This window comes from Lycium ferocissimum, chromosome 5 (assembly GCF_029784015.1).
Source record: "Lycium ferocissimum isolate CSIRO_LF1 chromosome 5, AGI_CSIRO_Lferr_CH_V1, whole genome shotgun sequence".
In the NCBI taxonomy this organism is placed as follows: Eukaryota; Viridiplantae; Streptophyta; class Magnoliopsida; order Solanales; family Solanaceae; genus Lycium; species Lycium ferocissimum.
This window is the reverse complement of record NC_081346.1, coordinates 32,805,224-32,877,312: the sequence shown is the minus strand read 5'-3', so window position 1 is coordinate 32,877,312 and position 72,089 is coordinate 32,805,224. Positions and strand designations below refer to the sequence as shown.

Here is a 72,089-nt window from a genome sequence, read left to right as displayed (position 1 = left end):
AAGGCTTCTCCGTATTTTCAGGACTATAAGGATCACCATAAAGAAAATCAGGAACCACCACATAGTATCCTTCAGCTGCAACTTTGTCAGCAAGCTTCCTACATAAAAGCAGTTGAATATTATGATAAGCCCAAGCTAGAATAGGAACTTCTCGCAGTTTGATTACTGCAAACACAAATAATGGTGACCCCAACTTCTTCCGTTGAGTTAACCAAAAGATACTAAGATAGGCATTTCCGTTGGCCAAAATGTTTTAGAAAACATATTATCTAAGAAAACAACAACAACAACAACCCAGTGAAATCCCACAACGTGAGGTCTGGGGAGGGTAGAGTGTACGCAGACCTGACTCCTACAAAGGTAGGACGGCTGTTTCCGAAAGACCCTCGGCTCAATATAAATCATAAAAGCATAGAAGCATAAAAAGAGGTTAGATAAAGCCAAGAGATTCAAAGCGATATGGAAATGAAAATAACGAAAGCGACTAAGCCATGATGAAGCAGTTTGTAAAGAAGCAGTAGCTATCACAGATAAAATAAGATAATCAAAATACAGAATAACAAATAGTAGCAGAAATCAAAGCATAAGAACTTATATCGCGATAAAGTGACTACTAATACGAAAGGATAAACGTTATTATCTACTAGCCTTCTACCCTAATCCGAGTCCTCCATACCCTCCTATCTAAGGTCATGTCCTCGAAGTCAGAATCGCGCTATATCCCGTCTAATCACCTCTCCCCAATACTTCTTCGGCCTACCCCTACCTCTTCTGAAACCATCCATGGCCAACCTCTCACCCCTCCGCACTGGGGCATCTGTGTCCCTCCTCTTCACATGTCCAAACTATCTGTCTCGTTTTCCGCATCTTGTCTTCCACCGAGGCTACTCCCACCTTGTCCCGGATAGCCTCATTCCTAATCTCGTCACTCCCGGCGTGCCCACACATCCATCTCAACATTCTCATCTCGAAAGAACTTTCATCTTTTGAACGCGAGAGATCTTTAATCGGCCAACACTCCGCCCCATACAACATAGTCGGCCTAACCACCACTTTGTAGAATTTGCCCTTAAGTCATGGTGGCACCTTCTTATCACATAGCACTCGGAAGCGAGCCTCCATTTCATCCACCCCCGCCCTAATACGGTGTGTGACATCATCGTCAATCTCCCCACCGCTTGTATAATAGGCCCAAGATACCGAAACTACTTGTCTTCTTCCGGATGACACGGGTACCAAGCCTCACTTCCACGCCGGCCTCTCGAGGTGCTTCACTAAACTCGCACCCAAGCACTCTTCGGTCCTACTCAACTAAATCCTTTACACTGCAGTTTCGACGCCAACCCTCCGCCTAAAGCGCTGCCGCTACGAGTCTCGTCGATCAAGACTATATCATCCGCGAAAAGCATACACCATGGCACCTCACCTTGAATACGCGCGTCAATTCATCCATTGCTAAGGCAACAAAAACGACTAAGAGTTATCGATCCTCGACGCAACCCCATCACAACGGGAAGTGCTTCCGAGTCACCTCCTATTGTCCTTACTCTCGGTCTCGTTCCCCATACATGTCCTCGATCACCCTAATGTATGCCACGGTGCACACCTTTAGCCTCCAAGCATCTCCATGATCTCCTCGGAACTTTGTCGTAAGCCTTTTCCGTGTCGACGAATACCACGTGTAAGTCCCTCTTCCTCTCCCTATACTCGCTCCACCGCCTCCTTACAAGACGGATGAAGCTTCGTAGTCGATTCCGCATTTAATCCGAACGGTTCTCTCGAAATAGATACGCCTCTCTTCACCCTCATCTCCACCACCCTTTCCCACACTTTCGTAGTATGGCTTAGCAAACTCGATACCCCATAGTTGTTGCAACTCCGGATATCGCCCTCGCTTCGTATGTGGATCATTACACTCGACCTCCATTCTTCGGGCGTCATTGCCTTCCTTCGTACTGAACACACCCTGAATTACCCATATTATCTAAGAAAACAAGTTCCTTAAAAGTGAGGAAAATGACTTCCCTAATGGAAGCAGGGAAATCAAGTTCCATAAGTGACATTCTAAGTTCATTGTCTTCCCCCACCCCTAGACCATCCCACCCTCCTGAACCTCACTCCCCACCACATCGCACCCCTATAGTGCTTTGCTAGATTATACATAAATGTTTTTGGAATAATGTTTCTTGCTTACTTACCGAACACTAGAAATAAGTAAGAAACCAACTTGGTTTCCTAGAAAACATCTTCCTTCGTACCGAACACACCCTGAATTACCCAAATTAGACCCATTTTCTGGAAGAGTTGTGGTTGTAAAGGACATTCTAACGTCTGAGAAGTAAGAATAGAAGTTTGACAAAGAAGCAATGTGTACCTCAGATTTGGGGCTTCATAACCTGCGAAGAATTAAGACCATAAGAGATTGTCTTCCAAAATAAAAATAAAGAAACAAAAAAAGAAGTTAATCCTTCCATATATCCTGATATACGTCTAACCCCCTGTTTGGATGGTGCTTTCCCGTGGTTCATTAATGTATGGTTTTTTATGAAACCATGTTTGTTTCCGCTGTTCTTAAAATTACGTGATATGGTATTGTAAATTCGTGGTAATCCCATGGTTAAACAACCATGAAAAACCTCAATTTTTGTAACCACGGATTTGGTGGTTTTTCCGTGGTTACGTATTTCATTTACCCATTATACCCCCACTTATTACTTAAAGTTCCTATTTTATCCTTTACCCTAGTTTTATTAATATATAAATTACTACCTTCAATTTTGCCTCCAACTCCTTTTTAACGTGAGCAGTGGTCTGTTCCTCCATTGGTGAACCTCCATTGGTGAACTCCTTTTGTGGCGAAAATCACTAATGCTATTCTCATTATTGATACTTCTCATTTTAAGTTCTGTTGTCGAATATGAGGTTTAGGATTGAATGTAGGATATATACAAGGCAATGCTCTAACGTATCATCACATCGATGTGAATGGTAGAGTCAAATATGCTAATCATATGGGACTTATTTCAGATAAAATCTATTAGGTATCTAATATCTTATGCTCTGTACATTCATGAAAGTAACCTACTAGATAATAACGGTCAAGGAATGAAAAATCAACAAAATGAAGGCGTAACTGAAAGTTCCCATCTATTTGTGGATGGAACTTAGTCCAGCAGCCAACTTAAGTAATCAAGATGATATAAAAACATCTTAATGATATAAATATTCTCAAGCAACTTTGTGATTTGTTTCTTTTAAACTGAAAGAGTCAAACTAAAAAAGAAGAGATGAACACAGTTATTATTTTATCTTTTACTTGGGTTATCCTAGTAATTATTGATATTTTACATAGTTATATTAGTTAAGGGTATTTTAGTAAACTTACATGTTATTATACAAAGACCATACCATAGAGTCAAACCAAACAATAAAAGTGTTATTAAACCACAATAAACGATACAGTCTATCCAAACATAGTGTTCATTAATACAAAGGCATTACAATACAACACTATACTGTACCATACCATACCGTACATTAATGAACCACAGGAAACCACCATCCAAACAGAGGCTAACTGTTCCATAACAAATGGAGTATTTGTTAAACAATTTGCTTGAACTTTGAAAAACTCAAAGCAAACTAGGAATAACTTCTAACAACGAAAATACAAGAACAAAAAGAACTTGATTAACATTCCATACATCCTGTTGCTGGGGCTCTTCTAACTGTTGTAATATTGTTGGTACAACTAATAAATTAGCATTCAACTCTAACTACAATACAATACAAAAGAAAAAGGGGGAAGAAACAGAAATCAAAGTGTAAATGGAGCAGACCCCAGTTAGACAGGCTGCTATAAGGGGGTTAATGAGGGGGTACCAAAAACGTCAGAGACAAGGAGGATGGCGTGTTTGGAATTGGAAGGACCACATACGTATGTCTTGAACCCTCCAACTTCTAATACAGACCCTCCTCGCTGTCCCCTACTTGCGCTCAAATTGGGTGGGTTCTCGCAGCATTCAGGCCCTGACATTTATCTCTCAAGATTCAGAATATAATACACAGAGAAATGGTATTCAGTGACCAACATAAATGACTTTACAATCACTGATGGTCTGGAAGTTACGTCCTAATTATGTGAGCCCGGCACTTTCGTAACCCAAAAAAAAAATTTGGGAATCAAACTAACCCATTAAAAAAAAAAATCAAACTAGGCTTCTTCTGTGCGTGAAAGGACCAAACTATAACTTTTTAAGTTTGGTCCTTTCACGCACAGAAAGGGGTATTTTTTTTCTTTTTTTAAGCTATCAAAAATCACATTTTTTTCATACTTTGGGCAAAAATTAATTATATTTTAAAACCCCAAAATATCAATATTTTATATAGAACTTAATATATTTTTTTGCGTACAAGTCGGCTCATTACATCAAGTATACCTAAACGTTTGGATCGTCGTTTTAGGAGTTGTAGAGTATCCCGAAGTAAGTTTTGTTTATTTGGAAACTTTGTTCTTTAGATCTAAATGTCATATTTTATAGGATTTTGATTTAAGTGTTTTGAAATAAAAATATTATATTAAAAAATAATTCATCCAATCAAAGAGGTTCAACCAAGGTATAATATATCTCATTCAATGCTCCACCAAGGTTTGATCCTATGTTGTTGGCATAAAAAAGAAGTGAGTAAAAGAGAGAGGTTAAACCACCAAGCCAAATTGGTGAATGTTACAAAGTAGACACTTTTTATTTTTTATATTGTTCACTGATGCTATCTAACTAGTTTTCATAAATTGAATTTAGAACCTCAAAATTGACATTCAAAACATCATTACCACGGGATTAGCATCTCGAAATAAATTTTTTATCATTAGATTTTTACTAGAGAAGAATAAAATTTTTGCACAAATTTGGGGCAAAATTCAAATTGAATGGGATAACGGGCATTTTTTGAAAAATCGGCTCGGCCAAACCGCCTTACAGTTTGTCCGCGTAGATCTCGAAAAAATACCCTGAATAAAAAAAAATTGCATAAATCGGACATCCGAGCGCAAAGTTATGACCATTTAAAGTTTCAACAATTTACAACTAATTTTTCACCTATGCTTCGATCCTTATTTTTTATTTACGTGAGTGAAGAGGCATATGTATACTTGATGTAATGAGCCGATATTATTGTACGCTAAAAAAAATATTAAGTTTTATATAAAATATTTATATTCCAACATTTTGAAACGTGACTAATCTTCGGTCAAAGTATGAAAAAAAACTTAAAGATAACAAGTTTCCAAACTTACTTCGAGGCACTTTACAACCCCTAAAACGACGAACCAAACATATATGTATATTTGATGTAATGAGCCGACATTATTTTACGCTAAAAAAAAATATGAAGTTCTATATAAAATATTTATATTCCGGTGTTTTGAAACGTGACTAATCTTCGGTCAAAGTACTGAAAAAAGCTTAATTTTGAGTTTGATTTTCAAAGAACAACGCTTCCAAGCAAACAAAACTTACTTTGGGGTACTCTACAACCCCTAAAATGACGATCCAAACGTTTAGGTATACTTGGTGTAATGAGCCGACGTTATTGTACGCAAAAAAATATATTAAGTTTTATATAAAATATTGATATTTCGGGGTTTTGAAACATAACTAATCTTTGCCCAAAGTATGAAAAAAAAACGTGATTTTTGATAGCTTAAAAAAAGAAAAAATACCCCTTTTACTCACATAATCAGCGTGAAAGGACCAAACTTAAAAAGTTACGTTTGGTCCTTTCACGCTACGTATTATGCGCGTGAAGCCTAGTTTAGTTCTTTTTTTTTTTAATGGGTTAGTTTGGTTCTAAAATTTTTTTTTTGGGTTATAAAAGTGCGGGGCTCTAATTACATTGGATTGGTTGGATGCACACATTAATTACAAATTTTTTTGGCCAAATACATACGTAACCCCCTCTCACTTGGCACATTTGTCAACTAGGCATTCAATTTTAGATTTAGATTGAGACAACATAGACACACTGTTTGGTTGATCAAAATATTTGAAATATTTTTTTTTAGAAAATTAAATTTCTTAAAAATGAGGAAAATAATTTCTCCAATATAATTAATTAAAACAACTTCCACTAACATTTTAGGTTCATTATCTTCCTCGCCACTCGCCTAACCCCACCTTGACCACCCCCTCCTTACCCCCGAAATCCCAATATGTATGTCTTGAACATTTATGTCCGTGAGATTATTTAGAGATAATACTCAAAATACCCCCCAACGTTTGACCAAAATCCCAACTACACACCTAACATTTGTGGGGCCCACATTACCCCCCGAACAAATTTTTCGCATCAAATCTGCCTCGATGGCCGATGTGTTCACGCCAACCCCAAATATTAAATTACCCACACGCGTCATCCTAGCCACGTGCCAAATTTTGCCCCAATTAATTTTATCCATTACTCTTCTTCAAAAAAAAAATCTCTCAATTTTTCAATTTTTTTTAAGGATCTGAAAATCCAAAATCTTCATCAACATTATCATCATCATCATTTTTCATTAGGAGTTGAAAACAAAAAAAACTTGCTCAAATCTATAAAAATAAATGTGAAAGGAAGCTTATTTTCCATTAATTTGATTAAACAATCAAGAATTTAGAGAAACCCATTTGGTGTTCTTCATAGCTTTCTCCAAATTCTCAAATTCGAGTTATTTTCTCCCCAAATCAACTCAAAAATTATTTGAACAATTCCAACCAAGCAAATAGCAACTCCAAACAAGCAACTTGAATCGATTTTCTTTAACAAGATTAGATTTTTCATCCTTATTTTTTCCGTATTTTCCTTTTTCTTTCTTGATATTTTTCATTTTTTTTCTTGATTTTCGTTTATGGTGGAAAGTTGTTCTTTAACAACTTGTAATCATAATTTTCTTCAATTGAGATTTTCGCATATTATTTTAAGACAACAAAAAATGGGGATGGATATTAAATAGGGTGAAGATTTTTCATGAAGTAGCCTAAAAAGGGAGTTCAAATTTTGTCTACTTTTCCGTTAATTAAAACAACTTCCACTAACATTTTAGGTTCATTATCTTCTCGCCACTCGCCTAACCCCACCTCTTGACCACCCCCTCCTTACCCCGAAATCCCACTCTTGACAAGATATGTATGTCTTGAACATTTATGTCCGTGAGATTATTTACGTGAAACACATTGATGATTGATGTGTCAAAGGAACAAATCAATATCTAAAAAATTGTTTGACAGTTTAATTTTTTTTAAAAAAAGAAATGCAATAGGCCCTCCCCCTCCGGTCTTCTTTCTCGATAAACACCCCCTTAGTTAAATCTTGGGATATTGACACCTATATACAGTTTAAGTATTTATTGGCCTATTTTTTAAGTCAAGGATTAGGTTTAGCAATTAAAGTTTAAAAAGTTTGCCATTGTAAAGCAAATTCCATCTGTAACCGTCTATTTTTAGGGAGGTAAATGTTCCCTCCATATTTCATGCTCCATAGATGTATCCATTAATAATATTTCTAAGACAAACACAATACATATTATTTTGGATCCCAGCAACAATATGACATAATTTTGTGTTTCCTCCATTAGTGAAAAATCTCAACCAAGCTATCATTCGATTTCATAAGGAATGAATCCAATTTTGTGATTTTCATCAATTTTCAAAGAAAATGATGGCAATATTGCTTATTTTAATTCAGGATAGCTTGACGACGATTATCCTTCATTGTTGATTCACAATGATATGGATTTGCTTGTATACTTCGAGTTGAAAAAGAACAAATTGAATTTTAACGTGTATTCCTTGTGTATATCAATGAAGGAGAATGATATACATGATATCGATTTAACTTTGAACAACGAACATTCATCTGGATGTAAGCAGATTATCGATGCACATGATATACTTGATGATGATACAGTTCTGTTGTATATCTTGTATGTATATTGTCTCTATCAGTGTATAACACACACGCACACACACTTTTTTTTTTTTTTATAGATATACACTGATTTATATGTTTGAAAAATATATAAATATATATAATACACAATAAATACAATGATATACTTAATATACACAGTTATACAAGTGTACAAATATACTATTGGGTACACACACAAATCATTGGGGCTTCTGGTGGATTTTACTTGAAGTTAATTCATTCAAACCGCCTCTAGAATGCTCCAAATCATCCCAATTTTGATATAGAACTGCTAAAAATATTCCCAATTATTTGCCAATAGACGACCTACTCGAAATCAAATCAATTGCGAAAATTCAATATTTTTAATCGAAGCTTCTTTAATGGAGCTTCTCATTTTCTTCTCCAAGTTTAATCTACCTCCAAGTTTTAGAATCATTAACACTGTGGCTAAAAGAAGTTTTGACAAATTTTTTTAAAAGCATGCTTCATTGCCATCGAATTTTCTAAAACATTGATTAAAATTGCTGAAAAATTTAGCATCCGGGTCTCCACGTTCACTGTAAACAAGCTCAAATCTTTCAGCATATGCAACCTATAGATAAAGATATAATGATAGCGAAAATTAGGAGAGATACATTGAGAGATTTTCGGCTATGATTTTAGAGATCTAAAGAGAGGGAAGTTTTGGAAAGAGAGCAAAACTTGTGAAAGGGCTATGCAATGTTAAATATGTACAAACTATGGTTGTTTTATGCCGATTAGGTCTCTTAGATGACACACGTCGCCAATTTCACACAAATATTCTCGGGTAACCCCTTTCCATCTCCTTCTTTTCTTGTTTATTCCGCCTACTACCTTCATAGTTACCACTTTAACTTTGTCATTTCTCCCCAACACCAACTTCACCAACAAAAAGACCTTATTCCAAAAATTCTTTCTCGCAAAAACTTTTCCGTTTTATTACTATTCCAAATCACTACCTGAATCTGCCATTTACCCACAAATCGGCCTCCATTCCATCGTCTATCATAGAATCATCATCTTTTATGTAGTGATAAAAAATGGTACACGTTTGAAGTTTCTTGGGACACACGGTCCTCAGTCTAATCCGAAGGAACGACCCAGCACCTACTCCAGAAGACCCGGACTTGACGGCCTCTCGACCTATGGCCTCACTTGCCTGTCCTCGCATTTTAACCTCGTATGAGTCAGACATCCGCCTTGATGGACACACAACGAGACTTTCTATTAGCGCATAACTCCCATTTCCCTGTTATTGTGCATATTCTGTTTTATTGCTGCTACGTTTCCTTAAATTGTGCAGATATTATTTTATTAGTTAGTTATCTACAACTTATAGGATTAGTATTATCGTCTACTAATTTATAGTAAAGTAGGAATATTACTCCACCTATACTATATGAGTTATTGTTGGGTCCATCTGTTGTATATAAACTGCTTTTGTACATCATGAATAATACAAATGCTTTCATAATTATCTCTGCTGCGTATCTTTATGGTATCGACACTATTCTAAGCTTCAACGAGTATCAATTGTCTGCTCGTCTCTTTCAGACCTATCTTTTTCATTTTTCTATCATGGTAATCCAAGCGACTCTATCATTGTTGTTGACAGCACCAATTACCTGGTTCAGTTTAATCCAAGTTCCCAACTTCCCCTAAAGCATACGACTCCAATCAATTTTGTTAATTGGAAGGCTCAGGTTGAGTCTCTCATGTTAGGTTATGACCTTTATGGTTATCTAGATTGAGCCATGACAGCTCCATCAAATACTATCAGTCAGAACAACTTAGAGGTGCCAACCCTAAATATAAAATTTAGTTTCATCAGGACCAGTTTATTCACAACGTGTTGATGGCATCAGTTTACCCAACAATCACCTCTGCAATCACCAAAACCTCCACCTCCATGCTAGCATGGCATGCGCTGCATAACTTGTATGTAATCAAATCGCATACATGAGTTTTAGTCTACGAAACTCCTTAGCCAATATCACAAAAAGTTCTCGCAGTATGACTGAGTACTTACAAGAGACCAGGAATGTCCAAGACGAACTTGCGACAAAGAGGAGCTACCATTCCAGATGACGAACTTGCAGTCAAAATATTCAGTGTATTGGGACCTGAGTATGATTCAATTTTAGCCTCTATCCAAGCGCGAGATGCACCTATCTCATATGAAAAATTGTTTAATAAGCTTCTTAACAGAGAGCTTCTCCTGAAGCATAAAGAGCCTAACGAAGCAAAGACCTTCCATTACTGCTGCAGTGGCACAAACATCTTCCCAAACCAATTTTGCACCTCACAATAATTGGAAAGGAGAACCATAGCGTCTACACAATTCGAGGTAGCAAAGTACTTCGTCTACAACACCAAATTAGCGTACAACTATTTTTCCTCAACAAATCTGTCACACCCTTAATCCGATAGGGTGTGATGGGCATCCGACCCTTACGTAGGGCCGAGCGAACCCGCTGACGCTCGTAACACTCAAAATCATACTGGGCCCTTAAATCATAACATAAATACATAATGAAAGTTTTTCGGGAATCAAATATGCTTTTCATACTATTTCAAATCAAATGAAGCCTCTAATCATATAAAATCTGTAAAATAATGCGTAACAATACATCGGCTTATGGAGCCGCTTACAAACTGACATACTATACACATGACTCTGTCTGCAAAGTCTCTAACATGGAACATGATACCATAACATAATACTCTGACTCGGCGGCCGAGGAAAGGAGCTCGCCACTCCCGCCGGAACATCTTCTATTAATATCTTCGGCTCGTCCCGGTGTACACGCGTGGCACGAAACGCGACCCCGAAGAAAGGGGTCGGTTTTAATATGTACGAGTATGTAAAGCATGAAATACGATGGCGGGATCATACTGAAATAAAGAGTATAGAAAATCATAAGACTTGCCTTTGAAAAACATAATCATGCATGTCAATGTCATAAAATCATCGTAAAAACATACAGTGTGTCCCGGCCCTCTAGTGAGGGACTCGGTAAGTAAAATCATCATATGCATGAACATATAACGTGCCCCGGCCCTCTAGAGAGGGACGCGATAAATGCAGATGCATGACGTGTCCCGGCCCTCTAATGAGGGACTCGGTAAAAGGAATCATCATATGCCATCCTGGCCGCCTCTCCCATATCATCATATCATATAACGTGCCCCGGCTCTCTAGTGAGGGACGCGGTAATATAACGTGCCCGCCCTCAGCGAGGGACGCGGTGAATAATGCAATGGAATTGCACGAATACACGCTGGCCGGACGCAACAAGGACATATTGAGGCCGGCACGAGCGAGTAGTGAGAAACCATATGCACATAAATCATTTACAAAGACTCAATAAAGTGAGCTAAACCAATCGTCATTTAAAAGTTGGGACAAAAGTTACCTCAAATATCTTTTGGACGCCACTCGGAAACACAACAAACATCATAAGCATATCAAAAGACCGTAGGGATCATAGTCATATGCCAAGCCAATCCGAGTCCGCCTCGGAAAGTTACGGACATTATTCACTTTAGGACTTTCTACAAACATATCGAAGCAATCCGAGCCCTTCGGTGAAAGTTACGGTCGTTCGTAGTTACGGAACCATTTAAGAACAAAACTCTTTTGAAAACAAACTTTTATGCAACTTTTGAAATTTAGTCATACCAAAACATAAGAACCATAATTCGACTACATTAAGAATACGAATATCAAGAAACAAATAAGAATCATAGACATGCTCGGATCATAGGAATAGAGTTACCTCGGGGTTTGTGTCATAACTTACTTTCAACTAAGACATGCCAAAAGAAAGAAAGGTTGAGATTTACATACCTCGTCCGCTTCTTACGCTAGTCAAACTTAAGTGTCGGGCTCCCATCAATCTACAACAACGTCATGAGGCATCAACCATTAGTCATAAACGCTTAAGAATCCAATTCGAAGCCATCACTTATTTACAGAAATTTGGGCAAAGATCTCCCCTATAAATCCAACCACCCCGAGAATTCAACTCGGCCAAATCGACAACAACCATACCAATAACCATACTAACAACATCCATAAGTGATTCAAAACGCATCCTAACATTAATAATTCCTTTCTACACAATTCGACAACATTTCATTTATATTCAAATAAACTACATCCGATCAAGCCAATACCAATGCTCACGTATTCAATTACTAATCCACAACCATTCAAACAAGATTTAAGAACATTCCAAACAATATGCCATGGAACCCGAAACCACCAATTTCCATAGACAACAACAATACATTTCTTTCTTCCAAGTTCATCAATGACACCAATAATCCATACATTTACAACATTATTTCCATAAATTCAAGAAACTATATTAGAATCACCTTAGGTTCTAAATCAGCCCACAACCAATTACAACTTCAATTTAAGTCATCAAACCTTCACTTTCATCACATAATCCATAACAACAACTACAATACCAAGTAAACTTAACTCATCATCCCTACACAACACAACATATATACACGGCCAAGACAACACACACGGCCCAACAACAACCACACTTCAATTTAAATCATTAAACTTTCATTTACATCATAGAATTCATAACACAACAATCCAAACATGTTAAATAAGTTAGTTCATCATGCCTACACCCAAACCACATACACACGGCCACAACCTCCACACTCTAACTTCATGAGTTTCATTCATTTCCACACTCCACAACATGCACAAACACCTATAAAACATGTAAAGAAGACCAAACCTCACCTTCTTCACTTAACTCTTTTCCACTCGGCTAGGGTGTTCATGGCAACAACGAACGATTCACTCGCTCCAACGACTACTCCACGTTGTAGAGGACCCTCCAATTAGTAGGGAAGCTTGAAGAAATAATTTTTCTTGATCAATACTTGGGGGCCATATTCGGCCAGCCCCCCTTGGCCGAATGCCTCTCCTTTTTTTTTCTTCATGTTTCTTGAATTTTCTAGGATGAAGAATGATGAGTTGTGCCTTGTGTTGTCACCACTTATATATATATATACATATGCACATGGCCGGTCATGCTCCCTTTTTTTTTCTCCAATTTTCTAGAATTTTCTTAAGTCACAAAAATGAATTTGTGATCTTTCACTCCATGCATATATATATAGCTCCCACAAATATATGGTATACACATGTGCCATTTCATGGCATGAAAATATTGGCCAACCATGGGGTGGGACCCATTCCAACATGCACGGCCATATGGCCCTTTGGCCATCTCATGAAATTTTTTTTCCAACTTTTAGCCCCTAGTTTTTCCTTATTCCAAATTTTACCCTTAATGCTCCATACCAATAAAAAATGAATATGCAACTTATGCATTCCTAGCAAAATCGAAAAAAAATATAACCTTGTCCTTAACTTGTCACAACCAATCTTAAAATATTCCAACGTACAAAATACGGGATATAACAAAATCGTCCAGTCTCAATCCACCCTCTACAATCACCATACAAGATACTCAACCACCATATGTTCACCGGCCTATAACTTGTTCCCGAAATAACATCACCACACCCAAGAAAGTTTTTGATTATCTTGCCATTACCTCTATCGAATCACTTCGCACCACCTACAATCAAAGCCTAAAAGATTGCATACCGGAGAGAACCCATGAAACTTGAGTTTGAGGCATTAATGAACAATATGACATGGGACCTCGTACCACCTTCCCTTTCTCAAAATGTGGTTGACTGCAAATGGCTTTATTGTATCAAAACCAAACCAAATGTAAGTGTGGATAGGTATAAAGTTTAGTTGGTTGCAAAAGTTTTACCTAACATCCGAGTGTGGATTATCACCCCTGTCATGACCCAACCCCCCATGACTGGCACCCACACTAACTCCTAGTGAGCGAACCAATACGCTAAACCATCTACTTATTCAAAGTCCATTTTTACTTAGCCAATTCATTCAGTTCACAATAAATTAAACGCAAGATTTAATCAAAAGTAGTCATGCCATAAAATAAAAATATAAATGCAGAAGTCCTAACTATTACAACCCCAAAATCCGAAAGTCACCATACAAGGACTCTAATCCAAAACATGTCCAAGGAATTCATATTGTCTGAAGAAAATAAACGTCAATGCTTGGAATGGAAATAGACATTAGATAAAGGAAGATCTCCGGGCAACCTGGCACAGATAAAAGCTCACCCTCAATCTGTCAGCAAGTGGCCTCAGCTAAATGTGAGGTTGAATAGCAGTCTACGATCACAATCTGTACTCAAAAGAATGCAGCAAGGTAGTATCAGTACAAACACTATGTACCAGTAGATGTCATAGGTCGACTAAGATTAGTATCATGCATGAATCATAATATAAATAAAATAGACAGACCAGTCAACAACACATAATCAGATAGCCAACACCAAGTAAATCAATGATATTAACAATCAAGTCAACCAATGATATTAACAATCAAGTCAACGGAAACAAGCAATTGAATAAACCTCCCAAAAACATTCTTACTTACTCAGCCACTGATCACTCATGTACATATATGCTAATTGGTGTCTTTGCCCAATAGCCATGACCTGCAGGGGACCCATGGTGTCCATGTACCACTCGTTCCGGAACGAACCTCGGACCACAAGCTCACAACTAGGCCACATCCTCACCCCCTGTCAAATGTGCCTTTAATCTAGGTTACATCCTCACCCCCTGTCAAATGTACCTTTTCATATATATATATATATATATATATATATATTATCACATCACCTTGAATGATCGATTATCAAGTAGTGTCCCATTTTCATCAAGAAGATCATATTAACTTCTCACCACTATTATCATCAACATATAGATCACAACACATAGAATAATGGCATTAAGCCCACATTAACACTCAATCAATAGCATTAGGAATTCCAACCACACATTATGCCCAAAGACTAGACATGTTTTCTCCTATCAATCTCATAACACATACAATCAACTAATCAAAGTCTAACTCGAAGTAGGCGTAGCTTACCTGTTGCAGTAGAGCTGAACAACGCGAATCACTCTACTATAGCCTTTCCCTTCGGTAATGCCTCGGAACGCTCAAAGTCTAGCAATTAAGATGCTAAATAAGTCACAATCACTCTAGTCAACAATATCAATTCAATGAACACCCTTCCACTTTACCCCTTTCTAATGGGTGAATGCTTACTAGGTGTAAATCATCCTAACATTGGCCTTAGAAACCCTAAACTATCAATTCAGAAGGTTATTCATTCAAGTTATCTCTTACAAGCAATTTCTATGGTCAAGCTACCATCTTTATGAAATCCTAAGTCTCAATTCACTTAGTTCATGTCTCTAACGGTTCAATTCTTGATTAGAAAGTGATAACCCAAGCCTTTAGATGATAATCACACAATGATATTCATAACCCACCGACTATTAAAGGTCTATTAAGTTCTAGGGTTACTAGTCTCAATTCACTATTGTAGACCCATTAGAAAGATGATAATCTTAGAGATGAAAGCGCAATGGAGGAAGGAATGGTTGAGACTTACCTCTCAAGAATATTCTTGCCCTAGCCTTAGAATTTCGCCCTAGGTACTCCTTGGGAACTGTTTTGGGAGTTTTATGAATAAAGAATTCGAACTAAGTGTTTAAAAACACGGTTTACTGTCCCTGTCGACCGCTGTAGCGGTCTCGCTATAGCGGACCTCTACTAATGCTACCTTCCGCTGTGGCGAGGACGGACCCGCCATAGCGCAACCGCTATAGCGGACACCCCACTTCCCATGAGTCCGCGGTGACGAGAGATCCGTCGCTGCGGCGGCCCTGACGCGGCGGTACTTCATCCGCCGCATCTATGCCACTGAACTAGTGAGCTCGCTAATTTCCACAGTTTTTCCACTCTACCACACAACACTTTATCCGAGGCCTCACAAACACAAACAAAACATGCACTTCAATGTAAAAACACCATACGGACTCGCCCGTGGCCTCGAAATCCCCAACGGAGGTCTAATTTCCTACGTCACCCCCTAATGGACTCGATACAATCAAACATTAATCACAAGCAAGCCAAGTTTTCAGTTCTTAGACTTCTACATTTGAGTTTCTATTAGTTCGTTGTACCCTTGGAAATGTTCTATTTGGTAGGGTGATCGTAGATTTTCCATAACGACCGGAAGGATCGTTACAACTTCACTTTCAGTCCAGTGGTAAAACTTGTCACTGTTAGACTCATTTTGTCACTTGCATTTCAGCACAATTGGCACTTGCACCAGCTTGACGTAAATAATGTGTTTCTTCAAGGTCACCTTAATGAAGATGTTTATATGCGTCAACCTCCCCAGTATGCTCATCTTGATTTTCCTCATTATGTGTGCAAATTAAAGAAAGCAATTTACGGCATCAAGCAGGCTCCTCGAGCCTGGTATTCTGAGTTAAAGCAATTCTCCATTCAGATTGGATTTCAAAAATCCAACTCTGATTCTTCCTTTTTTATTCGTCATCACAATGGAGTGTTGGTTTACATTCTTGTATACGTTGATGACATTATTATCAGTGGTTCTAATTCTGATGTTATTAAACAAGCTATTCAAGTTCTTTCAGCTCAATTCTCTCTCAAAGATCTTGGACAACTGCACTACTTCTTGGGTATTGAGGTCCTTCGAGCGACAGATGGAGTAGTTCTTTCTCAAGCCAAGGATGTTTCTGATCTTCTAGCTGCCCATAAAATGTCTGAATGTAAGCTTGTTCACACACCCATGAGTTCCTCTACTTTGCTATCCCTAAAGGATGGTACACCTTCTGTGGATGCCACCTTGTATTGCCAAGTAATTGGTAAGCTTCAGTATTTGGCACTTACCAGACCAAAAATAAGCTTTGTCGTCGACAAAATTGTCTCAATTTATGCATGCTCCTACACAAACACATTGGTCTTTTGTTAAACGATTTTGGCGATATCTTCAGCATACCAAAAATCATTACTTACAGACTACGAGCAAGACATTTCCTTGGTTATTTATGTATTTTGATGCGGATTGGGCCGGCAACATTAATGATAAGACTTCTACTTCTGGATATATTCTTTATCTTGGTCAAAATCCTACTAGTAGTCATCTAAGAAGCAGCGTACTGTTACTCCTTCCACTAAAGCAAAGCATCGTGCTATAGCTTCTGCTCTAACTGAAATCAATTGGGTTAAAAAAATTCACGCAGAACTACATATGCTGCTGCCTGATCCACCAATAATCTATTGTGATAATGTTGGTGCCACTTATCTCTGTCGAAATCCAGTCTTACACAGCTGGATGAACCACATCGAAGTTGATTTTCACTTTGTTAGAGATAAAGTGCGGCGGAACCAGGTGTTTGTTCAGTATTTACATGCTGCAGATCAGCCTGTAGACACGCTTACAAAGCCTTTATCTCGACTGCTATTTCTCAAACATCTTCCCAAGTTAAAGGTTGTTGATCTCCCCTTCAAACTGCGGGGGCGTATTGGAGCATAACTCCCAGTTCCATGTTATTGTGCATATTCTATTTTATTGCTGCTACGTTTCCTTAAATTGTATAGATTTTATTTTATTAGTTAGTCATCTACAACTCATAGGATTAGTATTATCGTATGCTAATTTACAGTAACGTATGAATACTCCTCCTATAATATAGGAGTTATTGTTGGGTCCATCTCTTTTAGAGAAAGTGCTTTTGCACATCATGAATAATATAGAAGCTTTCATAATTATACCTGCTACGTATCTTTACTTTCCAACCCCTTTGACCGAGTCTCAAAGGACAACGTGCATGTCTAACAAACTCCCTCAACAACCTTTATGGAGATCGAGGAGGAAATATCAACCCAACGGTCGATACAGTTCAACAGACGAACCAAGACCTACAAGTCAGTCGTGGACTCCAAGCATTTGGACCATTATATATAGCATACGACGGACAAGCTTCAGGGCATTCAACTTTGACTCATCACTTAGTTTTCCCTATTAGATTACACTTGTATACAAAAGAAAAGCATTGTACTTTTTGTAGCCGTAAAAAATTCAAAAATTCCACATGCCTGAAGCCAGACTTAGGGTCTCTGGACCAAAATCAGAGAACGATCCGAACAAAACGATAAGACAGCCCAAGGATCGAGCAAGATCCTACTATTAGTATTGCTGCTGGACACACTTGATTAGTTCGAGGTCATATTTTGATTCAGTTGAAGTGAGCCAATCACATTTGTACATGGTGGCGTGATTATGCTTTATTTCCTTAGCAGGAACTCGCTTTTACTTGTTGTCTTCATAGGCTTCAGTCTCAGTATTGGTGCTGGTGCTATATCAGTAAGTCACTTCCACCCGATTTGTGCAGCGGTATGTTCTGTTTTATAGCTTGTATTCTTTAGTTTCACTACTAATACTACCTTATCAATGAAATGAAATGAAATGAAATGAAATGGGGCAAAATGGTATACCTGCATAGTCTGTAGTTAGCACATGGATTTGGGCTGAAATAAATCATCCACAGTGATGATAATGCTGTAGTAGAGAAGATTAGGGAAGAAACTTCTTTAAAACGTATTAGAATAGAATAAAGAAGAAAGTTCATATCCTTCATATTTGATGATTGAGGGCATGGTGAGTCTCAAGCTTTTCAACTAGCAGTAATATCCAAAGACTACCAGTTGTACTAAAAATTCATCAAACTCAGATATGAGGTATTAAACAAGTCTTGTTCCATTATTTCAGTATACTGAATTCACAATCACCTTGTAACAATAGATTGCTGAAACATGGTAAACATGATGATGAATTCCAAGAATGGAATAAGATAACAAAAATTAAAAGTCTTACAATCTTTATGACCATTGACCAGGATCAACTGAATCCCTGAACTTCAATCCTCCCACTCCAGTCCATAGCTATGGAATAGCATCCGACAGTTGTAAATTATTTCTATATTCATCAGAGACAGACAAAAAACACGGTCAGCTATAAGTAGGGGCGGAGGCACAGGGGTTCGAGAATTTTTTATGAGCTAAATTTTTTTTTTTTTTTTTTTGCATATGTATAAGTTGTTGAATTCCCTTGGCATAAGAATTTTTTCTATTTCAGTATCTCCTAGATTGAATTCATGGCTTCACCACTAGCTATAAGTTAAGAAGCTAAGTCACAAAACTAGCCATAAGGGGATAAGTTGGATAAATTCAACTTTGGTTCATGAGCTTTAATCAACATAATTTTGACAACTGAATTCGCAAAATAAATGCATAACATGTGTAGAAGTTCGCAGCTTGTAGAAAATGATTTTTAGTTTTTTAAAGCTTAAAAATAAAGCTCCTAAAGCAGTAATGAATTATTTCACTACTATATACACAAGTCTTTCTATAAGCATGACACCCTTCCAAGTCTCATCTATAAATAAAAAAGGTAACAAGAAAGTTCCAAAAGCTTCAAGTGGCAAATATCTCACTTACAGTTACACGAAATACAATATTAAAAACCTATTTATTTTATGTTACTGGACTAATCTAATTTGCATTGTTTTGTTAAATAAACCAGGTCCATCAAAATTATTGTTTGGTAACTGTAAAAAGAAAATATTTCTTTTACCTCTTGTCTTCGTTGTCGTCCTCATCCTCATCCTCCTCTTCTAATGCTGACTTTGCTGCAGAATGGTTGAGAGAAGCTAAATGAAGTCAGAGAAGTAAAGAATCTTGGAGTCTTTTCTTTAATACAAGGCCCAGGTGGAAGAAGCCCAAATACATGTTCAGCTGAATCCAGTAACTTTTGCTCAAAAAATGTACTATTTATGCTAAGAAATTTATTAAATACTACAAATATTAAATTTAGAACTCAGTTATTACCACTTGAAGTTGTCATTCTAAAATTCAGAACCCATAACGTTGAAATCCTCGCTCCACCTGGAGGCTAAAACTATAACTCCAACATTATAAATCCTTATGTATGAAAGGCCCCTAATATTCAAAGGCAAATACTCAGCTGCAACCACACAAAATAACGACATCTAACACCATTTTGATCGGCATTGTGATTCTAATTCAGTTAGCATTTTTTAAATCAAATTAATTTGTTGAAATGATTAGCTGGTCACTATAAAAAGACACATACACTTTACGTTTCAAAAGCAATTACTGAAAATACATTCAGGAATATAATATTGTACTCACATGGATCACCGTAAGAAAGAACATCGCTTAGCTACAACTACTAAAATATGTTTTATTTACACAATCAAAATAAAGCATTTTGTCATCCAAATGTTATGTGTATTAATCAAAACCAGAAAAGCTAAAAAAAGTAAAAGAACTGCAACTGAACGAGTACAACATTGTGGAAACGAGAAACAAGTGTAAACTCTATAAATATATGTTTAAGTTCATTATGGTATGTAGTGTTATACTCACCACCATATCGTAGGATACAAACATCCACGGGTTTGTTCCCGATGTCTTCTTGTTCTCGTTGAATCTATACAGCAGAAGCCTTGAGTTTAGGTGAACAATCTTCTAACTTAATTAGTTGTAGTGTGTTGATATCTACAAAGTCAATGGTTATCTCTTCCAAACTTGGGCAATCTCTAATCACTAGGCGCTCAAGGACGGGAAAATTGTCATTTGTGGCTTTCATATACTTGAAGTCATGATGGGCAATTAGCAAATTCTTCAACCGAGTAAATCCCCCTGCAATTGGATATCATTCTTTGCCAATACAAGCAACTAACAACTTAGCACCCCAAGGTTAGGCAATTCACCTATGATGCTCAGGTCCTCCCACCTTAGACTAGTTCTGCACAACTTTAATTTCTCAAGTGTTGCTGGTAATGCTTTTGCACTTGGAATGTTCATTGGTGAAAACTTGATGTCCATGGTCCATGGAATATAAAGTTGGAAACATAATGCTTCCTAAAGTTGAAAACATAATGTTTCAAGTTGATGTAGATGGGCAAGATTGTCGAAAAATCTAGATTCTCCAAAACATACATAGTCGCCGTGATCTCCAAAAATTCCTATCTTTTTAACATTCCAAATCCCTGACATGACCTCTTTTGTGCAACAACATGGAGACAAGCTAGAAACAGTTTGTAACAACATACCTAGTGAAATCCCACAAAGTGGGGTCTGGAGAAATAATTTGTATGTCTGAAAAAAACAACTTACTCTTCTCATCAACAGATACACTTGGAGGATTTGGAAAATCAAAACCATACACTCCGAGGTGCCTTAATTGCGCTAGTTCCCAAATTTGTTCTGGAAATTCTGCGTATGAATATTGCCCTTCAGTAATGAATGTGTGCAGATTCCATAGATCACGAATTTCTGGAGGTACTTTCAAATCCCCTTTCGTGCTGTACAGTTCTAGGTAACTCAGCCAAATGCGGCATGTATCTCAGAAGGGAAACTTGTTAACTATATGGAACTCAAGTCCAAGATTCTGATTAACAAGAAATAAAAAATGTCTTCATCCAGCATATAAGTAAAAGACCCAGCACGAAGAGACAAAATAGAACGGGTTCGAGTTTGTTTCAAGAAATTGTTGTCTCCGTTATCTGTCTTTGTCCTAATCAAATGTTGATATCGCGGGGTAAGAAGGTCCCTAAAGTCAAACATAAAACTATCATCGGTCCATCGCTTGAAGGGCTGCAAGCTATGCATTCTGAGTTGAACATATTCATCCAAATCCTCATTGAAATCAAAACCATAACGTACAAAGTCATTTATGATAAAAATGTTTCGGCTTTGAGCTTCTCTCGAGCATGGCTCATATATTAGATCATGAACCTTACATGACTTAACTTTGGTTTCATCCCAATTTTTATCGCTGATGAGAACTAGACATCTGCCGATAAGATCTTGTAAACACTTCTCAGCCTCTCCTTTCAAGTCTTTTCCCAACGTCAGGAACCCCTCAGCCATCCATAATCTCATCAATTTCTCCACTGGAATCTCACTGTCTTCTGGGAAAATTGCAAAATCGAGAAGACATGCTTTTAGATCACTGGTCAAGTGATTGTAACTCACCTCAAGTACCTGTAAACACTGTTTATCGGGATCATTTGTGATTGACTTGAAATCTTTAGCAATATTTTCCCAATATTCTATTGTCCTTTTAGATTCGAGAAGCCCAACAATCACGGCAATAGTTAGTGGTAAACCATGACATTTGTCAGCAATTTGTTTCCCAATAGTCTCGAACTCAGATGGTAATGCTTCATTTGCAAACACGATACTTTAAAAAAGGTTCCAACTCTCATCCGGGTGTGTGAATCCCATTTGCAAAGAGAGATTCTCTGCGCCAGCATGACAAGCTACTTTAGTGTAACATGTAGTCAACAATATTCGACTCCCCTTGTTTTCACTTGGAAAGCATTGCCTCACGTCATCCCATGCTTTACTGCTCCACATGTCATCCACGACAATTAAATATCTCTTACCCTTTAAACTCTTTTGCAGCAAGTCAGCTAGATCTGCCTCATCGTCCATGTCAAATGTGTCACCCTTTGTAGAATGCAGAAAGCTCAACAACATTTCCTTTACATTGTGTTGCTGAGATATAGTACCCCAGGCACGAACATCAAAATGAGAAAGAATACGTATCATTGTAAACTTCTTCTGCTAAAGTTGTTTTACCGATTCCCCCTATTCCGACGATCGGGATGACTTTAGGTTCACCAGAGAAGCCTCTTCATGAAGAGCGAGAAATTCTTCTCTGTGGTCACAAATTAGAGATTACATTGGCGTATTGGATGCTAAGAGCAGTTCTATTGTTGTCATAAGAGAAGCAACACTAGCATAGGCCATATCTGGTATTCCCGCTGGTCCTATGCATTTATGACCTGAAAGCTGCAAGTTACAAGGGGTCAAAGGTGTTAGAAATAACATTATTTGCGAAGTTGTGAAAAGGGAGGTCAAAACAAAGAGAAGATCAGGTAATTTTTCAGTCTTTGGCAGTATCTTGTACCTATATTTAATGGTCATCAATATACATGCATAAGGATATTTGTGAAAATCCCTGCAAACTTTCTATCCTATGTATCCTGCTTCACTTGATATAGTTTTCATTCACCCTCAAAATTTTCAATACTTTTGTACTGTTTCAATGCAAATTAATGATGCAATTCTTTATCACTTTGGATATGAAGTTTCTTTTATTCAACATAATTAACAATCAAACAGTGTTGCAATTCCAAACTACTTGAGTTGGCAATATGAATCCTCTATATCCATTCTGCTCTATCTGGAACGTTTTCATTCCAATACGGATAAATAATTTGTATTTAAAGGCAAATTAGAGGCTTCTTATAACTAAAGGTTCCTTAAATCTCATGCGTACTTGAATGTGACATACAAGTATCTAACATGAGTAAAGAGACTACTAAGAAAACCGGACCTAATGTAAGTGCAACAACAGAGCAGGATCCCTCTTGTTCCTGTTTAGTCCCCTTCATTTCGGAAGCTCTTTCTATTAGTTTGTATACCCTATATGCTTAGCGAAACAACATTTTTTCAAAATACTACAGCTCTTTCAATACAATATCTCTCCACTAGTTCTAGGTCTACCTTTTATCCTATATACTAGTGCATGGTCAAACTATCTCTGGTAAAATTCTCTAGTTTTATGTCTAATGTGCTACTAGCACTCTTTTTCCGATGCCCATTCCTAATCTTGTTCAATCTATTAATACTTACCTGTTTCAAAAAACAAAAAAACAAAAAAAAAAGTCCAATCTATTTATGGTTATTATCTTAGTGTCGCATTTTATGCAAAGCAAGCTCATTTCTGGATATATCAGACCTTAGATGTCCAAAATCACACCCATCTGGTTCTCTGTGGACATGATACTCTGAAGGCTTGGCGACTGATAACCCGTGGCGGAGATAGAATTTTCAGTAAGGAGATTCAAAATATAAAGAAGTAAACGCACTAAGAAACAACGGGGATTCAACATCTATTAGATGTACATAAAAATACTTCTGACCTTGTATATACATTGTAAGTTTTTAGCAAAGGGGTTCATTTATTACCCATTAACAAACCCCCTTGTGTCACCTAGCTCTGCCATGTTGATACCTATCATAATTGTATGCTATTTTCACATCTTTTATATGTTTATAGGGCTTAAGTGGATTAATTTATTACCCATTAACATCTTGATTTAACCTTTTGGATCTCAATCTTTATGCATTTTCCAAAAGTTTAGAGTATCCTAAATATAGTGTATGCACTATATATAGAGGCCATCACTCAAATGGTCACTCAACTATCTGAAAGTACCCAGCGAAGTCATGTTTCTTTTGTTTGTAACGGAAAAATCACTTAACTATGTCTATAGACTATAGCACACAGAAAGTCACTCAACTGGCTAAATACCTATTTTACTCTCTAAATTATCAACCTTTGTCATTTTTTACCTTTTCAAATATTATGATACTTTTTTCTCTTTTTAATCCATATTATGTTAACTATAGAACAAATATATCTTATTTATAGGGTAAATATTGAAATATAGTTCTCACGCATATATAATGGTGTAATAATAAAATAATTGACCGCTTTTTTCAAGCATATATAATGTATATCATAGTATATACCTCCATTTTTTTTTGTATTACATGCATTGAATATATGTTTTTAAAGCTTTTATTCTTTTTCATTCTCAATTATGTAATTTTTTAGTTTTTGTTGTTATTATCAAAATCATTGATACCAACAAATTATTCTAAATAATTCTTTTTACGATGCTCAATTATTTTATTATTTCAACATTATATATGCTTGAAAATTATTTTTCACTTTTTTACTTTATAAGTAAAATTTGTTTGTTCTATAGGTAAGAGAAAAAATATCATAATATCGAAAGAGTGTAAAAAATGATAAAAGTTGATAATTTAGAGGGTATAACAGGTAGGTTTAGCCGGTTGAGTGACCTTCTGAGTGATTCATACATAGTTAAATGACTTTTCTGTTACAAACAAAAGAAACATGAATTTACTAGATATTCGAATAATTGAGTAACAATATGAGTAATGGACTCATGTTTATAGTGCAAGGAGCTCAATTAAACTTTGATCAGCCACTACAAGTGTTCTGTTGCTCTAAGTTTAATCACATCAATGACGAGTAGTTCAGGGATACTAACCTTTCAATCGCAGATCAGCAATACAAGAGGATTTGGTAGTAGCAAAAAGCTACAAAATCACTGCAACAAGTACTATATGTGAGAAAAACACAAATATGAGTATCAGCAAACAAATGGATAAATCACACAAAAGATACAGTAAGTAAACAAGATATATAGAGAAAAAAAAAAGGCAGGGTACTGTTCTTCAACAAAAAAGAAAAAGAAAATGGACAAAAGGCATACCGCTTGAGTGGCTGAAATGGTTAAGGGTATCCTTATCCGTGATAGAGCCTGTTTGGATTAGCCGGAAAAAAATGACTTTTAAGCATAAGTGTTTAAAGTGCTTTTTAAATGCTGAAAGTTATTTTATAAATAAATAGTTATGTGTTTGGATAAAAGTGCTTAAAGGGTTTTTAGAAGTAAGGGTATTATTGGAATTAACAGAAAATATAAGGGATAAAAGGATAAAGTTATTGGTCAAATCAAAATAGCTTTTTAGGCCAAAAAAAAAAAAGTTGGGTTGAGCAACTTCATGGTTTTGATTTATTTTAAGTACTTTTTAACTTAACTTAAGTTATTTTTTATTTTTACTAAATACTCAAATAAGTTAAAAATGGCTTATAAGCTGGTTTGACCAACTTATAAGCCAATCCAAACGGGCTCATACTAAATTCCACTATTCCGCTAGTAGTATATAAGGAAAGAAATAAAGTGGTACTTCCTCTGTCCCAATTTTTGTGACATACTTTCCCTTTCAGTTTGTCCTAAAAAAAATTGTTACTTTTCTTGTCCCAAAAAAATTATCACTTTTAATATTTAGAAACAATTTAATTTTATTAAAAGTGTTTCTTTTTAAAATTTTGTGCCTAGTCAAATGACGTCGGAAGCATCTTCCGTTAAAAGATGAATATTGGGAAGTGCCTTATTGTTTTACACGAGGAATACATCACATGAGCGGACACTAATTAATTACTCCCTCCGTCCCAAACAGATTGTCTTAATTTGATTTAGCACGGAGTTTAAGAATAAAGGAATACTTTTGAAATGTGTGGTAAAAAATAAGCCTTAAATATTTGTGTGAAGTGTAAATCATCTCATAAAGTTAAATTGTTTCTAAATACCGAAATGTGCCAATCTTTTTGGGACGGAGGGAGTATAAAATTTACTACTCCTCCGATTCAAAATAAGTGTTCACTGAACTTTTAGTATATCTCTTAAGAAAATACTAATTTCTAGACAAAAATAGATATTTTGACGAAACTATACTTAATTAATATGTGTGAGGATCTGATCACTTAGCATCAAGGACAAATCTAGAAAAATAAAATTAATTCTTTCTTACTTTGTAGGTGGACACTTATTTTGAACCAAAATAAAAAGACGAAGCAGACACTTATTATGAACCGGAGGGAGTACAACGTACAACATAACTCTGTTAGTTAAATAAATAACTGTACCCATGACAAATTCTACATGCACATTAGCAGGGGCAGATTTAGAGGGTGCCGAGGGTGTTCACCTCGGCAAAAAATTACAGTGTATAAATAAGATAGATTTTCTGTGTTTATGTACATATATTAACTTTTGAATACCCTGAACAAATGCAAAAGGTCAACTCAAGCGATCCTTGATGTTCAAAATTGTCTTTAACGACCTAGGTTCAATTCCCATTAACAACATTATTTTTATTATTTAGCTTTTATTATTTTTTTCAAACCCCATGAATCAAAATCCTGGATCCGCCACTGCACATAAGCTATCTGCCACTAAGTAGGCATTTAGACATAAATTGGTTGATATTTGAAAGTTGAAGTTCATGTTTGGACATATAAATAGAGTTGAAATTTGTGAGTAAAAACTTGAAAAGTCCTAAAATATAATTTTCAAACTTAAACTCGAAGTTGAAAAAATGAGCTAGTTTAATAAGTAAACATTTATATTTCCATAGGTGGACAGATTTTTGAAACGAAATCTATGAACAAGCTCCAAATGAATGTATTTTTGTGAGCTTGTTTCCAAGGATTAAGAACTTGACAAAAGAGGACAGATTGTACTTTCCCCCCATCTTTCAAGTCTTAAAGACTCATTTATTTTGAAGTGTCCTTGGTCCATAAATTTGAGAGGGATTAAAGAAGGCTTAAGTCATCGACAGACACTCAAATTTGTTCGTGAAATTCATTTAGATCCTTCAACTGAGACTCCTACCAGTTGAACCCTCCAAAATCACTTTTAGTGTGCCACTTGAACACAAAATTAATATGCAGCCAAACATAAAAAGTGCTTGTAATTCACAAGCCAAAACAACCAATAAAACGGAGACACGTGGATTTTAATTAAACAAAAAAAAAAAATTGGTCTCTTTCTTCCGCAAACAGCCACCCCCCCCCCCCTCCTTCTTCTTCTCTTTTATATTTCAGTTTCCCCGTCGAGCAGATTCACCAGAGCAACCATTAAACAATCAAGATGCCCACCCCTCTCCTTCATTTCTCCGTTAACACTGAACTCTCAAAATTTTCGAAGAGACACCCTGTCGTGTTGATGCTTCTCCAGCGTTGTTCTGGTGAAAGCATTAAATAAAAAGAAAATCACATGTTTGGAGTTGTCCATTTCAGATCTTCTAACAAGTCCATTTCGTTGATTTCTCAGTTCTAATCCATTGTTGTTCTTGTTATATTCTGTTTTTAAGGCAAAAGAGAGACTAGATCTGGTCATGGGCGTGCTCTTCTCGTTGCGGAGATGGTGATGAACTAGGGAGATGGTGGTGGCAATAGCGGTCTCACTATATTTTCTCGCCGGAATCTTGCTCGTTTACATTTAATGAAAATTATTGTATCATATGTTTAATAAAGATAACCCAAAAATAAAAAACTAAAGGAATAGAAACTGGGGGGAGGGGCGACGATGGCGGCAATGGCAAGGATGGTGCATTGGTGGTGGGTGGGCCAACAAAGAAGATGACCTTACCTTTTTAGTTGATTTTTATTTTCTTGTTTGATTATTTATTTATAGTTTCATGTTTCCAAGCTAAAAAAATAAATAAATTATAATTTGAAATTGTTTCACGCACTCAGAGCAAGTGTATTTCACGCACTGTGCCACGTCAACAAATTGTGTCTAAGTGGCACAAGAAAGTGGTCTTGAAGGGTTCAAGTGGTAGGAGTCTCCGTCGGAGGGTCTAAATGGATTTTACAGACAAGTTCGAGGGTTTGTCGATGACTTAAGACATTAAAGAAAGAAGGCTGAATGCATATGCGGCCCCCTAAACTTGCCTCTTTTTCCCATTTTGGCACCTCAACTAAGTGTTGTTCCTATTGAACCCCATGAACTCGTCCTCAAGTGTGTCTATCAAACACAATTCGACTTACATAGTATTCCATCTTCAATGTAGCAACATGCTAATATATATTCTAATTTAATTATGTCATCTTTTAGCTAAGATTAGCAGCAATTGAGAGGAAAAAAAAGAGTAACTCTTAATTAAGCTGGCAGTGGAAGAGCAGAATAAGCAGAAACCGACAACTATGACCTAAAGAATAGCTTACCACATGTCTATAATATTACTCTACTTTCATTTCCCCAATTTAATTTCTGCTTCTAATAAAAATCAGATTTAGGGGGTTTGATAGACACACTTGAGGATGAGTTCAGGGGTTCAGTAGAAACAACACTTAGTTAAGGTGCTAAAATAGAAAAAAAAGATCAAGTTTAGGGGGCCGCATATGCATTAAGCCAAGAAAGAAAGTAGCATGGGATTTGATGAGATGTATAACCATGGAAGAAATAGACAAAAGCATGGGACCAAGAGAAACTTTTCACATGTTTCTTTACTATTCTCTCTATTCACTGTTCTCTGTCCAGTTTAGGAAATGATTAGTTTTAGGTGTAGAAAATGATTTGAGAATAAGTAATTAATGCTAAGGGTGAAACATGAAAAACAATTCTCTTGATATGCTAAAAGTGACACGTAAAAGTGAAAATGTATTTTTAGTATAGTTGACAAGTAAAAGTGAATGAATCATGTATGCAATTGCAATCCAAGTGGCTGCATATTTTGTTATAGTATTGTTTCTGTTGAGTACCTATTGACTCAATGATCATGAGCTTACATTGAAGTTTTGATGATTTGACAAACAATGTACCCAATGACAATCAAGGGAGATGTAAGGAGGGGATCATTTGAAAAACCAGACATTGAAATAGATCTCCAAAGGTTTCAGTGAAGCAGAGCTTATATCAACAAAGGAACTACCCAAAGGAACTGATCCTTACCACGCAACTAGAGACTGCAAGTTGTTTCATACCGACATTAGAGAAGATGGAATATTAACTGATTCTTATTTGATGAAGAGTTGGATTTCAAGTTATGATAATACTATATAAATACCTAAGTTGATCAACATGGAAATTAACATTGTAGTAGGACAAGGAAGCCGACGTGCAAACAAATACAAGGAAAGAAAGAAAGATCCAAGTCGAACAAGGTTTGATTTTCAGGTACAATTAATGAAACCAAAACATGCTTGGAGTCAATTATTCAAGGCGACAACTACTACTATATATACACAACACCAAAAAACTTTGGAGCTCAACCACAATCACAAATCACAAATCACAACATTCCAACGAGAGACTTAAGTGAGCGCAGTCAACACTTGGTCTTAGAAGAGCCACCTGCACGACGATGAAGAACCCAAGCTTATCAAGATTTATCATAATGTTCTTTGGTTTGTCTAGGTTAGGTTCTGTTGTGGTTCCACCCATTTACCTAAATATTGTGTAATAGGTGTTCATTGATTAAACTTTTGTAAGGATTGTGATTTAGGTGGACTGTTCGAGGAACAGGTCCTTAGGTTATTGTCACCTTTTAAGGGCTCCTAATTTAGTGAAGACCTTGGGAAATCCTGTAGGAAAGATAGGTCATGGTTTTTGACTCCCTTGAGCAAGGAGTTTTCCAAGTGAAACTCTTGTGTTGATTTTTCTATTCCGCTGCATTACCTTCTTACGCAAACTGTTCTAAGAATCTGATTCTTAGAGTGCGTAGAAGTAGCTCGATCCTAACAGTTTCCACTTGTCTTTTGCCTATGCGCCTCGAACAATTTTTTCCCTTGTGTGTGCAAGATCAACCAATATAGACCCCGTAGACAGCAGTGGTGCACAATTCAAAAGCTATAACAATATGAAAAACATTTAAACATGTGAGTGTCCATCCTGTTCTGAATCGACTGGCTCTAAGTCCTGGGTTATCTCTGTTGAAGCATCTTGAACGATTCATAAGGGGATATGTGAATGTGAGATGTAATCGAATTTGGTTCTTTCTGTTTGAACTTTTTTTAAAAACTTTTGAACAGTGGATTCGCAAAATAAGTACACGACATAATGTTGATACCAATGATATTATGTCGAAGTTTGCATAAGTATACTCACTCAAAGACAATAATTGAATTCCTTTATTTATGCTTCAAAATTCTTCATTGCTCAGAATTGTTTTGTTTGTCAGATTTCTTGAGAAGTACTTCAACAGAACTAATTAACTCTTTGATGAAGAGTAAGTTATTTTTTTGTGGTTACAAATTAAAATGTGAAAGCAATTCTATTGCTCCCATAAGAGAAAATATAGAGTTATGTTACTTTATACACATGATTTTACACTTCTACAAGTTATGTTTAAGTCAAATAAATGATGTCATAAAGCAAATCTGTCCCATATGCAATACTATTACTAGATCTTTTTATTCTCAATCTTGAATCTTTGTATCAAATGCAAGACTCAGAGAGTTACTTTCTTAAAAAATGAATCTGGGGAATCCAAGTATGTTACTCCCTTCGGTCCAAAATAATTGAGGTTTTAGTCTCTAAAAGTTGGTCTAAAATAATTGATGTTTTACAAAATCAAGTAAGTATTTAGTTCTCTTTTTCAAATTTACCCCTTGATACATTTTCATATCCCATAATAATTATGTCAACCTAAAAAGATAAGAGAATCATAATTAAGGGTGTATAAGTCAAAACCCCTATTAAATTTTAGGAATGAGAGAATTCCTTAATCCATATGTCCAAGCTTAAAACCTCAATTATTCTGGATCGGAGGGAGTATTTATTTTATACTATGAGGAGTACATCACATGCACGCCAAATTAATTTCAAAATTTACTACCACGTACAGCATAGCTCTATTAAATCAGTAATTAAGAAAAGACCGTACACATTAGATATCTAATAATGACAAATTCTGCATTCACATTAGCTGCCTGCCACTAATTAAGTTTTGATGAAGTTTAATAAGTCAAGCAAATACAATATGATAAAGGTGGGATAATTATCCCAATAGAAGTTTGGGTTAATAAATATTTTCTCCCTTAACGTTTAAAAAAATCTATTATTACACGTCTTCTCCATAAATTTCTCTTGCAATCAAGGTGATTATTCGATTTCGTTCTTTTTCCCTCAATTTAAAAGAGTCTTTAAGACGTACTCAGTGTCAAAAGTCCACTTTTTGGCCCATAAATTAGAGAGGGGGTTAAGAAAGAGAGTAGTTACCGAATGGCTTCCATTTCTCTTTTGGCTCTGTGCCTCAGGATTTAGAATGTGTTCAACCAAAAAACGCTTTTGAAGTGCGCGCACATTCACACATTTATCTAAACCAACTGACTCTAAATCCTGCATCATCTCTATCGGAGCATCTAGAATGAATCATATAAGAGGGTATGCGAGATGTCACTGCTTGGCGGGTCCGATCATTTGAAAAGCTATAAAGTCAACTCAGTTGGATTCAACCAACCCTAGGTTATGCACCCTCTCATGGAAACTAATCAAGAACTCATAAGCATCATCTTCTGGGTGTCCATCATACCATGGTAGCTTCATCTTCTCCAACTGATCAAACCTCTTCAACTCCTTCACAGTCATAGTAGGCTAAGCAATTGGGTGTGGAGCAACCAGAACTGGCATGCCCATAAATTGAGGAGCTACAATAGCAGCTGGCTGTGCCCTTAGGTTCGAAATCTTGGAACAAGCACTGGATCGGGAGTCTGAGCTCCGACTCTCATCTGAGAACCATCTGGAGTGACTAGTAGTATGCACGCCTGGGCCATACCCTCAAGAAAGCCCAACATGCGCACCATAGTATCCTTAAGAATTGGAGTAGCAACGAACCCAAGTGGTACCTGTGCAAGTCCAACCTCATCTGCCTGAATCGGCTCCTTCTCCGGAACAACCTCTAAGTTTAGAGACACATCCCTAGCATGGCCTGGAGCAGCCGCTGGTGCTCAGTCTCTGGCTGGTATAGTAACACAGGCTCTACCACTGCCTCGCCCCTACCACGTTCCCTGCCTTCTCCATATGCAACAACTTTAGCAGCGGGTGTGGGTACATGTGTTGGCTCCTGGTCTCCAGCTGGAGTCGATCGTGTCCTCACCATTTATGCGAGAGTGATTCGAAAACTTTTAGAGTCCAATAGAATCAAGTACGCATTATAAAGAATGAAAGAGTAGAATTTTCCTAAATGTCCTATATCCTCTCTAAGTACAGAGCTCCTCGTACCGATCCGCAAGACTTAACTAGACATTGCTGTTGCACTCATGAGACCGGTGAACTAAAACTCTGATACCAAATTATACGACCCAAATTCCAAGCCGTGAAGGCACTTACACCCACCTGGTAAGAGAAACATCCACAACCGATAAAGCCAAATCTTAACAAGTTAATTATGTAGAAAGAATAAAGTAAGCCATTTCAATATCATAAAATAAATCTCATAATCATGAATATACAAAGGTACTACACCCTAAAACCTGGTGTCATAAGTACAAAAGCTACTAGAGTAAAAGATGCAAGTCTGATAAGTCATCTCAAATACCCGGTTTGAGAATGTAAAAGACATAAATAAAATAAAGAAAGGAGTCTGGTGCCGCGGATCAACCAACAACTCACTCCGAATACTCCAAAGAGTCGCCTCAATGGTTGGTGACTCCACACGCTCTACTGGTGCTCGGAATAGACTCTGGACTCAAAAAGGTACAACAAGTGTAGAGTGAGTACCAGAAAACAATGTGTACTCAGCTGCATCATTGACCGATCCTAAACTAAAATAGCGGTGAGGGTTGGTCTTTCGAATGCTTACTCCTACACTTAACAACTATTAGCTCAAAAGGGCATTATCTTAATCCAAAAATTAAAGGATAAGTAATTTGCAAAGTTCAACAGATATCTAAGAAATCAATCAAGTCAGATAATAACATTTTAACCAATCTTCCAATTAAGCAAAAAATAGAGAGTCGATGAAATGATATGATATGCAAATGCAATGCAAAGGCCATCTAACAATCGGTATACACACGCTTCTTTAATAAGGATGCGTGACCCATGGGGGACTCATGAGGTTCATACACCACCCAGAACCATTTTCTATTGGTTTTCATCCAATCCGGTTGTCAATCTCAACATTTAGCCAATTCAGCTCTCAACCTCAATATTTAGCTCAAATTTGGCTATCAATCACAACACTCTACTCGAAATCATTTCTCATAAGACATCACCATATGTATCCTCAGGTGTAATATGCATGAGATACCATATGAAAGCATGGATATGACATGCACACATAATAAGCAACAATTCTTTAAAGGTAAAGGCTCAATTTATCTCTTTTTCATCCTTCAACGAGAATTACAGAGTGATGAGAACACATAATCAACAAGCAAGAGATTCATATCTCACAGAAGCAATCACAATTTTGTAGACACCCATATTGCTCTATTACTACTTTGAACCCAAAAAATTGACTCCGAGCTCTGGAGGGCAAAAATATAATTTCGACACAAAAGGAAATCCCAAAAATGACTCAAATGCTACTTCAATTCGGCTTCAAGGATTGATGTTATATCCCGTGTTTTGTGCGTTCGGATATTTCACGGTGGTCGTGGTAAGTTAAGGGAATGACCATCTTCCAAATGTATTTTAATATACAAGTTGGTTATAAATATTATTTATGAACATTGGTAGTATGGAAATATTGAGAAAGGTTAAGGGTAAAAAGAGGAATTCGCAAAATGGTTCATGGAAATAATGTGGAAGCGCTAAGGGCAAAATGGTAATATTGAGGAAAATTCGAGGTAAAATGGAAATTTCGCATAAGGTTCATGAAAGTTCCAAGAAGGGGCCATATTGGCCATGTGACAAAAAAAAAAAAAAAAGAAGAAGAAAAGATGATGACAAATAATTAGTCATCTTTGATAAATTCAACAAAAAAAAAAGAGAAATTTCTAGAGAAATTTAGAAAGGGCATGTGCCCCTCACATGAGTGTAGGAATTATATGTATATATATGTGAGGGTGGTCATCATTTTATTCAAGAGAGAAAGAAAGAACAAAAAAAATGAAGAAGGAGAAAATAAGGCCATATTCGGCCATAACCATGGAAATTTGGCTCCATGAAATCTTGTCCAAAAAAATTGTTTCTTCATGTATTCCTACCAATTCAAGGATGCTCTTTAACATGATATAGTTGTTGAAGCAAGAATTTTTCTTTTGTTGCAAGTTGACAACTTTAGCCAAGTTGAGAAATCGAGAAGAAGAGGTAAGAATTCAATCTTCTTTATGTATTATGGATGTTGTGAATGTTGTAGTGTGGAGAAATGAATGAAAACTATGAAAATAATGTGTGTTGTGAATGTGGCCGTGTAGTAGTAATATGGCCGTGTATATGTGTAGTGGTGAGAACAATGGTTTAATGATTTTATTTAGTGTTTTGTTTGTGGATGTTATGAATTATATGTTGGCAATGGAAGTTGATAGTGTTGGTTGAAGTGGCAAGTGTTGAGAGTGGTTATGGAAGCCAATGTAATCATAATATTATTTCTTACATATATGGAAAACAATATTGCTAGTGTATGGGTTGTTAGTATAGTTCATGAATTTGGAAGGAGAAAATATGTTGTTGTTGTTGTTACTCCATTTGGAAGAAATTGGGTGGCATAGCATATGAATTGGATTATATGAATATTGTATAGATGGTTTGAAGAATTCTTGAATATAGTTTGGGTGGTTGCGGATCCGAACTTAAACATGTAAGCAATTATGAATTGAATGTAATTGAAAGTCGTTAAAGTTTGTAGAAAGAAGTTACAAATGTTAGTACGCGTTTTGAATTGAATGTTGAAGTGTTGCTAGAATAATTGTTGGTATTGTTGATGGTTTGGCCGGGTTGAATTCCCGGATTGTTGTTGATTAAAATTAGCCAAGTTGAATTTTTTGGGGATGGTGTATGTACAGGGGAAGTGCTGCCGAAATTTCGGTAGACAAGTGTTACTTTAAGATTCAACTTCTACAATGCTCAAATTAATGTTTGGCAAATGTGACCAAATTGTAGATTTTGGCGAATTTGGAACTCGAGTTTGGAGTGGCGTAAGAGGCGAAAAAGGTACGTAAGGCTTCACCCTCTCTTCTTTGGCATGTCTTAGACGTAATAGGCTTGGATACGTGCCTCGGGGACCACTCCAATTCTAGAAATCCGAGTTTGAAATTAGCCCTTTTTCATTCAATAGAATTGAATTAAGTTCTTCACATTTTATTGAATAACTGCACCCAACATCTATAACTTGTCAAACGAAACCGGACTACAATAAAACCCTCATAAATGGCCCCAAGAAGCTTATTGTATGTAGTTTGGTGTACGCCACCTCTATTGACCCGAGGTGGGCCCGCTACTCCCGAATTCTCTCCTTTTGTTCTATTTGACTTGTTTCCGCACTAAAATTAAAGGAAAACTTTTGGTTATCATTCCGATTATTAAACAATAGTGCTTTAACCAATCTAGTGATTCCAAGGCATGATTCTTCTTCTCTGATAGCTCGTAAATGTTTTCCAAAGTGCCCGTATTTTTTCCCAAAACAAAGATTTATGACAAAGTAAGCTCTATGACGAGGACGATGAATATGTTCTACAATGACATGGATGATGTCAAGGAAGAAAATGTTTATATGATGGTTCCATGATTGAAAGTTCCAAGTTTATGATTTCAGTAATGATATGAGAACGTTGAGCTATTTTCTGAATTCTCAACTCTATTCATGAATGATGACTATTTTTTTAAAGGTTCCAAAGTATACGAAACGACGCCTTATGATCTTGCTTTATGTTTTCTCATGATATTACTTCATTAATAGTCTCACCCTATATTTATTGCTCCTTCAAGGCGAGACAAGCGCCCATAGTTATTCCATAATATAATCGGAGGTTACCGACCTTACGTCACTCCGATCGAGTTATAGCTTTCCTTTGGGCTCCCCTGCATGCTATGGTATGATATATAGGTATTTATATGTATATGGGGAAGATGGGGAAAAGGGCAGAGCGCTATAGACGCTGGGATATACACACGGTACATGTATCCGTACTTGACTTGATATCATCCCGACGCGGGATGCCCGACGCGGGATATATATATATATATTTATGGTTAAATGGATCGGTCGCCGACGCCGGCAATATAATATGTTCTATTTTCTCGTATATACGAAAGAAATATTTTTTTTAGAGAAAGATAAGCATGTACGGCATCCGCCCCTGTGGGCACTTATATGCACAAAGTTACTCCTCGCTATCCTATGATATGTTCTATGTTTCCTATAGCTTATGGTTCATATGTACGGTTATTCCTTTACCTCACGATATGATATTCTGTTATTATTCATGCTTATATCTCTTACTATGTTGCTATTCTCGCCTTACATACTCGCACATAGCTCGTACCGACCCCTCTTTCTTCGGGGGGCGTTTCATGCCGCACGGGTATACCCGGATGAGCCGAGTCTAGCATAGAGGATGTTCCAAAGAGAGTTGGTAGGCTCCACTTGTCCCGAGTGCTTCCGAGTCGAGTATAGATGCTATGATGCTTTGATCGGTTAGAGACTTTGCGTACGCAGTCGCGGGTGTTCAGTTGTCGTCCGAAAGCGGCTCCGTTGTACCGATATGTTATTATGTTTCGTGTCACGAATCTTGTATGATGTCAGATTTTACTTATGAAATTTTTTTTTTTATGTATTCATTTCTAACTGATTCATAAGTTTATATGTGTAATAAGAGTTAGCGTGTTCGCTCGGCTCCGAATATGGGGTCGGGTGCCCATCACACCCTAGTAAGATCGGGGTGTGACAGTATAATTTCAACTTTAGGATTTGAAATCCCAATTCCAACCCAAATAATGATTTAGAATGCTAAAATCCGTGATTACATGATTAATTAGTAAACGGGAGGTTAGATTCTTACGCCCGTGGTGAAACTGGAAAATCCCTTCAAGAATCTCCCAAAATCGATGTCTCTAGCTCAAGATATGAAATGAAATGTCAAATAACATTTTTGGGAATAAAACAATGCTGCTCAGGGGTCCTTCTTCGCGATCGCGAAGGACCTCTCGCGAATGCGACCCGACTTAAACCCGACCCATCGCAATCGTCGTCCCCAATTGCGACTAACATGCTTTGGCATCCGACTGATGGTTATATATTCCTCGAGTTTTATGAGCATATATTATGTGTTTTTCATGTGAAGATAGTGATATTATGCGTGTGATGGTGTTGAATTGCATCGTTTGTTATGTGGGTCGAATTAAATCGAACTTGACAAACAAGACAGAATTGAAGGAGAAACAAGCTGAAAATTGAAGGAAAAGGCCGCCCGATCGTGTAGCCTGAAGCATCACCACACAAGACTTCGCGTAGAGGAAGTAGTGACGAGAAATATCTGTAGAGGAAGTAGTGACAAGAAATTGTGTGCTAAGAAGTTGTGCAAAGGGCTGTCCTGCTATGCGATCGCAGCGTGCGAGCGAGGGGTTTTAATTCGAGGCTAATTTTGGCATTTTACGGACAAACCCCTGGGACTATATAATGTTTTAGCTAATCTAATTAGGTTATGCTAGTTTTGGGAACGAGACTCTTGGAAGCTGGAAGTTTTTGACGTTTTCACTACTTTCTTCAATCGATTCAATACAGTTGTTTGGATCGAAATTTGGTTGTAATGGTTTCTAGTTTTCCTTCTTCTTCTATTATGCTTATCGCGACTATTATGGAGCAGTTTATCTTAGATTTTTGACAAACATGGTGTTTTGAGACTTATGTAAGGGTTGACGATATTATTTTGCTAGAATTTTCTAAAGGAGTTTTGAACATTATGCAACTTATTCATTACTTTAATTTAATCGAAAGAGAATTACTTTAGTGATTATTTATGTGATTATTTATTGTTGAAGTTCAATTCTTTTTAGTAATCGAAAGAGCTTATTAAATTATTCTTGAAATCAAGACAAGAAAATATTCGAGAGATGTTTTCCTTCTATGAAGTTCATTAGATTAGTTCTAGCACATCCTCTTGAGTTTTAATTAGTATAACTTGAAGATATTAAGTTCATTCTAAAGAAGAGTGGAATATCGCAAATAATTCGTTGGAATCGAAAGAGTCAACGAGCCTTAAAAGATTGTTAACCCTGAATACTTCTTTGGCACCATCCTTGTCATGTTGCTCTATTTCTCCCATTGATAGTAAATCTTTGAATCGAAACTCTAAGTTCCCATTACCATTTAAGCTTGATAGTTAATTGTTACCCGTGGTTTAACACACAAAACTCTAAAGATTTTATTTCCTGAGTAATACTGAGCAAGGTCTTGTTTGAAATATTAATTTCACCAATCCTTGTGAAGACGATAATTATTCTATACTATCTTTGACAAGCGAAGCACTTAAGAAAATAATGTTGAATTTTGCACTAGTCAAATTTTGGCGCCGTTGCCGGGGATTGACAACAAATATTATTCAAATAGAATCTCGTGTATTAATTCAGGCTTTTACTTTATTTTATTTTAGTTACACTTAACCGGTCAATTTTTCTCTGACTGTAGGTAACAGGTTCTACTTTTAACTCTGGTGTATGACACGATCTTCATCACAGCAAATCATTTAATACGATCCATAGTTAGAAAAGTCATTACATCTCGTGAGGAAGGAACTTGCGGAAAGGGTCTCTGGGCAGTCATCTAGTCAAAACCTCATGGATCATACAGAAGAAGAGCTGCTATCGAGGTTCCACACAACCCCAATCGCAAAAATAGTCCACTTCCTACTCTTGTGTATGGTGACAGGGAGGAGGTTGGAAACCAACGAAATAATCACCCTCCTGTCAATTTGATCAAACTCGGCAAGGGATGGAAGATTTCTTAGAGATTATACCAGGTCAAACTACAATGAGATGCAATCGAGTGTAAGATGCCCACATGTTGCAGCCAACAATTTTGAAATTAAGCACAATGTTCTTCAAGCTATTCAAAAAATTGTGTTCATAGGGAAGCAGAATGAAGATCCAATTAGTCACCTAATAGATTTTGATGAAATCATGAACACATTTCACTACAATGGGGCGTCAGACGATGTAATTTAGTTGAGGGCATTTCCTTTCTCTCTAAAAGACGACGCGAAAATTTGGCTGAGAAGTTTACCTTCAGGATCAATTCGCACATGGGAGGAAATGATGACTAAGTTCCTTGACAAGTACTTTTCACCGGAAAGAACAACGAGAATGAGGAAATAAATAAACAACTTTAGACAACTTGAATCCGAAACTGTGTTTGAAGCGTGGGAAAGGTTTAAAGAATTACTGAGACGATGCCCTGACAATGGAATAGAGCCCTGGATGCAATTGACAAATTTCTGGAAGGCTTGACACCAGCATCTTGGAGGATATTGAACAACCCATTGGGAGGTCCTCTTATGAAGAAAATGCATAATTAATCCATTTAAATTTTGAATGAACTACCCTAAGATGCCAACCAATGGCTTGCAGATTGTACTGACGAAGAAAGGTAGCTGGGGTAAATCAGGTGGATGCATACACCACACTGCAGACTTAAATTTCTTCTATTGCCAAAGATGTGAAACAACTGACAGTAGCTCAAGGTCAAGCAGAGCCGCCGGTAAGATGTGATTTTTGCGGATTTGGACACCCAACTCATGAGTGTAAACAGGGCCCGATTTAAGAAGAAGAAGTAAATGCTGCCAGAAATTTTAATAGAGGTAATTACCAAGGGGGAACCAACTTCAATGCCACGGGAAAGAGGCATCCCAAATTTTCTTGGAGTTCAGCCAATGGTAGTCTTAACCAATGGCAGCAAAATAATCCTAGAGGTCAAGGACAAACACAATTAGGCTACAAGAATCAACAAAGGAAGCAATAGCAGAATTAACAACCTCAAATCAAATCAGCCAAGTTCGGAGGATGTGATGAAGACATTTATTACCAGACCATAACACATTCATAACTAAGACAAACGACAGGTTTGAAATTCAAAATTATGCTATTCGAAACTTGGAGAAACAAATGGGTCAAATGGACACTATGTTGTCTGAGAGAACTATAGGAACACTTCCCAGTGACACAAAGAAGAATCTAAAGAAAGTGAAATCAATGACTCTACGATGCGGAAAGATGCTGAAGGATTCTGGTAAAAAGTCAAAAGCTGAAGTGATGAAGAGACAAGATGGGACACAAAATGAGCAAAAAATTTCAAGTATTCCAGTTGAAGAGGGAGTAATATAAGGTGGAACAGGGAAAGAAAAGGGAGAATTTGAAGCTAACAAAGACAGACCTGCATTGACTTTTCCTCAAAAGCTGAAGAGGGAAATTCCTTTACATGCTCGGACAATTGCATCTGTCAGATCCCTGCATGTGCTAAATTCTTGAAAGATATTTTTTCAAGCAAGAGGAAATTAGAAGAAATCTTTGTGGTCAAGTTGAACGCCCAATGTAGTGCCATCCTCCAGAATAAACTTACTAAGAAATATGGTGACCCTGAGAGTTTTACAATTCCTTGCTCTTTAGGATGCATTCGATTTGACAAAGCTTTGTGTGATTCAGGTGCTTCGATAAATCTAATGCCTTTGTCCATTTTCAGAAAGATTGAAGGGGAGCTTGAAATCATCAAGTCTATACCGGTATCCTTACAGTTGGCAAACCAAACTACCATTATTCCCGAATGTAAAATTAAAGATGTTCAGGTTTGGGTGTACAAGTTCGTGTTTCGACGACTTTATTGTGGTAGACATGGAAGAGAGTAAGGAGGTTCCTTTAATTCTCGGGAGAATGTTCTTAGCTATAGGCATAGAAATCCTTTATGTGTATGAAGGGCAACTTATGCTTAGAGTTGGGGAAGAAAAAGTGGTTTTCAACATGAAGAAGATGATGTAATTCCCTAAAGACGAGGAAAATGTCTACTCATGTTTTAAGATAGACGTTATGATTGATTTAGCAGAAGAGTAAAAGCATTACAAGTTGGTAGATAACTCATTAAAAAGGTGCATCACTCAATCTAGCACTATAGAGGATGAAGATCCACAGGTCAGGAAGGAAGCTGAGGATCTAGATTCTGATGAACAGGAGGTAAATGAAAGAGAATTAATGAAGGAGGGATGCAAACCAAACTTGGAGCTCAAAGTCCTTCCCACACACCTGAAGTATGTTTTTCTAGAACCTCCTGATAGTTTTTCGATGGTCATTTTTGTTTATCTGACAGGGTAACAAGAGAAGAAGTTGATCTATGTTCTGAGAAAGTACAAGAAGGCTATTGGATGGGTGATAGCTGACATTCAGGGAATTAATCCTGCTTTGTGCATCCATAAAATCCTTTTGGAGTAAAATAGTAAACCTGTGGTAAAACCACAAGGAAACTAGAAAGAGAAGTTAGAAGAGGTTATACAAAAGGAAGTGGCCAGGCTTCTAGATACAGGAATCGTATTCCCTATTTCTGACAGTATGTGGATCATCTCAATCCATGTTGTGCCTAAGAAAAGAGGGATAATTGTGGTAAAGAATGAGAATAATGAATTGAACCCAATGAGAAATGTCGCCGGATGGAGTGTGTGTATTGACTATAGGAGATGAAATGATGCAACTCGGAAGAATCACTTTCCGTTTCCTTTCATTGATAAAATGCTCAAGAAAGTTGTTGGACAAGGGTTTTGTTGTTTCCTTAATGGATATTTGGGGTACAACAAGATACCATTGCTCCAGAAGACATGGAGGAAACTACTTTTACATGTCCTTCAGGAATATTTGCTTACAGAAGAATGGCGTTCGGGTTGTGTAATGCACTAGCTACTTTCCGAGGTACATGATGTCAATTTTTTTCTAATTTGAATGGGAAGTGCTTAGAGCTTTTCATGGATAATTTCACCTTGTTTGGTGAAGACTTTGATAGCTTTTTGAATAATCTCGAGTCAGGCTTGAAGCGTTGCAAGGAGACTCACCTGGTCCTGAACTGGGAAAAATGTCACTTCATGGTTAGGGAAAGAATTGTACGGGGGCATAAAGTTTCAGCAGATAGTATAGAGGTGGACAAAGAAAAGGTGTATATCATTTCCAAACTTCCACCACTGACATCAGTGAAAAGCATCAGAAGCTTTCTAGGACATGCATGGTTTTACAGAAGATTCATTCAGAACTTTTCTTGTATTTCTAAGCCTATGACTGCTTTGCTCAGAAAAGATGCGACATTCACATTCATCGTTGATTGTTGAGATAGTTCCATTTGGTCAAAGAGAAGCTCACTAGTGCCCCTATAATAGTAACTCCTAATTGGAATCAATCGTTCAAGTTTATGTGCGATGCAAGCGATTTTGTAGTGGGAGCAATGCTGGGACAGAAGAGAGATAACATATTCAGACCAATTTACTATGCTAGCTGCACTCTCAATAATGCCCAGGTGAATTATGCAACAACTGAGGAAGAGCTCTTTGCACTGGTTTTTGCTTTTGACAAGTTCAGATCATATTTGATTGGGAGAAAAGTGATAGTACACACAGATTATTTTGATCTTAAATATTTGCTAAATAAAAAAGAGGTGAAAACGAGGCTCTTAAGATGGATTCTCCTGCTAGAAGAATTCGATCTGCAAATAATGGATAGGAACGACACAGAGAACTAAGTCGCTGATCATCTATCAAGGCTTGAAAAGCCTCCCTATGAGAATGTACCAATCAATGAAGAGTTCCCTGATGAGCGATTGTTCTCTATTGCCTCAGTATCTGAGAAGCCACCGTGGTATGCCGATGTCGCCAACTACTTAGTTAGCGGATGGTTGCCCTAAGATTTGAGCTATGAACAGGAAAGGAGACTTCAATGTGAGGTAAAGAACTATTTTAAGGATGACCCTTTTTTGTTTAAATTTTGTGCAGATGACACCTAATTTTTGACCTCCCGTAATTTATTTTAATTATTCATAGTCCTTGGAGGATAAACAAAATGAACCATGCATTTTTAGAGGTCAAAATGATTTTACAAAAATTATTTAGTTAAATATTTTACCATTCTTATGGGGTAAGATAATTTCTATAATATTATAAATCATTTAGGAATTAATGGGTATGTTTTGTGACATTTATAAGATATTCGTTAGATTTAATCAAAGAAAAGCAATTTCAAATAATTATTTGTTTGATAGTTTAAATTGTCAAAAATAAAATTAGAAATATATTTATTCCCTTTAATCCAAGGAATTTTATTAACTAAAAGAATTTACCATTTTACCCCCCAATCCTTAATTCTCAGATATCTAACACGCATTGGCATTATTTGTTAGAATTGATCATAATTATTTCTAGAATTTAATTATGATTATGGGCATTATTGAAAAATGATTTTTAATTGTTTAATTGTTTCTGTTATGGCCACAATTGAACTAACCAATTCATGGTTTAAGGCAATTGGACTCATTTTCGCAAAAATAGGCTCTTAATGGCCTTAATTGAAACAACCAATTTCATTGGGTCAAAGTAATTAGGGCTGTTAGTGTAATTTAACTTTAGTTGGGTAATTAGGCTAAGAAGGGCCATAATTAAAATAATTAATTAGATTAAAGTTAATCAGGGTCACTATTGCAATTATCTAATTAAGCCAAACAGGTTATAATTGGAATGGTCAATCAGATTAAGATCAATTAAGCCCATAATTGCAAAATTAACCTTTATTTGTTCAATTAGCTTCCTAATTACGATTAAGAGTCTAGGCTAATTAGTTTCTTCTTACCTATGGTTATATATTTAAACGAGCATCAAAATCAGGTACGTATGCACATATATACACGGATATACATGTACTATACATGTATATCACATGTATATACATGTATAAAGATCAGCCCATCAATGAATAAGTGAAACGGACCGAGTCCAGCCCAACACCAGGGCATGACCCAGCCCAAATCATAAATACGAGGGGTAATACCCCATTCTATCCTCATTTCCCACATTTCCTCATACCAAACGCACCACTACACTTTCCTCTCTCCTCCCTTTCCCTTTTACCCTAAAACCCTAATCACGCCGCACTTAAAAGCTTCTCTCTCCTCACCAAAAATGGCAATGTTTCAGAGGATTGTAGTGCTTCCAGGCCTTGCCATGGTTCGTTTTGGCAAGGCATTTAATGCAGCCCATCTCTCTCCTCCGATTTCTACCAAACATCACCTATACAAGGTAAAACCACCTTTTTTTCCACTTTTCTAAGTCAAATATTGCAGATCCTAGCAGTGATGTTGTTATTTTAGAATTTTAAAGGCTTAATTCTCATTGGTTCATGAAGTATTGGTTCGGATCGACTTAAAATGGAGAAAATCTAACCATATATGCATGTTTGCTTTAAATCCTAGTCGTTAATTTCATAAATTAAGTGTTTTGCATCTAGAAAAACTACTTGTCCCACATCGTTGTTCTTAGGTTTTGGGGTTCTATAAATAGAATCCCAACCCTCACAATTTGATAAGTTTTTACGACCTGCCAGAGCTTGAATCTTGAGTTCTAACTCGAATTCAAGCTTTTTAGTAAAATTTTCAGACTTAGCCTTAAAAGCAAAGTCTTTCCCTAGTTCTAAAATTGTTTCTTTTTCTATGTGTGTGTGGCTGAGTCCTGGGATTGGAAGCATTAAAGGCTCCAAGTTCAACTCTTGACACGGCTACGCATAAAAAAGGTAACATTTTATCTTGTTATTGCTTCTTTATATTTTCCTTTGTTTGAGCTTGAATGACGATATGTTTGATTTAGGAATATTGTTATGCTTAGTTAATCTACCTTAATATTATTTTCTTTAGTTTTCCTCTACTTAGCTTGACTGTTATGTATTACTAATTTGAGCTATGTTTAGTTTGAAGTCATTTTGTGATCATTCGCCTGTAATCTTCCTTGTTTAGTTGAGTAATGATTTGTTGAAGTTACTAATGTGAGCATGCTTAGCTTAAGTTGATATCTTAATGATGTTGTGTTGGTTTGTAGTTATTTGTAGTAAACATATGATCATGATTAATCAGCAGTACTTTACAAATCACATTTAAATGTAGTTCTTCTTGGCTTAAGTCCACTAGTGTAATAATTCATCCTTTGTCTTGATTATTTACTTGAGTAAGACTGAATTGAGAGAAAAATGCTAAAGTGAGCTTAAGTTTAGAAGGATACTGCTTGGAGTTAAAATTCAGGATTGGTTATGATTGCTGAGAATAGACCTTGAGTCATTTGAGAAAATATAACAGTTGAAGTATAAATGGTATCTATTGCTTGTCCAGTTCCAATGTGAATACCTCATTTGGTCATTAGATATCTGAACTAAATTTCTTGTTAATCATTTTTAGAAGTAGGATAAACCTTGTGAACTATAGTTAGCTGATCCTGTACCAAGAGTCAACTTACTTAAATATGGATGATCCCTCTATGTGATTTCCTGAACTGGTAAGATTGAGTGTGTTGTGAAGTTTTGTCTGACTTTGAATGATTATGTGCAATTCTTATAGAGGGAGGATTTTGTCACGACCTAAACCGATGAGCCGTGACGAGCGCTTGATCTCTAGTGACCAAACACCCCTATACTCGTATCTGGACAATACCGAACAATAAGGGCCCATATATAACTCAAACCGAACTGATACTGACTCATGAAAGAATGACATCATGCACTCTGTGCAATCCGTACATACATATACTGAAAGAACAATGCGAGCTGACTGAGCTGCCACATATACTGTACACAAAAGAAATAAAATCGGCAAGGCTACATCATCTATCAAATACGTACAACTGTCTACAGACCTCTACTAGAATAAAGCTGTAGAAAGGACGGGACAGGCCCCCGTTATACCCATACATTTACATGCATATACGTCTCAAAATAGCATACCAAAATGGTCCGCAACTCCGGATCAAGTGGAGCGCACCGACAACAGCTGAGGGGAAATCCTACTAAGCTGGATCGTCCGTCTATCTATCGGTACCTGCGGGTATGAACGTAGCCCCCTCCCCCCGAGCAATAGGGGAGTCAGTATGGATAATGTACCGAGTGTGTAAGACATGAATAGTAACATGAAAATAGTATGAAGAATAACATAAACTAAATGAATCATTTATACCTCATAGTACCTCTTAAGACGTGCATTATACTTATGTAACCTTCCTTTGAAGAAAACATTTCATACATGTACATATACTGATACCATACTCGATCATATAGGTTCGGTGTCATCCATACCCGGTAGTAACAAGGCTCGGTATCGTCTATACCCGGCCATAACAAGGCTCGATCCTACCTGTACCCGGCCATAACAAGGCTCAGTCCTACCTGTACCCGGCCATAACAAGGCTCGATCTTACCTGTACTGGGCCATAACAAGGCTCGGTATTGTTTTTACCCAACTGCAGTGGTATGCGCGCAATAGATATCATACCCGGCTATATAAGCTCGATTTCACAACATAATTACATACATATATAGCATACATAGATATCCGAGAGAAATAGTACAACTCTACCGGGTGACATCAAGTCGGTAACTTCCGATGTGTCATTATGGAGTCATCATCATAGTTAGGTCTCACCTTGAAAGGACAACTATCATAAGGTGAGATCGACGTCAAAGGATATAATCGACAATCAAGTGACAACCTCAATAGTGACTTAAAAGCATCAAGAGCTTTAAACTTGGCTTCTCTAGATTTAGAATCCTTAACATAATCATCATCCTCCTATCTCACTTTCAAGGAACAATAGCATAAGGTAAGGACAATTGTGAGAACGAAATCAATAATCATATGGTAAGCTCATTTACATCGTAAAATCGTCTAAGCTTTAGGCTTGGGTTATGCTAATCGTGGAGTCATCGTAGGACTCTTGAGAATGAGGAACTTCTAGCATTTCTAGGAGTAAAAGTAATGTGGAGAGCACATATGGAATCATAACATAGAAATCATGCCTTTGAAAGAAGGGTTAGCCTTACATACCTTGAAACGTATCTAATCGTCCAACGTCTACTTCTTGAGCTCGTAAGTCTACAACCAAGATACCATAGGCCACAATTATCCCCTTTTTATAACATTTACTATTCAATCAAGTGAAAAAGGAACTTAATGAAGTTCGGGCAACATCTCCTTCATAACTCAATAATCCCTCGGTTTCCAATTTAACCTAAATATCAACAACAATATTAACAATAACCATATCAATACTTACACATCAAAATACCATCAATTCTACTCCAAATAATCCCTCAAAATAGCCCTCAAGCCCAATTCTACCCTTATTCCACTTACAACTTCCATAACTATAATCCTCTTTACTTAAAACTACTAAAACTCTTGGTAATTAGCTTAAACACAAAGGTAGGAATCATATACATACCTTGAGAAGTCTAGGGTTCCAAGGATCAAAGATCAACTTCCAATTCCAAAGCTCAACAACTCCAATAGAACCCTAGGAGCAACTTTCCCTTCACAAGCTCGGGCTTACGGGGCTCGGATCTTGCTAAATCTTCACTATGATGGTGGAAAATATAGAGAGGAATATTCTAGGGCTTTCTCTGATTTGGAAGTGGAAAATAATGAAAATAAAACGTGAGGGCCAAATATATAGATGGATCAAGAAGGTTCCAAATGGGGGTGGTTCGACGTGTGAGTCGACGGCCCGTCAACATGTCGACGGTCCGTCGACTGGCGCCGACAATCTGCCACCTGAGAATTAGAGAGGGTTGGCGTGTCGACGGCTGGATTTACGCCACCGTCGACACATCGACGGTCCGTCAAAGGGGACTAGTTTTCTGCTAGTTACCACAGTTATTCTAGCTTGCGACAATTCGATTCGTTTAACTCCTAATCCCGTAAATTGCAAGGAACACCTACTGATACTTTTAGTACACAGGGCAAGACACTTAATACCTTAAAATTCGGGTACGGATCCCCTTACTGAGGGTATAAACCATACATGGCCAAGGACTTTCTTGCGATGGAAACGGGAGGTGTAACAGGTTTGATCTAATCTGTCCTTCATTTGGTGTAAACTTAAAACTGAGGACATCTACCTTTTCTTAACTGTATCATGAGAGTAGTTCCCTAATTCTGAGAGATAAAAAAGGTAAGATGAGAAATAAAAAATGGTAAATCAGTGTCCTAATTTATCAAAATACTCTATGATGAGCTGTCTTTGTTGTTTCCATGGTCATAGCTTGAATCTGGGAAGAGAAAACTTTAGTTAAGGTAAGATTGGTAGGAATTCTTGCCTTTGAACTTGAACTGTTACATTTAGACCTTAAGTAACGACCCGTTCAGTCGTTATTGCATTTTTAACCATTTTCCGCCGTTGACCCGACCCTGAGCCCTATTAGTACTATTTTGACCCGCGAGGACAGGTGGCACGGTTCCCTAGGCATTGGAGTGAGTTTTGGAAAATTTGGCTTTTAAGTGAAAATAATTTGACTCATAGTTGACTTTTGGGTAAACGGACTTTTTTCGGGAATCCGTCGATTCCGAGAGGTCTGGATGATCTTTTAAAATTTGTATGTACATTCGGTTCAGCTCCTAATGCACTCGGGTGCATTTTGGGACTTGGATTGGGAAGTTGATTTTGAGGCATCGGGTGTTGACTCGGTCAACAAGACCTCCGTTGGAAATTTCGAAGCCATGAATGCATTCATAGTGTGTTTTTATGTAGGTCTGCATATGTCACGACCCAAACTGATGAGTCGCGACGAGTGCCTGACTTCTACTGATCAGACACCCTTATACTCGTACCTGGATCTCACTGAATAACAGGGTGGCCCATATATGACTTATATTTGAACTATACTGACTCCTATAAGAACAACATCATGAACTCTGCCTCAAGAACTCACAGCCACCTGTAAATATATATACTAGAAATAACAGTGCAAGCCGACTAGGCCGCTACGTATGCTGTACAACAAAATATGAGCTGACAAGGCTACATAGCATCCAAACTACATACAACTGTCTATAGACCTCTAATGGAATTCAAAGCTATAGAAAGGAAGGGATAGGGCCCCGTCATACCCGTATATACATATAAAAAAGGCATGTGAAAAAATAATTGCGACTCCCCCGAACAAGTGGAGCGCACCGATTTCTTGTTGGATGGCGATCCTGCCGAGCCGGGACCACTTATCTTGTCTACCGAACTGTCGCAGGCATGAACGCAGCCCCCCCGAGCAATAGGGGAGTTAGTACGAATAATGTACTGAGTATGTAAGCCATAAGAAAAACATGTACATAAGAATCATGAAAGATATCTGAAACATAAAAGCTAATCCAAATATCTGAAAGTGTCTGTGCACTCTGTATAACTGAAAGTGCCTCTGCGGCGTATGATATGCATGCTTTCTTTCAAAATCATATACATCTATCATCTATAATTGCTAGTGCTATGGAACGTACAACCCGAGCCATATTGTTATATCTCGCATTTTGCACGTCGGAATATTTTTAAGTTGGTTGCGAAGAGTTATGGACAAGGTTATCTCTCGACTTTGTTTTACGACAAGTGGCTTATGATTTTGTTGGAAGGAAGCATTAAGGAAAAATTTGGGACTAAAAATGCATTATGGAAAAAATTAAAAATTTCATGAAGTAAGAGTGAGGTGGGACATGGCCACATGGAGGCTTGAAATATACATATATGGAATTAGATGACATGTTGATCATATTAGTCATCTTGTATTATTTAAAGAAATTTCTAGAAATTTGAAGAAAAGTGGAGAAAAAAAAAAAAAAAAAGAAAGGAAGGGGTGGCCGGCCATGTGCCACACACACACACACACACATATATATATATATATATATATATATATATATATATATATATATATATATATGAAGGCCAAGCAAGATATATTCATTAAGTTGCTAAGCTCTAGAGAAATCAAGAAAAAGAAAGAAAAGAGAGAGGGAGAGCCACGGCCAAGGAGCTGGCCGAAACTGCCCCTGAATTGTTGATCATGAAAAATCTGTTTCTTCATGTTTTCCTACTAATTAGAGGGTCCTCTACGACGTGGAGTAGTTGGTGGAACAAGAAAACTGTTCGTCCTTGCGAAACAAGTCTTGGGCCGAGTGGAGAAGATGATTGGAAAAGGTGAGGTTTAACTTCCTTTACATGTTTGGTAGGTGTTTATACATGTTTCGTATATGTAAAATGAATGAAGTTCATGAAGTTATGGGGTTGTGTTGTGTGGCGTGAGTATATGATACCATGTAGGAGTGATGAACAATCTTTATTTAGTGTTTGGTTGGTATTGTTATGGACGTTTTGAGCATGTCGTAATGTGTTGAAATGGATGAAATGCATGGAGTTGTGTGTGTTGAAGGGCTGACCGAATGGTGGCTGTTTGTGTGGAAGAGATGGACTAATTGTATTTGATATAATTTGGTTGTCGTATTGTGAATTCTACAATGCGAAATGAAGGTTTGATGACTTATGTTGGTGTTGCAATTGTTGTGGGCTGTTTTGGAAGTTAATATGATTCTAGTATGTTTTCTTATATTTATGAAGCTAATGTGGTAATGTATGGAATTGTTGACGTAGTATGAGAATTTGAAAGAAAGAAACGCATTATTGTCGTATTCATTAAGTTGGAAGGTTTCGGGTTGCATAGCATATTGTTTGAATTGTCTTGAATACTTTGTGGATTGTTTGGAATATTCTTAAATTTTGTACCGGATGGTTGTTGGTTTGGTTGTTGATTGAAATTGGCCAAGTTGAACTTGGTGGGATGGAGTAATTATAAGGGAAGTCTTTCAAATTTCGTAGACAAGTGTTACTTCAAACTCAACTTCTATAATGCACTAATTACTTGTTTGGTAAATGTGACCAAATTGTAGATTACCTGCAAATTTAGAGCTCGAGTTTGGAGTAGCGGAAAAGGCGGAAAAGGTATGTAAGACTTCTCCTTCCTTCCTTGGCATGTCCCCTGACATAATAGGTTTGGATACGGACCTCGGGGACAACTCCATTTCTAGAAATCCGAGGTTGAATTCGACCACTATTCATTCAATAGAATTGAATTAGAAACTCTAGGTTTAATCGAAAAAGTAGCTTGGAATATGCAACTTTCACTCGGCGCGGGAATGTCCCAAAACCTTGCTAGGTAACTTTATTGAGCCTAGGATTCTAAGGCAAGTATTCCTTTGAGAAATTCGTAAATGTTCTCCGGGATGTCCATATGTTGCAAGGACCAAATTTTAAGAGGTTGAAAGCCTTTATGCATAAACGATGAATATGGCTTATAATGATAACAATGACGTCAAATATGAAGAAATGCCTATAACGAATATGTCGACGATACGTTTCTACACGAATGTAATAACGTGAGACGTGTTAAAGGCTTCCATAACGTTCTTATTTTCAAACGTTAGGAGTAATGGTTCTAAGGCATGATTTTCCTTCTTAAAAGTTTGCAAATGTTTTCCAAAATATTCATTTTTCTCCAAAAACCAAGTTTGATGATTTTGAAAGTTTTTATGACTAAAACGATGAACATGATTTTATGATGACAAGGATGATGCCAGATAGGAGAAAATGTATATGACGAATACGTCAAGGATATGTATATGCACATGGGGTGGGGGAAGGGATACATGGGGGAAAGGGAAGGGAAACATGTTTCATTGCCACAGTGTACCTGCTTATCATCCCGGACGCGGGATGCCCGGACGCGGGATTTATGGGCGAGCCGGAGTATTTCGGCACTATGTGGGCGAGCCGACGTCGTTCGGCGCTATGACATGATACGCTATGATATGACATGATACGCTATGACATGATACGCTATGACATGACATGATATGCTATGACATGATACGCTATGATATGACATGATACGCTATGACATGATATGCTATGATATGACATGATACGCTATGATATGACATGATACGCTATGACATGATACGCTATGATATGACATGATACGCTATGATATGACATGATACGCTATGACATGATACGCTATGATATGACATGATACGCTATGACATGATACGCTATGATATGACATGATACGCTATGATATGATATGATACGATATGATATGATACGATATGATATGATATGATACGCTATGGTATGATAGGATACGATATGACATGTTGTGACAAGACGCGACATGATATGAGTTCTATTCTCCATGCCTACGAAAAAGAAATGTTTTTAAAAAAAAAAAGAAAAAAACGGAGGATTCATGCGTGGTATCATGCCTTAGAAAGGGCATTCACGTATACGGGTTACTCTCTTTACCTTATCTCGATTCTATGATCCCATGATGTTTATATTCATGCTTTATGCCTCATTATCTTTGCTTCTTTACCAACATACTCGGTACATAGTCCGTACGACCCCCTTTCTTCGAGTATCGTTCGTACCACGCGGTACACCCTGTGAGCTGAAGGCATTAGCAGAAGGTGTTCCAGCGGGATTGGCGAGCTCCTTTTTCTCGGAGGCTTTTCCAGTCGGTGTATACGCGTGTTATGGTATACGATTATGTTAGAGACTTTGCGGCACAATTATAAGTCATGCGATGTGAAAAATAGTTGTACATATATATAAATGCATGAAAGACTTGTAAAAGGATGCTCTGAACTTTTTACGATAACATAAGATCTCCCAATAGCATAAGAAGCTAGTATGTCAATATAATAAACCTCTCGAAGCTATAGATGTGAAACATATGAAATCAAGGATACAATGAATCCTATACTATCTAGAAATAGAGTCTTTGGAACTCGCTCGTTTACTTCTTTCGTTCGTATCATAAGGATCATGCCAAAATGAATAAAAGGGATAGCCTTAACATACCTTATCCGCTCCTCAAGCTAACTATGCTTATGTCCCGAGCTTGACAAATCTACACACAAGACCAAGTATGCCAACTATTAGACTAGAACGTGCTTATATTCCAACCTTTAAACTAGTTTATAACTTAACGAAATTCGGACAACATTTCCTCTGTAAACTTAACAATCCTTCAAATTCCAATTCAACCCAAACATCAACAACAATACCAATACTTACATATCAAAATATAATCAAATCCATTCCAAAACATCTCCCAAAACAGCCCCTAATCTCATCTTTAAACTCAATCAACTTACCGCTTTCATAACTATATTTCCTTCACTTTAAATCACTAAAACTCTTGGTAATCAACTCAATAACAAAGGTAAGAATCATATACATACCTTAAAGGAATTGGAACTCCGGGAATCAAACTCCAAATCCAACTCCTAAGCTCAACAACTTCAATAGAACCCTAGGAACAACTTTCTCTTCACTAGTTCGGGTTCACGAGGCTCGGATCTTGCTAAAATCTCACTAATATGTTGGGAAAGGTTGGGAGGAATATATTAGGGTTTATCTCTGGTTGTGGAAGTGAAAAATGAAGGGAAAAACGTGATTTGGCTATATATATATAGTAAGTGGAATAAAGCTCCACCGCCTTAAGGGTCGACGAGAGGGTCGACGGCCGTCGACGTTGACTCGCCGTCAACGCCACCCAAGATTCAAGGTCCTCGGCATGTTGACGGTGGGAAAGGACGCCATGTCAATATGTTGACGGGCCGTCCTTTTGCACCGTCAAAGTGCACTAGTCCCTGGTTCCCTGAGTTGCTCCGATTCATTTTGATTCGATTCGTTTAACTTCTAATCCTATCGTATTGTAAGGAACATATACTTGTACTTCGGTATACGCAAGGTAAGGCACTTAATATCTCAAAACTCGGGTACAAATCTCCGTACTAAGGGTATACACAACTAGGAAGCCATAGACTTTCTTACAATGAAAACGAGAGGCGTAACATTCTCCCCCCCTTAGAAACATTCGTCCTCGAATGTTCATACAAGTCATGAGTTGTAAAAATTTTGGCAGAGTCTCCCCTGTAACTATACCAGTCCAACCTGTACACAGCAAACCAATACAATGCCACACAGGGCCACATGCTAAAATATACAACATTATGGCCTCACACGACCAATCACAGGGCTACACAAAACAATAGTAACCATGGCCTCACACGACCAAAATAAAATAGCTATAAGTATATCACATACCTGAAGTCTGAACTACCTCGGAAGATGAGAATAGATGTGGATATCTAGTCTTCATATCATTTTCTGCTTCCCATGTCATTTCTTCAACATTATTATTCCTCCGGAGCACTTTAACAGAAGCCACATCCTTAGTCTGTAGTTGACGGACTTGCTTATCTAATATAGCCACAGGAATTTCCTCATATGATAATTGCTCAGTTACCTGGACATCATCTATCGGTACAACTCTCGAGGGATCTCCTATGCACTTACGGAGCATGGACACATGGAATACTGGATGTACAGACTCCAGATCAGAAGGTAGCTCTAACTCATATGCTACCTTACCCACTGTACGAATGATTCTATATGGCCCAATGTATCGAGGGCTTAACTTACCCTTCTTGCCAAATCTCATCACTCCCTTCATAGGCGAGATCTTCAGGAAGACCCAATCGCCTACCTCAAACTCTAACTTACGTCGCCGATTATCTGCATAGGATTTCTGTCGACTCTGTGCCGCTAGTAACCTTTCTTGAATCACTTTCACTTTGTCAACCGCTTGTTGTATTAAATCTGGGCCTACTAGCTGATTCTCTCCAACATCAAACCATCCTATGGGTGATCTACATCTCCGCCCATATAAAGCTTCATAAGGAGCCATCTGAATACTGGAATGGTAACTGTTGTTATATGCAAACTCAATAAGAGGCAAATGATCATCCCAGCTACCTCAGAAATCAATACAAGCCCTCAGTATATCTTCAAGTGTCTGTCTAGTACACTCAGCCTGCCCATCTGTCTTCGGGTGAAATGCGGTACTAAGACTCACCTGAGTCCCCAATCCGTTCTGGAAAGATCTCCAGAAGTTAGCTGTGAACTGTGCCCCTCTATCTGAAATAATAGTTGTAGGAACCCCATGAAGTCGTACAATCTCTCTAAGGTAGAGCTTCGCATAATCTTCAGCTGAATAAGTAGTTCTGACAGGTAGGAAGTGGGCTGACTTTGTAAGCCTATCAACTATGACCCATATTGAATCATACTTCCACTGAGTACGGGGCAAACCTTAATGAAATCCATATTAATTACCTCCCATTTCCATGTCGGAATCTCAATAGCCTGCAATAAACCTCCGGGCTTCTGGTGCTCTATCTTAACTTGTTGGCAATTTGGACACTGAGCGACAAACTCCGCTATGTCCTTCTTCATACCATCCCACCAATACACTTCCTTGATATCATGATACATTTTTGTTGTGCCCGGATGAATAGAATAGCGAGAATAGTGGGCTTCCCCCATAACCTGCCGACGAAGCCCTGCAACATTAGGAACACATAATCTACCTCGATACCTGAGTACTCCATCCCCTGTAATCACAAAGGGTGTCTTTTCTTTCTGAGGAGCCGTATCTCGATAATGAACTAAAATAGGATCCTCGTACTGACGCTCCTTTATCTCAGCTACCAAAGATGACATCGATGTATCCTGGACAGTAACTCTTGTATCACCTGAGTCTAACAACCGAACTCCAAGGCTAGCTAACTGACGAACTTCACGGACTATCTCTCTTTTCTCTGGCTGCACATATGATAAACTACCCATGGACTTATGACTAAGAGCATCGGCTACTACATTGGCCTTCCCAAGATGGTACAGAATATCAACATCATAATCTTTTAGCAACTCTAGCCATCGCCTCTAACGTAAGTTCAAGTCCTTCTGCTTAAAGATGTACTGGAGGCTCTTATGGTCGGTATAGATATCAACATGGACACCGTATAAGTAGTGCCTCCACATTTTCAAAGCATGGATCATCGCAGCTAACTCAAGATCATGGGTTGGATAATTCTTCTCGTACTTTCTCAGTCTAGAAGCATAAGCAACAACCTTACCGTGTTGCATTAATACACAACCCAACCCAATACCTGAAGCATCACAATATATCACATAGCCATCTGTTCCCTCTGGAAGAGTCAAGACGGGTGTTGAGGTCAACTTGTCCTTTAATATCTGAAAACTCCGCTCACATGCATCCGTCCACTGAAACTTAGCTGATTTTTGAGTCAGCTTGGTTAGTGGGGCTGAAAGAGAAGAAAATCCCTCTACGAACCTCCTATAATATCCTGCCAGACCCAAGAAACTACGTATCTCTGTTGGTGTCGTGGGCCTTGGCCAATTCCTTACAACCTCAATCTTTTGAGTATCCACTCTAATGCCTTCATCTGAAATAATGTGACCAAGAAAAGCCACAGAGTTCAGCCAGAACTCACACTTAGAAAACTTCGCATATAACTCTCTATCTCGAAGAACTCTAAGCACTACACGTAGATGATCTGCATGTTCAGCCTCTGACGGTGAATAAACCAGAATATCATCTATAAATACAATCACAAACAGATCTAGGAAGGGTCTGAATACACGATTCATCAAGTCCATAAATACAGCTGGAGCATTAGTTAACCCGAATGACATAACACGAAACTCATAGTGCCCATATCTAGTCCTGAATGCCGTCTTGGGAATGTCTTCCTCCTTCACCCTAACCTGATGATACCCTGATCTCAAGTCTATCTTCGAAAAATATTTGGCACCCTGCAGCTGATCAAATAAGTCATCAATCCTCGGAAGTGGATACTTATTCTTTATAGTCACTTTATTCAATTGCCTGTAATCAATACACATTCGCAAAGAGTCATCCTTCTTTCTTACAAATAATACCGGCGCTCCCCACGGCGATGTACTGGGTCTAATAAAGCCCTTCTCAAGTAAATCCCTCAATTGTTCCTTCAATTCTTTCAATTCTGCAGGTGCCATTCTATAAGGAGGAATGGATATTGGCTGAGTATCTGGTAATAGATCGATAGTGAAATCAATCTCCCGCTCTGGCGGAATGCCTGGAAGCTCATTTGGAAACACCTCTGGGAACTCATTAACCACAGGAACAGACTAAAGGGTCGGTGACTCTGCTTGTACATCCTGAACCCGAACCAGGTGATAAATATACCCTTTTCTGATCATCTTACTTGCCTTAAGGTAGGAAATAAACCTACCCCTCGGCGAAGTAGCATTACCCTTCCACTCTAAAACTGGCTCGTCTGGAAACTGGAATCGAACCACCTTCGTTCTACAATCAACATTAGCATAACAGGAAGCCAACCAATCCATACCCATAATAACATCAAAATCGATCATATCTAACTCAATCAAGTCTGCTATGGTATGACGATTACAAACTATAACTACACAACCTCGATATACTCGCCTAGCTATGACTGGGTCACCAACTGGCGTAGACACCTCAAAAGGTTTAATCGACTCAGGCTCTATCCCAAACTTACCAGCAACAAACGGAGTAACATATGACAAAGTAGAACCTGGGTCAATCAGTGCGTATACATCATAGGAGGAGACTGATAATATACCTATAACAACATCAGGAGACGACTCACGATCCTGTCTACCAGCTAATGCATAGATGCGGTTCTGAGGACCGCTCGAACTAGATGCTCCACCCCTTCCTCTACCACGTCCTGCTGGTGTCTGAGAACCTTGCCCTGAAGGGCGTACAGATGAAGAAGAACCAGCTACGGACCCTGTAGGCTGAACAATACCTACACCACCCCTCGACGGACACTCTCTCATCACATGACCTGGCTGGCCACAAGCATAACAAGCACCTGACCCCAATCGACACTGTCCAGCGTGTAGTCTACCACACTGGGCACACCGTGGCAAAGGTGGTCTCATCTGGCCTGACTCCTGTCTATACTGAGAACCCGAAGCTCTAGAACTCTGACCCGCTCCGGAATAAGAAGGCCGATCAAATCTCTGACCTGAAAATCGCGGAGGTGCACTCGCTGCTGAATGGGATGGATACCGAAAATACTGTTGTCTCTGTCCTCCTCTAAACTCACCAACAATATCTAAAGATCTAGCCCTCTTACCATGGCCCCGGTCACGCTCACGCTCTGTCCTCCGCTGATGCTTACGATCCTCCAGATTCTGTGCATATGCCTGTATGCGAGAAATATCCATACCTGGCTGTAACGCAACTGTCATACACTCATCAATCAAATGTGGCCCTAAACCGACCACAAAATGGTGAACTCGATCCTCCATCTCAGCCACCACAGCTGGGGCATATCTAGCCAATGAATCAAAGTGCACACTGTACTCTCGAACACTCATACCGCCCTGCTCAATATGTAAAAATCTATCTGCTCGGGCCCGTCGAACCTCTGGCGGCAAATAATGGCGAATAAAGGCCTCTGAAAACTCTTGCCAAACGGCTGGAGGGGCATCCTCTCCCCTAGATAACTCCCAAGTCTGGTACCACTGCACTGCAACATCACGGAGCCTATAAGAAGCCAACTCCACTGACTCAACCTCATTAGCATGCATGACCCTCAAAGTCCTCTGCATGCTATCAATAAAGTCCTGAGGGTCCATATTCTGCCTCAACCCGGAGAATTCTGGGGGATCTAAACCAAGAAATTTTTTGACCCTCGCACTAATAGCTCGGTCTGCCTGATCAACACCAACTCCCTGACGCCGAGCCTGAGCGGCTACCAATCTAGTCAACAACTGTATAGCATCCCGCATATCCTGACCCGGTGCATCTGGCTGAGGAACTGGAGGCACTAGGGCAGGTGCTGGGGCTGGCACCCCTCTAAGCTCCTCTGGTGCAGGCGGGGTATGCGAAGTCTGAGATGGGGTCTCACTCTGAGACTCACCCCGGGCCCTGGTAGTCCGCGGAGTATGGCTAGTAGCCTCTCCAGTCACTGTCTTGCCCTTCTGGGCAGCCGTAGCTTTCTTCGTAGGCATCGCTGAAATCAGAACAAGTTATTAGAAGGTGAACTCTTACCACACGGCTCTATCGCACGATCTAAGATAGAAAGAATGACAACATCCTAAATGTCCTGCAACCTCCTGTCTATAAGTGTGGTGCACAACACACCCATAAACAAGACTCTACTAGACACGGTCTGTAGACAACCCTAGGACAGAACTGCTCTGATACCACTTCTGTCACGACCCAAACCGATGAGTCATGACGAGTGCCTGACCTCTACTGACCAGACACCCTTATACTCGTACCTGGATCTCACTGAATAACAGGGTGGCCCATATATGACTTATAACTGAACTATACTGACTCCTGTAAGAACAACATCATGAACTCTGCATCAAGAACTCACAACCACCTGTATACATATACTAAAATAACAACGGCAATCAACATATATACAACAAAATAAGAGCCGACAAGGCTACATAGATCTTAACTACATACAACTGCTACGTACCTCTAATGGAATACAAAGTTGTAGAAGGACGTATTAGGCCCCGTCATACCCATATATACATATCAAAATGGCATACCAAAAATAGACTGCAGCTCCAAACCAAGTGGAGCGCACCGACTACTACTGGGTGGAAGTAACATCCGTCATCCGAACCGGGCGTGAACGCCCCCGAGCAATGAGGGAGCGGTACTAATAATGTACCGAGTATGTAAAGGCATAAGATCAACATGTAATAAGCTCTCGCGTACGTCATACCTTTCAATATATACATATCATATATAATGGCATAACGTATAGCCCGATCCATATATCATGTCATCCCGCGTCCGGGTAATCTCATACCGAACCGCAAGTGGTGTGCAGCGCCTAACCGACTATAGCACCACGATGTAAGAAAAAAATGGAATATATATAAATGTCTCATAAAAAGAATACTCTGAACTCCGTAGGGTAACATAAGATCTCCCAGTAACATAAGAAGCTAGTATATCAATATAATAGATCTCTGGAACCTGTAAATATGAAACATATGAAATCAAGGATACAATGAATCCTATACTATCTAGGAATAAAGTCTTTGGAACTCGCTCGTTTACTTCTTTCATTCGTATCATAAGGATCATGCCAAAATGAATGAAAGGGATAGACTTAACATACCTTATTCGCTCCTCAAGCTAACTATGCTTATGTCCCGGCTTGACAAATCTACACACAAGACCAAGTATGCCAACTATTAGACTATAACGTGCTTATATTCCAACCTTTAATCTAGTTTATAACTTAACGAAATTCGGACAACATTTTCTCTGTAAACTTAACAATCCCTCAAATTCTAATTCAACCCAAACATAACCAAAAATACCAATAATAACAATACCAATACTTACATATCAAAATATAATCAAATCCATTCTGAAACATCTCCCAAAGCAGCCCCTAATCTCAACTTTTAACTCAATCAACTTACCGCTTTCATATCTATATTTCCTTCACTTTAAATCACTAAAACTCTTGGTAATCAACTCAATAACAAAGGTAAGAATCATATGCATACCTTAAATGTAACAGCCCAGGCCACCGCTTGTAGAAATTATCCGCTTTGAAGCCTTCGCCCCTCACGATTTTAAAACGCGTCTACAAGGGAGAGGTATCCAAGCACTTATAAAGCACTCTTCATTCTCCTCCCCAACCGATGTGGGATTCGCCTAAACCGATATGGGATTCGCCCGTCCTCGGGGTTTGCCCCACCACTCACCCGACACCTCTGTACCAATCGTAATGTACCCTGTGCCACCGCTTGTAGAAATTGTCCACTTTGGATCCTTCGCCCTCACGGTTTTAAAACGCGTCTACAAAGGAGAGGTATCCAAGCACTTATAAAGCACTCTTCGTTCTCTTCCCCAACCGATGTGGGATTCGCCTAAATCGATATAGGATTAGCCTAAGGTAAGCCTTATATTAAGGGAATTGGAACTCCAAGAATCAAACTTCAAATCCAACTCCTAAGCTCAACAACTTCAATAGAACCCTAGGAATAACTTTCCCTTTGCTAGTTCGGGTTCACGAGGCTCGGATCTTGCTAAAATCTCACTAATATGTTAGGAAAGGTTGAGAGGAATATATTAGGGTTTATCTCTGGCTGGGGAGGTGTGAAATGAGCAAGAAAACATGATATGTCTATGTATATAGCAAGTGGAATAAAGTTCCACCGCCTCAGGGTCGACGAGCGGGGTTAACGGCAGTCGACTAACGCCGTCGTTCTCCACCCAAGATTCAGGGGCCTCAGCATGTTGACAGCATGAAAGAACGCACTGTCAACATATCGATAGGTCGTCCCTTTGCACCGTCAAAGTGGATTGGTTCTAGGTTCCTGAGTTGTTCCGATTCGCATAGATTCGATTAGTTTAACTTCTAATCCGATCGCGTTGTAAGGTACATATACTTGTACTTCGGTAAATGCGAGGTAAAGCACTTAATATCTCGTAAACTCAGGTACGAATCTTCGTACTAAGGGTATACAGAACTCGGAAGTTGTATTCTTTCTTACGATGAAAACGAGAGGCGTAACAACATATATGGTATGTGAGCAGATGGCCTCGGGTGATACTCGAGATTTCGTGTTGAGATTGCGAAACTTAGAGGATTCTGGTGTCTAGTGCCTGCTATGGCGGCACCAGAATTGCTCCAGCGGTAGCCCAGCCGCTAAAGCGGCCATGTGGAGTTTGGCAGAACCGTCGAAGCGGTCACGGGACCGCAGAAGTGATGCCGCTGATGCGGTAATTTGGGTGCAGAAGCGGGTGATGGGCTGAGTTGAGTATAAAGTCTTAAGTTAAAACCCTTATTTGCCTCATAACCTCATACTCGGTTCTAAGAATATTTTGAAAGCTTTTCAAGGTCTCTTGGCAGATTCTTCTCATTGGTCAGTGATTCCACCCTTTTTCTTCATTAAATTCTCATGATCTACCCTAGCTAACCTCCATTAAATGGTAGAATTCTTTAGAACTTGGAAGAATAAGAGAGGGTTTTGTGGGTTCTTCATTCTAGGCTACTAAATCTTGATCTATTGATTGGGTTAGCTTCATTAAGCATGAATTAATGATTAGAATCTATTATTTTATGATTCCTTCCTAATTAGTGTCTAAATTCTTTAATTGGAAGTTAAGGTTCATACTCAAATTTGGGGGTTTTCCTAGAATATGAATTTAAGTGATTTGTTGGTTTTTCTAGCTCATTATTGATGGGAATTAATCACCTATAGCTTTAATTTCATGTTGAGACTTATAGATCCCTAATTTCCTCTTTCTAGTTCCAAAAAACCTATTCTATAGGTTGGGATTTTTGGTCTTGGATAGAAGTAAGGTTTGAATGATGTTTCTTCTTGATTCTAATTTCATATTCAGATATGGCTAGACTTTCATTATGTTGAGGCCCAACGAAAGGGCAAGGCGTATGATTGACACTTTGAGTTTGCTGTTCGGCCTTCCAGGTAGGTTACGGCTTACCTTCTGGTTAGACTTCGGTTAGCGAAGCATACGTATGGTTAGTTTGCATTAGAGAAAACATGTGAACCTGCGGGTATGAAGTTGGGATGGATATTGTCTTAGGTTAGTCCTTGTTGTGTGATTCGGGGGCTTGCCACCCCGTTGCATTGTTGACTTATCTTGTTCTATTCATTTATTGGCTCATCGCCACGTTGAGACATCGGATATTGGTGATTAGTGATATATCATGGCTATGATTTTGAGATACTTTACCTGGTTGATTTTGAGATGAGAATTGTGATTCCATTGTGGCTTATTGTATAGCCTTATTGTTGACTCTACTTGTATGCCATGTGTGGTACTGTTTGGGATTGCATTGGTTGTTGATATTATATTGCATTGTATTCATACCCATTTCCATAATAGTATTGATATTGCATGGATATGGTACTAATGATTATAAGTGAGAGAGTGTAGCCTCTGAGGTCTTTGCCGGAGAGCATAAGAGAGAGACGAGAGTCCGTGATCCGAGGTCATTTACCACAGTGGAATGAGTGAGCGTTGCCCGAGGTCTCTTGCCGGAAATGAATGAGATAAGATTGATATTGTGAGGTGTCCATGTGCGGCACGTTGGTAGTTGATATGAGATCTTGCCATTGTCATCTTCATGCTTACATATGAGTTTCTTTTCATACTTGCGTTCCATACTTGAACATTCATCTTGCATATATATGTATATAAAAGGCACATTGACAGGGGAGTGACGATGTGTCCTATGTTGTGACAATTTATATCTATATATAAGGAATATTTGATAGGGGTGACGATGTAGCCTATGTGTGATAACATATATGTATGTAAGGCACATTTGACAGGGGGTGACCATGTGGCCTATATTGTGATTGTGCTCGTGATCCGATGAGGCTTTTCAGAGAGAGTGGTACATGGACATCATGGGTCCCCCGCGGGTCATGACCGTCGAGACGTGATGTTCCACTCGAGGCATATGTGTACACGGTACCGATATATGGCCATTGCATTCATATCATTCATATCATTACATTACATTACACTTGCTATCATCATTATGATTGGACTGTTATTATGTTGTGGATACTTGATTGAATATTTTACCGGTTATGATGAGTATTTGGAACACTTGGGATCAGATTCTTTAACAATAGGCTTAAGCGGATATGATGAGATTGGGAATACTCGGGCTTAGATACTCGGTTATGGGACCTTATTGGTAGCTGGTGATTTGAATACTAATGTGAATTGTTGATTCTTGAGGACTTGACATGTATTGATGAGACTGTATTATACTTGTACTTGATAGTGAGCATGCCTATCTTTCATCGACTTTCTGTATATATGTTAGCTAACTGAGGACGGCCTATAATACCTACTATTACTTGTTATTTGTACTGACCTGCACTTGCTGTATTCTTTTATGAATACAGAGTACCAAGTAAGATCAACTTCTACTCCTCGTGGCTAATATTCGAGGATCGCTGATTCGAGTATTTTAGGGTGAGCATGAGGACGTTCACTGTCCGAAGCCTCTTCCCTCTATTATGTCTTTATTTTTCGTTCTAAGACATGATTTTGATACTATTGATGTATTACTATTATTCAGACTTTTAGTATTTAGCTAGATGCTCTTGTATGACCAGACCAGATACTGGGGTGGATTTCTTTATTTCCGCAGTTATTTATATGATTATCGTGAGACTTACTTCATTTACTTTCTTTCGCTATTCTTTTATTAATTGTGAATGTTGAGTTAAGGGTTCGCCTACCGAGGTGGAAATGGTAGGTGCCCATACGACTTAGTAAAATTGGGTCATGACAAGTTGGTATCAGAGCCCTAGGTTACCCTCAAGGTGGGGACCAGACACCTTAGCCCCAGACAGGTTCGAAGAATATGACCTGGACTACTATGAATAGCTACAAGGTCATTTGGTGTAACGACCCGTTTGGTTATATTCTTTCTGACATTTTTGCCCTTTATCAAACATTAATTAGCTCACTTTTGACCCGAGGGGACTATTGGCACTCTCCCCGAGGTGTCTAGGCTTGATTCAAGCGACTTTTTGATAAAATATGGGCTTAAAGTGAAAAAGAGTTGACCCAAAGTTAACTTTTGGGTAAACGGACCCTTTTCAAAATTTCATCAATTTTGAGAGGTTCGGATGGTCGTTTACAACTTGTGTGTGTATCTGGTTCGGTTCCCAATGCACTCGGATGCATTTTGAGACTTGGGTTGGGAAATTAGAAATGAGGTATCGGGGGTTGACTCGGTCAACGAGAACTCTATTGGAAATTCCGAGACCACGGGTGCGTTCGTAGCGTATTTTTATGTGGATTTGTGTATGTGGTTTATAAGCAGATGGCCTCGGGAGTGATTCGGGATTTCGTTTGAGGCTTAGAAAAATTGATTGTCTTCTGGTACCTGGCGTCCGCATTGGCAGCACCAGTGCCATCCCAGCGGCGCCGCTGTTACGGGGCCGGTGACCGCTGGGGCGGCCAAGTATGTCTTGGCCTAAACCGCTAGGACGGTCTACTGGGCGCTGTTCCGGCGCAACTGTTGCGGCCCCGTTACCGCTGTAATGGTAACGAGCCTGTTATTTCATTAAGTGTGTCTTAAATAAGCCTTTAGTCTATCATTATTTCCCATTTCGATATTAGAGCTTTTAGGGACTGTTCTTGGAGATATTTGGAGAAAACTCTTGAAGGTAAATCTTGCTAATCCTTTTACTATTTCCTTAATCCTAATCATCATAGATTCCCCTTTTCCTTAGTAATCTTAGTTATGGAATATTAAAAGTGAGTTTTGATAAATGTTCTATCTAGACTTATTAATGATGAAATTGATGGGGTTTATGTTAGATTTTGATGAATCTAAGGTTATTGGTCATTTATCTTTCACTATTAGAGTTGAATTCTTGAATCAAAGAGTTAGGGTTTATACCCAAATTGGGAGTTTTACTTCAAATCCGAAATTAGGGGATTCCATAAGTCAAATTAGCAATTAGTTATTGGGTTATTTTCACCTAGTGCTTAATTTGATATTTCACTTTCGAATTTCCCGTTTTGACCTCGTGGGTCTCATTTCCCCAAATTCTAGGGTTGAATTTGACCTAAATTGAATGATAGCAATATTAGTATCGTTCTTCATGATTTCTAATTTAGATTTCGAATATGCTTAGACTTCTTCGATCTTGAGGCTCAGCGAAAGGCGATAGAGTGATTTGTTGGAGTTTGCTGTTCGGCCATCCAAGTAGGTTATGGCTTACCCATGATGAGACTTCGTATAGCGAAGCATATATTTAGATTATATCGTTCGAGAAAGCATGTAAACTCGTTGGAGAAAACATGTAAACCTTTCGGGTATGAAGTTAGGTTGGATATTGTCTTAGGTTGGGCCCTGTTGAGTGACTGGGGCTAGCCACCCCATTGTGTTGTGATTTTATTATTCTATTATATTGGCTTGATGCCACGTGTTGTTGGTAGAAATTGGAATCCGTTGTTCCATCTTGATTATGATATTGTTGGCGTACCCGTTGTTGGTACTTGTGACTCTGATATAGTGTTGATTACCCGTTGTTGGTACTTGTGACTCTGATATAGTGTTGATTACCCATTGTTGGGACTTGTGACTCTGATATAGTGTTGATTATCTATTGTTGGTACTTGTGACTCTGATATAGTGTTGATTACCTATTGTTGGTACTTTTGATATTGAGCATGATTATTGATGTTGATACGTGCATTGCACGCACTCTTATTTTTCATGATATGCTTTTGAGACACTGTTGGTACTTGATGAAACATTGTGATGAGCTGAGCTGGGCTCGGTTAATATGAGAGTGACGTGAGAATCCGATATCCGATGATAGTACCAGAATCGTGGATTGAGTGACACGATTACCGAGGTTTGTTCCGGAACCATGAGGTACATGGACTCCGCGGGTCCCCCAGGGTGGTTCCTGTGCGAACCCCCCGTGGGCAAAGATCTGGGGTCCCGTCTGTCTGTTGGGCAAAGATCCGGGAAGGGTGGCACTTAAATTTCATGAGTCACCTTGGGTTGTGCTACCGAGACGTCGATATTTCTGTTCGGAGTACATGTGTACACAACCTTTGCATGGCATTGCATTGCATCTATACATTATTGTATTGCATGGCATCATGGTTTACATTGAGATATTTCGGTGTGTACTTCTGATGTCAGATTCGGACTTGATATATTGAGAATTGGCACATTTGGGATTAGATTCTCTACTTAGGCGATGACGCATACTTGGCTTCGATTATGTTTGATTTATACTTGTTGGTTTATCTATCTATCTGGCTTTATTATCTGGATTGTGTTAGCTATGCTTAGTCCGCCGATGATACCTACCAGTACTGTTGTTTTGTACTGACCTGCACTTGCTACATTCCTTTATGAATGCAGAGTATCAGGTTGGATCTGCTTCTGTTTCACGTAGCTGATAGTCACTTCAACATTATCTTTGAGTTTCTAGGGTGAGCACGGTTGCTCGCTGCCTTGAAGGTTTCTCTATCATTATGTCTTATTCCTATTCAGAGACATAGACAGTTTTATGTATTATTATTCCAGACATGTATTTATTCCTTTTAGATGCTCTTGTATTACTCAAACTAGACCCTCGGGGTACTTTTCTTATTCCACAATATTTCTATTATAATATATTGTGAGATGTACGTATTTATTCCTTTCGTTTGCTCGATTAATTATTTATGTCTTTAATTATTGTTGGGTTGAGGGTTCGCTTACCGAGGTGAGAAAGATAAGTGCCCGCATGAGTTTTGCCAAAATGGGTCGTGACAAGTTGGTATCAGAACCCTAGGTTACCCAAAGGCATAATACAAGAGCGTGTCTAGTAGAGTCTCGTGGATCGGTACGATGAGCTCCGTACTTATCTGCGAGAGGCTATAGGACATTTAGGAAATCTCACTTTCTTTCATTCTTTCGTGCTACTATATTCTAATTAGTATCTAGAAAGATCAAATTGGTATCCGACTCTTATCTCTTCTCTAACAGATGGTGAGGACTCGAGCTACTATGGCCCGAGGTCAGGTACTAGAGCCCATCGTTAAGGCTGGCACCAAGGGCGAGTGACAGTCAAAGGGAGCAACAGAGCTAGAGACCGCGGGGCTGCCCCAACCAGGGGCAGGGCTCCTGCAGTGGGACAGCGGCGAGAGATATCTCCATCTCCAGAGACTAAGGATGTGGCTCCAGCACGGACACAGCCTGAGGTTACTTCTGATCAGGCCATGCATGATACTATGGCCAGGGTTCTACTTCATCTTGATGCCTAGCAGGCGACCGCCAGTGGTACTACTCCTGGCGGGGGTTCGCAGACCAGAGTTTGGGCGCAGACCCCTGAGCAGGGACCTACTCGGGTAGCACAGCCCGCTGCAGCTATGGCTCCTTGCATTGATGCGATACCCGCTCTTGGTGATGATCTTAGGCCCATGAACGACACCGACTAGGACTTTGTTGGGAGATTATGGAATCTAGAGCCGCCAAGGCTTTCTGGTACTTCATCTGAGGATGCTTATGAGTTTATTCTAGATATGCATGAGTTGCTACACCGGATGGGAATCGTGGAGACCCATGAGGTTGACTATGTGTCCTATTGGTTTCACGGCGACGCAAAGACTTGGTGGAGGTATTTTGTGGCATGCAGACCTGAGGGTTCCCCTCTCCTGACTTGGACTCAGTTCTATCGGGCCTTCCTTGAGAAGTATATGTCCCGGTCTTTGAAAGAGGCGCGTAGGGAGGAGTATCTACATCTTGAGCATATGGGTATGTTTTTGGAGACGTATGTGACCCGCTTCCTATATCTGGCTAGTTAGTACACTCTTTTGATCCCTACTGAGGCTGACAGGATCAAGCGTTTTGTTGGTGGGCTAGTCGGCTCTCTACAGATTCCTTGCCTTCAGATGGAGGCTATGGGGGCTTCCTTCCAGTCCATCATCGAGCATGCTTCTATGGTTGAGGGCGCTAAGGCCCGTACATTTGGTGGTGGTGACAAGAGACCGCGTCAGACTGGGAGTTATGGTGGTGCTAGTTCGAGCGGCGCCGGTCAGTTTCTAGGCCGCATCAACTATACTCCAGCTGCCCTGTGCATTCAGTCTTGCAGGCTACTTCCAGCGAGCCACCCAGACAGAGAGCTCCTGAGAGTTTGTTTTCCAGACCAGTGGACAGGGCTGTTTCTTCCGGGTCTTCGAGCCCGCCATCGGCCTTCGACCCTCGATTGCTTTTCATGTGGAGAGGTTGGTCATATTGCTAGGAAGTGTTCCCGACCCAGACGGGATTATCAGCCACAGAGGACTCCGACATCATCTGGTGGTCGAGGGGGTACTTCTCAGAGAGGCGGTGCTCAGTCAGGCCGCAGAGGTTCTCATGGTTCTAGAGGTGGATCCTAGGCAGTTAGAGGTGGATCCTAGATGGTTAAAGGTGGTTCCCAGATTGCTAGAGGGGGATCTCAGACTGGGCGTGGTGGAGCCCATTGTTACTCATTTCCGGGTAGGTTCGAGGCAGAGGCCTCAGATGTTGTGATTTCAGGTATCATTTCTGTCCGTCATAGAGTAGCATCTGTGTTATTTGATCCTGGATCTGCCTATTCGTATGTATCTGCATTTCATGCTGTAGGTTGGGATTTATCTTGTGATAGCATAGATATACCTGTTCATGTGTCTATTTTGGTCGAAGATTCTGTGATTGTTGATCGAGTTTACCGGTCTTGTTTGGTTACTTTTATGGGGTATGACACTTGGGTAGATTTGATGATTCTCAATATGGTAGATTTTGATATTATATGTCACGACCCAAACTGATGGGCCGTAACAAGTGCCCGACCACTACTGGCCAAGCACTCCTATGCTTGCATTTCATCGCTCACCGACTATCCCGGGCCCATACACAACTGTGAATCGAGCCGTACTATTTCCCGAACAATCAACATAAGAGACACTGCACCGGAAACTCACGGTCAACACATACATATAAACATAAGCACTGAGAGTAACGACGCGAGCCGATTTGGCCGACACATATATACTGTACAACATAATAAACGCTGACGAGGCTACATAACATCACGACTACATATCACTGTCTATAGATCTCTATAGAGTACAAACTGTAGAAAGGACAGGACAAGGCCCTGCCGTACCCATATATGTACATAACAGAATAGCATACCAAAAAGGCTGTAGCTCTGGATCAATGGAGCGTCGACCGCCGTCGAGGGGAGGTCCTACTACCGTGAATCGTCGGGCTTCTGCCGATCTGCGGGCATGAACGCAAAGGCTCCACAAGAAGGGACGTCGCACGAATAATGTACCGAGTATGTAAGGCATGAATAGTAACATAGTAAGGGATGTAAAGTATGAATAATAACAGAATGGAAATATAGAGCATATCGTGAGATAAGAGAGTAGCCTGTATATGTGAGTGCCTCTTAGGGCGGATGCCATGCATGCTTAGCTTTCTTTGAAAAACATTTTTTTGTTCATATATACAGAAAATAGAACATATCATGTTGCCGAGGCGTCGGCTCCGATCCATTTAACCACATATGTCCCGCGTCCGGGATGATATCATATCATATTATACCTGCTGATCAGGTGGCCATGCGTCTATAGCGCCTCGCCCTTTTTCCCATATTCACTATATATATATATATATAAATAAGCTGCATGCATGAGAGCCCAAGGAAAGTTATGTCTCTATCGGAGTGACGTAAGGTCGGTAACCTCCGATTATATTATGGAACAATCATGGTCGCTTTGTCTCACCTTGAAGGAACAATTATTATAAGGTGGGACTATCAATGAAGAATAACATCAAGAGAAAACATAGAATAGGATCATAAATCTCATAAGGCATCAATTCATATACTTTGGAATCTTTAAAAATAGTCATCATCCATGAATAAAATTGAGAAATCAAGAAATAGCTCAACATTCTCATATCGTCATTAAAATCGTAAACTTGAAACCTTTAACACGAAATCATCATCATCATAATCCTCGTAGGAAAATATTCCCATCTTTGACATCATCGTTATGATTGTGAAAACAGGTTCATCATTGTTATCATAAGAGCTCACGGAGCCATAAATCTTTGATTTAGAAAATACGAACATTTTGGAAAACATTTATGATTATCAGGAAAGGAATTATGCCTTGGAGTCATAAACATCTAACTTTTGAAAACAAGGAAGATATGGAAACATTTATGAAGTCATAACATCGGAATCATGCTTTTGAATAAAGGGACGAGCCTTAACATACCTTTCGGTCGCCTTAGTCGTTCAACGTTTATCTTTACAAGCTCGTAAATCTACATATAAACCATTCATGCTATTATTAGGCTCAATGTCATAGCTCATCTTAAGCCTTCAATTTAATTCCGTTTAGAATGCGGGGGTCGGGCAGCACCTCCCCCGTTTATATGCCTAGCCCGAAATCACAATCCAAAAACCAACAACAACAACAAAAATACCAACATCAATAACATCATTTCCAACACTAATATGTACCATAAAACAGCCCACACGCTGTTTTCCAACATCCATAACTAACCAACTTACTACACAATTATTTAACGACTTTATCTCCGTAAATAAGCCTTAAATAATACCAAAAGAGAAAGATTCATACCTTATTTTTGTTAGAACAGTGATATCTTCAATATCCACCTTGAATCCACCGCAAAATCATACTAGAAGCACATCTATGCGTTTATCCGAGCTTCGATTAATACTCCATCACTTGAAAATTGCTTACTTCTTCTCTCTCTCTCTCTCTCTCTCTCTTCTCTCTCTCTCTCTCTCTCTCTCTCTCTCTCTCTCTCTCTCTCTCTCTCTCTCTCTCTCTCTCTCTCTCTCTCTCTCTCTCTCTCTCTCTCTCTCTCTCTCTCTCTCTCTCTCTCTCTCTCTCTCTCTCTCTCTCTCTCTCTCTCTCTCTCTCTCTCTCTCTCTCTCTCTCTCTCTCTCTCTCTCTCTCTCTCTCTCTCTCTCTCTCTCTCTCTCTCTCTCTCTCTCTCTCTCTCTCTCTCTCTCTCTCTCTCTCTCTCTCTCTCTCTCTCTCTCTCTCTCTCTCTCTCTCTCTCTCTCTCTCTCTCTCTCTCTCTCTCTCTCTCTCTCTCTCTCTCTCTCTCTCTCTCTCTCTCTCTCTCTCTCTCTCTCTCTCTCTCTCTCTCTCTCTCTCTCTCAATTTATGGATTTTTCTAGCAAAATCTGATGGAAAAAGGGGGTTTTTACCCTTTATATAGG

General features: G+C 38.6%; 1 protein-coding gene, 1 non-coding gene and 1 pseudogene across 3 annotated transcripts in view; all 3 read right to left on the bottom strand.

The window, feature by feature from the left end:
* The window catches only part of LOC132058374 (endo-1,3;1,4-beta-D-glucanase-like), a 6,594-nt gene extending 2,558 nt beyond the window's left edge, over positions 1-4,036 (bottom strand). For both annotated transcript variants that reach the window (XM_059450901.1, XM_059450902.1), the window contains exons 1-3: positions 3,883-4,036; positions 2,375-2,396; positions 1-98 (exon numbers count right to left, since the gene is read on the bottom strand). The exon at positions 1-98 is cut by the window's left edge and continues 29 nt beyond it. In XM_059450901.1, the coding sequence (XP_059306884.1) occupies positions 1-98; positions 2,375-2,396; positions 3,883-4,036 (274 nt within the window). The remainder of the gene's footprint in view (positions 99-2,374; positions 2,397-3,882) is intronic.
* A 17,364-nt stretch (positions 4,037-21,400) lies between these two features.
* LOC132057730 (putative late blight resistance protein homolog R1A-10) lies at positions 21,401-32,530 on the bottom strand (annotated as a pseudogene).
* Positions 32,531-39,672: 7,142 nt separating this feature from the next.
* On the bottom strand, positions 39,673-39,779 carry LOC132058662 (small nucleolar RNA R71). Its single transcript, XR_009415382.1, has one exon. It is a non-coding gene; the product is annotated as a small nucleolar RNA R71 (small nucleolar RNA).
* Between the last annotated feature and the right edge of the window lie 32,310 nt (positions 39,780-72,089).